The 64,698-nt window shown below is 46.3% G+C and overlaps 2 protein-coding genes across 5 annotated transcripts in view; one reads left to right on the top strand and one right to left on the bottom strand.

The window, feature by feature from the left end:
• Window positions 1-6,901: 6,901 nt before the first annotated feature.
• On the top strand, window positions 6,902-37,508 carry MEIOC (meiosis specific with coiled-coil domain). Of its 4 annotated transcripts, none has more exons than XM_038385287.2 (8): window positions 6,902-7,302; window positions 8,378-8,506; window positions 13,877-14,037; window positions 23,292-23,396; window positions 25,095-26,952; window positions 31,121-31,255; window positions 34,050-34,230; window positions 34,835-37,500. In XM_038385287.2, exons 1-8 carry the CDS (start codon window positions 7,297-7,299, stop codon window positions 35,065-35,067), a joined length of 2,808 nt encoding a protein of 935 aa, XP_038241215.1. In that variant the 5' UTR covers window positions 6,902-7,296; the 3' UTR covers window positions 35,068-37,500. The 4 variants fall into 4 exon arrangements, with proteins under 4 accessions (XP_038241215.1, XP_038241218.1, XP_038241219.1 ...); XM_038385291.2 differs by having other exon boundaries at window positions 7,072-7,302; window positions 26,856-26,952; window positions 34,835-37,508; XM_038385290.2 differs by lacking the exon at window positions 34,050-34,230 and having other exon boundaries at window positions 7,067-7,302; window positions 34,835-34,963.
• An 18,229-nt stretch (window positions 37,509-55,737) lies between these two features.
• Window positions 55,738-64,698, bottom strand: part of CCDC43 (coiled-coil domain containing 43) — a 22,338-nt gene continuing 13,377 nt past the window's right edge. The window contains exons 3-5 of the mRNA XM_038385292.2: window positions 60,660-60,795; window positions 59,623-59,681; window positions 55,738-57,267 (exon numbers count right to left, since the gene is read on the bottom strand). Of these exons, the coding sequence (XP_038241220.1) occupies window positions 57,080-57,267; window positions 59,623-59,681; window positions 60,660-60,795 (383 nt within the window). The 3' untranslated portion in view covers window positions 55,738-57,079. The remainder of the gene's footprint in view (window positions 57,268-59,622; window positions 59,682-60,659; window positions 60,796-64,698) is intronic.

The following is a 64,698-nucleotide window of genomic DNA, read 5'->3' as shown; positions in this document are numbered from 1 at the left end:
TCCACTCCCTGTATGCTTTCTGCTTCTTCTTAATCACCTCTCTAAGATGCTTGCTCATCCAGCTTGGTCTACAACTCCTTCCCATGAATTTTTTCCCCTTTCTTGGATTACAGGCTTCTGATAGCTTCTGCAGTTTTGATTTAAAGTAATCCCAGGCCTCCTCTACCTTTAGATCCATAAGTTCTTCAGTCCAATCCACTTCCCTAACTAATTTCCTTAATTTTTGAAAGTCAGCCCTTTTGAAATCAAAAACCCTAGTTGCAGATTTATTTTTGTTAATCCTTCCATTTAGTTTGAACTGAATTAGCTCATGATCACTTGAGCCAAGATTGTCCCCTACAACCATTTCTTCTATGAGGACCTCGCTACTCACAAAAATTAAATCTAAAATGGCATCCCCTCTAGTCGGTTCAGCAACTACTTGATGAAGGAATCCATCAGCTATCGCATCTAGGAAAATCTGAGCCCTATTATTATTACTAGCACTGGTCCTCCAGTCTATATCTGGGATGTTAAAGTCTCCCATGATCATGCAGTTTCCATTAGTATTTAGTTTATTAAAGACATTAAAAAGGGCTCTATCCATATCCAAATTAGATCCCGGAGGTCTATAGCAGACCCCAAGCACTATCATAGGAGAGGCTTTACTAGTTTTCTTCCCCAATGTAATTTTTGCCCAGACGGACTCTGTCTTATCCATTGCATCGCTTCTTATTTCTTTACATTCTTAAACTAAAATAACTCCTCTACCTTCCTGGTATTTATTCCTCTGATATGTTTATAAGAGAGCAATCATATCTCCCGTCAGCCTCCTTTTGTTTAGGCTAAACAAGCCAAGCTCTTTGAGTCTCCTCTCATAAGGTAGATTTCCCATTCCTCAGATCATTCTAGTAGACCTTCTCGGCACCTGTTCCAGTCTGAATTCATCTTTTTTAAACATGGGAGACCAGAACTGCACACACTGTTCCAAATGAGGTCTCACCAGTGTGTGCCTTTCTCTCTGGGATGTGGCCACTGTTCAGATATAGCTGACATGTTTCACTCTCCATCCCTATGGCAGGAAGTGTGTTACTGACTTGCTACATCTCCAAGACCCTGCTCAGCTGCAGGGAGGTCTCTAATGGCAATGAGTTCTTGTAATCCACAGTAGCATTAGGTTTCAGAGTAGCAGCTATGTTAGTCTGTATCTGCAAAAAGAAAAGGAGGACTTGTGGCACCATAGAGACTAACAAATTTATATGAGCATAAGCTTTCATGAGCTACAGCTCACTTCATCGGATGCATGTGTCATGCTCCCCTCTAGTACCTGGACTACTAGAGGATAACAATTTACTGCTGCTGGTGGTTAATGGAGTTGCTCCTTTAGCTCAAGTGGCAGTAGTTGCTAGTAAAGGTCTAGCAGCATCACTAGAGCTGCACATTTGCAGAGTCCCCAACTTGTCCTTTGTTCAACTTTCAAACAAAAGCAGCCTTCTTCAGTCATTTCAAACTGTGGTGGAACAGTAGATGCCTTCAAAGTCGCAGACGACAGCAGTATGAACCTTTCCCCCATGACCAACAAATACTTCCTAGGTTTATTCAAAAGATCAAGACCAGAAGAGGCAACCTCGTACTAATAACATCTGCTCCTGAGCAGTAGTGTCATCGGAGCAATCACAGTTATCGTTATACTGCAGTGGCACATAGAATCCCCGTTAAGAAATCTGGGCCTCATGCAGCTAGGCACTTTATAAATATATAATATTCCCTGCTCAGTCATCTTTATCAACCAAATTTGTAATCCCATCAATGAATGAAATCAGACCTTTTTTTCATAAAACCGTATTGACTGGCATTAATTATATTTCTAGGAACAAAGAATATATGTCACACATAAAATGGGGAGCTGTGTTTTGGAATGCAGTGACATTGAAATGTACTTAAGGGGCATTGAGAAGCTCCCAGTGTGATGCTGCAGCCTCTCTTGGATGTATAAGCAGAGGACTTTCAGGAAGGAGTGAGGAGAAAGATGATACTGCCTCTCTATATGGCATTAATAAGACCATTTCTGGATATTGTGTCCAGTTCTGACATCCAAACTTCAAAAAGGATGTTGAAAAACTGAAAAGGCATTCAGAGTTACAAGAATGATCTGAGGTCTGGAAAACCTGTCTTGTAGAGTGGATATCTCTCTCTAACAGATATGCTTTTGCTTAATCAAAAGTTATTGACTCGATGCAAGAATCACTTGGTGCAATTCTCTGACCTATGTTATGCAGGTGGTCAGATTAGATTAACATAGTGGTCCTTTCTGGCCTTAAAAACTATGAATCTATTAATTCACCCTACAGTGTTGTCAAATACTATCTTAAATGCAATCAGAAAACTAGTGGCCCAGTGGAACATATGATGGAAAATGTCAGGGAGTACAAGAAAATTGATTGCTATGCTAGGAACTCAAAGTAAAATTGACATGAAAAATCCCACACAAGCACAATACATCAAAAATGTTTCTAAATCTTCCATTTCGTTTCAAGGAGTCTCCTTTCAAACATGGACATCTTGGCATACCACCCAAGTCTAATATTTGCATGCTCAAATGGGAAGATAGGCCATAAGAATCTGGATGTTCTTTTGAAGCCAGCCTACTTCCAAACACCTCAGAAAAAATGGCAACTGAATACATGGGAGATGGGGCAGCCATAGGCTTAGCCTCAGTAGGTGGCCACCACAACGAGCCACAACTAAGGAAGGCATCGATGGAACAACACCAGGACCACTGGGGCCACTCTCTGGTCAGTGGAAAGAGAATGGGTACCCTTCTGCTTTCCTTTGGAATGGTGCAGTCGGCAACTCGGGGGTGAGGTGGAGGGAGTGCAGTCCTTTCTCTCAACCCTTTGCAGAAGATGCTATCCCCTTTACAAGTGCAGTCCAGTGCCCTGGTGTGTGTGGGTCACTTTGGTACAGGGGTAGGGCACTGCCCTCATGTAGGGCTGGTGAGTAGAGCAGTGCCCTGGTGTGTGGGGTTACTGACGGGGTGGTGAGCAGAGAACTCCCTTGGCATGTGGGATCACTGATGGAGCAGCAGGCAGGGCAATGCCTGGTGTGCGGGGTCACCGATGGGGTAGGGGGCAGGGCAGCGCCTGGTGTGTGGGGTCACTGATGGAGTGGGGGATAGGGCAGTACCCCAATGTGTGGGGTCACTGTAGGGTTGCCAGTTTCAGTTGTACTATTCCTGGAGGTTTTATCATATGACATAATCTTTAATTAAAGATTGAGCTTTAATTCCTGGAGACTCCATTAGCAACCCTAGGTAACTGACAGGGGCAGGGCAGAGCCTGTTGTGTGGGGTCAGTGATGTGCGTAGGGGCAGGGCAGTGCCTGGTGTGCGGGGTCAGTGGCGGGGGTGGGGGCGGGGCAGGGCAGTGGCTGGTGTGCGGGGTCAGTGGTGGGAGCAGGGCAGGGCAGTGGCTGGTGTGAGGGGTCAGTGGTGTGCGGGGTCAGTGGTGGGAGCAGGGCAGGGCAGTGGCTGGTGTGAGGGGTCAGTGGTGTGCGGGGTCAGTGGCGGGGCGGGGCAGTGGCTGGTGGGCGGGGTCAGGGGCGGGGGCGGGGCAGGGCAGTGGCTGGTTTGAGGGGTTAGTGGTGTGCGGGGTCAGTGGCGGGGGCGGGGCAGTGGCTGCTGTGAGGGGTCAGTGGTGGGAGCAGGGCAGGGCAGTGGCTGGTGTGCGGGGTCAGTGGTGTGCGGGGTCAGTGGCGGGGCAGGGCAGTGGCTGGTGGGCGGGGTCAGTGGCAGGGGCGGGGGCGGGGCAGTGGCTGGTGTGCGGGGTCAGTGGCGGGGCGGGGCAGTGGCTGGTGGGCGGGGTCAGGTGTGGGGGCGAGACAGGGCAGTGGCTGGTGTGAGGGGTCAGTGGTGTGCGGGGTCAGTGGCGGGGCAGGGCAGTGGCTGGTGGGCGGGGTCAGTGGCAGGGGCGGGGGCGGGGCAGTGGCTGGTGTGCGGGGTCAGTGGTGGGAGCAGGGCAGGGCAGTGGCTGGTGTGAGGGGTCAGTGGTGTGTGGGGTCAGTGGCAGGGGCGGGGCAGGGCAGTGGCTGGTGGGCGGGGTCAGTGGTGTCCAGGGTCAGTGGCGGGGCAGTGGCTGGTGGGCGGGGTCAGGGTCGGGGCAGTGGCTGGTGGGCGGGGTCAGTGGCAGGGGCAGGGGCGGGGCAGTGGCTGGTGTGCGGGGTCAGTGGTGGGAGCAGGGCAGGGCAGTGGCTGGTGTGAGGGGTCAGTGGTGTGCGGGGTCAGTGGCAGGGGCGGGGGCGGGGCAGTGGCTGGTGTGCGGGGTCAGTGGTGGGAGCAGGGCAGGGCAGTGGCTGGTGTGAGGGGTCAGTGGTGTGCGGGGTCAGTGGCAGGGGCGGGGGAGGGGCAGTGGCTGGTGTGCGGGGTCAGTGGTGGGAGCAGGGCAGGGCAGTGGCTGGTGTGCGGGGTCAGTGGTGGGGCAGGGCAGTGGCTGGTGTGAGGGGTCAGTGGTGTGCGGGGTCAGTGGCGGGGCAGGGCAGTGGCTGGTGTGCGGGGTCAGTGGCAGGGGCGGGGGCAGGGCAGTGGCTGGTGTGAGGGGTCAGTGGTGTGCGGGGTCAGTGGCAGGGGCGGGGGCGGGGCAGTGGCTGGTGTGCGGGGTCAGTGGCAGGGGCGGGGGCGGGGCAGTGGCTGGTGTGCGGGGTCAGTGGTGGGAGCAGGGCAGGGCAGTGGCTGGTGTGAGGGGTCAGTGGTGTGCGGGGTCAGTGGCAGGGGCGGGGGCGGGGCAGTGGCTGGTGTGCGGGGTCAGTGGTGGGAGCAGGGCAGGGCAGTGGCTGGTGTGAGGGGTCAGTGGTGTGTGGGGTCAGTGGCAGGGGCGGGGCAGGGCAGTGGCTGGTGGGCGGGGTCAGTGGTGTCCAGGGTCAGTGGCGGGGGCGGGGCAGTGGCTGGTGGGCGGGGTCAGGGTCGGGGTCGGGGCAGTGGCTGGTGGGCGGGGTCAGTGGTGTCCAGGGTCAGTGGCGGGGGCGGGGCAGTGGCTGGTGGGCGGGGTCAGGGTCGGGGTCGGGGCAGTGGCTGGTGGGCGGGGTCAGTGGTGTCCAGGGTCAGTGGCGGGGGCGGGGCAGTGGCTGGTGGGCGGGGTCGGGGCGGGGGCGGGGCAGTGGCTGGTGTGAGGGGTCAGTGGTGTGCGGGGTCAGTGGTGGGAGCAGGGCAGGGCAGTGGCTGGTGTGAGGGGTCAGTGGTGTGTGGGGTCAGTGGCAGGGGCGGGGCAGGGCAGTGGCTGGTGGGCGGGGTCAGTGGTGTCCAGGGTCAGTGGCGGGGGCGGGCAGTGGCTGGTGGGCGGGGTCAGTGGCGGGGCAGTGGCTGGTGGGCGGGGTCAGGGTCGGGGTCGGGGCAGTGGCTGGTGGGCGGGGTCAGTGGCGGGGCGGGGCCGTGGCTGGTGGGCGGGGTCAGGGGCGGGGGCGCGGCAGGGCCGTGGCTGGTGGGCGGGGTCAGTGGTGGGAGCAGGGCAGGGCAGTGGCTGGTGTGAGGGGTCAGTGGTGTGCGGGGTCAGTGGCAGGGGCGGGGCAGGGCAGTGGCTGGTGTGCGGGGTCAGTGGCGGGGGTGGGGGCGGGGCAGGGCAGTGGCTGGTGGGCGGGGTCAGTGGCAGGGGCGGGGGCGGGGCAGTGGCTGGTGTGCGGGGTCAGTGGTGGGAGCAGGGCAGGGCAGTGGCTGGTGTGCGGGGTCAGTGGCAGGGGCGGGGGCAGGGCAGTGGCTGGTGTGAGGGGTCAATGGTGTGCGGGGTCAGTGGTGGGAGCAGGGCAGGGCAGTGGCTGGTGTGCGGGGTCAGTGGCAGGGGCGGGGGCAGGGCAGTGGCTGGTGTGAGGGGTCAGTGGTGTGTGGGGTCAGTGGCAGGGGCGGGGCAGGGCAGTGGCTGGTGGGCGGGGTCAGTGGTGTCCAGGGTCAGTGGCGGGGGCGGGGCAGTGGCTGGTGTGAGGGGTCAGTGGTGTGTGGGGTCAGTGGCAGGGGCGGGGCAGGGCAGTGGCTGGTGGGCGGGGTCAGTGGTGTCCAGGGTCAGTGGCGGGGGCGGGGCAGTGGCTGGTGGGCGGGGTCAGGGGCGGGGGCGGGGCAGTGGCTGGTGGGCGGGGTCAGTGGCGGGGCGGGGCCGTGGCTGGTGGGCGGGGTCAGGGGCGGGGGCGCGGCAGGGCCGTGGCTGGTGGGTGGGGTCAGTGGCGCGGCAGGGCTGTGGCTGGTGGGCGGGGTCAGTGGCGGGGCGGGGCCGTGGCTGGTGGGCGGGGTCAGTGGTGTCCAGGGTCAGTGGCGGGGGCGGGGCAGTGGCTGGTGGGCGGGGTCAGGGGCGGGGCCGTGGCTGGTGGGCGGGGTCAGTGGCGGGGCGGGGCCGTGGCTGGTGGGCGGGGTCAGTGGCGGGGCGGGGCCGTGGCTGGTGGGCGGGGTCAGTGGTGGCCGGGGGCAGGGCAGCGCCTGTTGTGCCGGCTCAGTGGTTTGAGCACAGGCCTGCTAAACCCAGGGTTGTGAGCTCAATCCTCGAAGGGGCCGTTTAGGGATCTGGGCAGAAGAGGGGGATTGGTCCTGCTTTGACCTCCCGGGGGCCCGTCCAAGGCTGAGAGTCTGTGCTGCGGGGGCAGGGCAGTGTCTTAGTGCGGACCGTGCACAAACTGCAGGGTCGAAAAGCCCTAGCCAGGTGACCTCTGCTCCCCCCCCGACCCTTTAGCCAATCACGTTGTTGGGTTTCTAAACCCTTCTGTTCCCGGGACCAATGAGCAGCTACCCTGTTTTTGAGCGGGAAGGGGCTGCAGCGGCTGTAACCGTCCCTACCTAATCTCTTGGTAAACAAATCATTTGACGATTTCCCATTGGGTGGAAGGTAGCCAATCAGAGAGTGGAGATCACGAGATCAACTGGGCTAGGGTAGGGGGAATGAGTCGGCTCGTGATGCGCGTGTTGGTGGGAGCGGCGTGCGAGGCGATTCCTCATTGGTTAAGTGAGGGCCGTCGCGAGGCTCCAAGGGACTGTCCTATTGGCTTTCCGGAGGTCAATGCCCTCGTGGGATAGGGCATCACGAGGCGTTCGCGCCTCGAGGGAGTCAGGCGGTTTGTCATTGGCTAGATGGGGATGGCCAATCCTGTGGTGTCGTTTGCGCTCGAGACTGGCCCCTCCCGCGCTGCGGTGTGAGGGGTAACGGCCGCTTAGCGCCATCCTCAGTCCGGCAGAGGAGAGCGTCGGTGGCGGCGGCTACGGGCATGGGGGGGATCCCGCCGCTCAGCCGCCCCTGCTTGCCCTGAGTGCTGTCATCGTCGGGGCTCCGGCCCTTCGCCGGCCGGCCGCCCATGGAGGTGAGGGGGAGGGGAAAAGGGGGCCGGGGGCGAGCGGGGGGCTGGAGGAAGGAGTCAGGGGAGGGATGAGGTAGGGCGGGGCATGGGGGGAGCTGAGCCGCCGGGAGCGGCTGCTAGGTGTAGGCATATGGGGCTGGAGGGACAGAGCCCCAAGTGGGTGCGTGGCCCGTGGCGGGGCGGAGGGATGCCCCTCATAGCGACCCTCCCACAGACCGGTTGGCCGCTGGTGCCCAGGTGCCTTTGGTGGGCCCCTCGCCTGCCCCAACCGTTCTCCCGCCCTCGGGGCCCAAGCTGACTGTCGGGAAATGCCATGGTCCCAGCCTGCGAGCCTCTCCCCTGTTCCCGGCCCTGGCAATGAGCTGTGGGAGAGCTGCTGCCCCACATGCAGCCCCTGCTGCTGACACAAAGTGACTTATGGCTGGTCTGGGCCTGGTTTTCCAAAGAGGTCCCCACGTACCGCTCTTACTATGATTTATGGTCAGACTGGGGGTGCTCAGGTCTTAAAAATCTAGCCTGATGTATAACTGGCAGTGGGAGGATCACCCAGACTAAGGGATCTTCTGGCAGCCTAGAGATGGTGTAGGGGTGCCTATGCCAGCTCCTTGTTGCTCTTGAAAGGGTAGAGTCTGGCTTCCTTACACCTGGCAATCTCCAGGTCCCGCTTCAGCCAAGTCAACCCCAAAAGGCTCCTGGGGGCTTTTGGCAGGTGGCATAATTTAGAGCTTTCAAGGTGTTCAAAAGTATGGTGGGTGAACAGCCTGGCATGTAGGTGGCCCATGAGTCGGGGAGTGCAGAAGCCAGTTTTGTAATGGCCCCCTCCCTCAATCCCTCTATGCAGTCTTCATGCTTAGTCAAGGGTCTAGCCCGTTAAATTAAGGGAAGGATTAATTTGGACCATTAGTATATAAAAAGGTTTTATTCTTTTTCTCAGGTGAACAATTTCCTGAAAACCACCTGGACAGAATCTGCAGGCAAATTTAGAAGAGTTAAACAGTTTGACATCAGAGTAAAATTAAAATCTTTACTTAGGTTAATGTGTAATTGTGTCTTTCTACTCCATTCTTTTTATACATAGCCTAAAGTTGCATTCAGAGGCACCAATCGCTGTTGGAGCAGCGCAGAAACCAGTGGAAAGCTAACTGATGTATTCAATAGTGTTGTTATGACAGGCTCCAGCTCATTCTATGATTGCTACAAGTTACAGGTTCAGCTACTTATTTCTAAATAAATTTACATTTTACAGGCATTTGTTTTCACTAACAAACACCCCCAACTATGGTTAAATACAGCTGCATGGACAGCAGAGTATAAACAGTTTAGTTTTCTTTGAGTGTCTGCTTCATACTAACTCTTTATTTGAAAGGATGGTACGCAAGTGAAGGAGTTTTCTTCTTTATGGTGACAACAGTGGAAGATGCTATTTTCAGTTTATATTAATTCTTCTATTCCCTTTCTTTCCCTGCCAAAAAGAAAAGGATGTAATCCACTACCTTTCCCTTAATTGTAAAAAATATATAAAACAGAGAGAATTCCCTCCAGAAAGATACTTCAGTTTGAGAACTGTGCTTTAGAATAACACACATGAGCTCCCTATTAACTCTTTTTCTGTTGTCTGATATATTAGGCCTATAATTTGTGATGATTAAAAGAAGCTTGATTTATTATTACTCATTTATATAGCAGTAGTACCTAATAACCCCCGTCAAGAGCAGTTCCCCATTGCATTATGAAAATATGGGGCTAGATCCACAGAGGTACTTAGGTACCCTACTTCCTCTTTAAGCACTTCTTTAAGTCCAACATTCTCCACTGAGCTGCTGCCTAACCCCATATTTACCTAAAGTCCCATGGCACCTGCTGGTATGTCTGAACTGCCCAAGCTCTAGCCTACCCTCCTGTTTCTACTCTGCAGTTACACTAGCCCAGAGCTGGAGGGCCCAAGCTCAAGTTAAGCTGCGACCCAGGGTCTGATCCCTATTGCTTTGCAGGGTAGATGCAGTCCTGCTTGACTCGGGACCTGGGAGTCAGTTAGAAGTATCCCATATTTACATGGGACATCTTCCTTAGTTCTCTCTATCCCAACAATCTACCTTCCACACCGTTGCAAATGGAAACCACCCTCTGACCCCCAGCTTTGCAAATGGCAGCAGCTCAGGTCAGTGCAACCCGTTCTTTTCTGATCACTGATCTGCAAGCACACAGTCAGCCGCCTGAGCTTGCAATGAAGACTGAACTGATTAAGCCTTTTGCAAAGCAAGCTGCTTCCTGATAACATGGTGGGGAGAGAAGAGGGATAGTAAAGTTTTCCCACAGTGCACCAGGGTCCTAGGGATAGAGTTGTCACGTTTCAGGGGAGTGGGCAATAGGGACTCTGGGATATGGTTACTCTGGCCTGTGTGCTGCAATGTGGTCGCCAGACACCTAGGTTTGAACATGGATTACAAAAGTCTTAACGTTGGATTAAAATACAATTTAGACACTCAAGATCAGGATTCCCTAACATGGGTCAGATGGCTTGAGTCCCACTAGCCCTGGGCTTACCTTGCAGTGTAAGTTACCACCTATAGGCAAGCTCACAACCACTTAAATTCTGATGCAGCTCTTTAGCTAACAAACTGCACGGAGCCCTTGCTGAATCCCCAGCAGCCTTAAAAGTGGGATTCTCAAACTAGGTATTTCCCCACCTATCCTGTTAATGGGGCCTGATCCCATAGGTGTTCTCAGGGCATGCACAAGACTAGTTACTAAAGGCTGTCAGCTTAGGAATTTTTGGTATATCCCCATGCCTTGTGTTTAGAGCACTTACTGAGGCTGTGGGAGACGTTGTAAGACCCTGCTCTGCCAGATTTGGAGGAAGGAGTTGAACCCAGGTCTCCCACACTATAAGTGAGTGCCCTAGTCATCAACCTCATGGGTTTTTTTCTGTCTCCTTTGAGGTGCTCCCCTTTGTATAAATAATTCATTGATTGCACCTGTGTGAGACTGATTTGTATACTGATTAGGTTTCAGAGTAGCAGCCGTGTTAGTCTGTATTCGCAAAAAGAAAAGGAGTACTTGTGGCACCTTAGAGACTAACAAATTTATTAGAGCATAAGCTTTCGTGAGCTACGTGAGCTGTAGCTCACGAAAGCTTATGCTCTAATAAATTTGATAGTCTCTAAGGTGCCACAAGTACTCCTTTTCTTTATACTGATTAGGGCACTCATCTGAGATGTGGATGACTTGGGTACAAGTTCCTGCTCCAAATCAGGCAGAGTAGGGACTTGAACCCAGGTCTCCCACATAACTGCCCTAATTTCCATGCTATCTGCTATGAGAGAGTGGTTCTCTTGTTTTTCATGATAAATGTCTGGGTTTTTTCTACTAGGATGTGGGCTAAGCTGGCTTGGGTATCGTAACTCTAGAAGAGGGTTCATAGTTGAGAATCCTGAGTGGAAATAGGTGTCTCACTCTAGCCTGTCAGTCAAATGCCTAGAGGTCCCAATCAATGGCAATTAAATCCCTGATATCTGTGGGGGGGGCCTGAGCCCCAGCCTTTCTTTTGCATTTCACTCCTGGCTAGTTTAGGTGGCTTTCTGCTAAGCTTACTGTCTTCTAGGATTTCTTCCTTAGGCTCCTAACTCTCCCTATGTGTTGTATGGAGAGCCAAGGTGCCTAGGGGATAGGGATTGCAATGCCTAAGTACATTTGTGGATTTAGCCTATAGTCTCTATTTCTAAGAAAACAAGCGATATACAAGGTGGAGGAAGAAATATAGCCATATATACAATTGATATATATTTATATTTTTTAAAAATATGATGAATAGAGAATGATAAATTATCCCTATCCTGCCTCTTTATCTGTCATTTGTTGGCTGCTTACTCATATACATCATAGCCAAAGTGGGTCTTGAGAAAAAATCAAGAGGAGGAGGGTGCAATGGACATACAAGTAGCTCAGATTGAGCATTCCATATGTACTGGGCAGTGTGGAAGAAGGCAGAGATATATTTGTGTGGAAAGCTGACAGATGGGTAAGGTGGGTGGTGTTAATAGTGACAGAGAATGTTATGAGTGAAAAAGATGTTGGAGGAAGAATCAGGATTTCAACTTAGCCATATTAAGTTTAAGATAACAGCAAGACATGCAGAAGGAGATGCAAGATTGGTTGAAGGGAAACCAGCTAGGAGTGTGAAGGTAGATCTTGAGTCATCATCTTAAAGATAGTTGAAACTTCGAGTACTGATTTCAGAGTGGTAGCCGTGTTAATCTGTATCAGCAAAAATAACGAGGAGTCCTTATGGCACCTTAGAGACTAACAGATTTATTTGGGCATAAGCTTTTGTGGGTTAGAACCCGCTTCATCAGATGCATGGAATGAAAATACAGGAGCAGGTATAAATACATGAAAGGATGGGGGTTGCTTTACCAAGTGTGAGGTCAGTCTAACAAGATAAATCAATTAAGAATAAATGGACACATCTGACATCAGGAATCATAACATTCAAAAACCAGTAGGATAATAATTCAGTCTCTCTGGTCGCTCAATAACAGACCTAAAAGTGGCCATACTTTAACAAAAAAAACAGGCTCCAGCATGAAGCTGGCGAGCTGAAATTAATTTGCAAACTGGATGCCATCAGATTAGGTCTGAATAGAGACTGGGAGTGGTTGGGTCATTACAAAACCTAAACTTAATTTCCCCAGTACTAATTTCTCCCTACTGTTACTCACACCTTCTTGTCAACTGTCTGTAACGGGCCACTCTCTTACCACTTCAAAAGTTATTTTTCCTCCCGTGGTATCCTGCTGTTAATTAATTTATCTTCTTAGACTGACCTCACACTTGGTTAAGCAACCCCCATCCTTTCATGTATTTATATCTGCTCCTGTATTTTCACTCCATGCATCTGATGAAGTGGGTTCTAACCCACGACTTATGCCCAAATAAATTTGTTCGTCTCTAAGGTGCCACAAGGATGGCTTGTTGTTTTTGAGTACCGATTTCACCTAGATAGTAAGTGTAAAGGGAAAAGAGAGTGGGGTGCCAAAGACTGAGCATCACAAAGAGTGATTTAGGTGTTGGAGGACCTACCAAATGAGATACCAAAGAAACAATTTGAGAAGTAGGAGAACAAGAGAGGACAGTCAAAAAAGGAAACAAAGAGCTCAAGGAGGAAGGTGTAATCAAAAGCAGTAAACAAGTCAAGAAGGGTGAAGTTAGAGTATAGCCCTTGATATTTGACCAGAAAAAGATAGAAACATTGATGAAGGCAGTTTTGGTGAAGGAGAGAGGATAAAATCCAGACCTAGGGGAACCAGAATGTGGTTCCAACAGTGGTGGAAGAGAGGAACTTGAGGCAGGCATTATAAGTTATTGCTTTTAGCTCCTGCAGTAGAGGCTCATGCACTAAGCTCCAAAGGCCACAGGTTTGACCCTGCCAGCAGACGACTGGGGTTTGTCAGTCTTTATTTAGCTGTGAAGCAAGATAATGTGGTTGGAAAAACAGGTGATTTCAAAGTTGGGGGATTTAATGTAGCTTAATCTTTTCAAATAGAAGTTCTATTTTTCAGATAGTTCTCTGCATTCTTTGGAAATATTTACACCAGCTGTCTTTTGTCTTTCAGTTAGTTCCATGCCCCCCCCCTTAAGAATTTTGTCTAAAAGAGTCTTAGGTTCAAGATTTAAGTCAGAGATTCCAAGGCCAGAATGGACCATTGTAATCATTGTAGTCTGATTTCCTGCATAACATAGGCCATAGAACTTTTCCAAAATAATTCCTTGAGTGTATCTTTTAGAAAAACATCTAATTTTGATTTTAAAATTCAGTGATGAAGAACCTATCACGCCCCTTGGTAAACTGATACAGAATTTCAATACTCACTGTTAAAAATGTATGCCTTTTTCCAGTCTGAATTTGTCTAGCTTCAACTTCCAGCCATTGGATAAGGTGTGAGATCAGCTAGTGTAGTGCCTATAAACATATGTAGTATAAAGGAATGTGCAGGTATTTTGGGCCCCAAATGTACTGTGTTTATCAAAATAAATTTGACAAAATGTTTTTGTTTTCATTTTCACAGAATTTTCTTAATATATGTGGTGTTTTTTTTAAAATGTAAACACTTGTCTGCAGTGTTTGCAACTAGAACATTGAAGCATCCTGCTGTTGTAGGGGAATCATAAACTGAAACTGACTAGGAACAAGAATGTAACACAGTCTGTTTCCATTGTCCAGCACAATGTGGAATTAGTTATACCTGTAAAATTCTCGGGTTTAATAATTTATTAGCAAAACAGGTAAAGAACTTATCTATTGAATCCCAATAAAATTAAGATAGAAGGTAGTACATAGTCTTTGGGCTGGCAAAGAGTGAATTTCACTCTTCTGTGTGAAAATGTGCTGAGCTACGGTCAATGTCATTTAATTGTTCTAGAATAATTTTCTGTTAGTGTCAGTTTTCAAACTAATTGAACTGTTCACAACCTCACCCTTGCACCCCCCCAGCATGAACCCAGTTACAGCATTGTACAGTGAAATAAATTACAAGTTTATATTGTATTAATCTGTTATTTTATTGCATTTAAAATATAGAATGAAGACAATGTAGACCTACATCAAACATACAGTTCTTCACTTTCTACATCATCAGAATATTCAACTTCTGTTGACTCTTCTCTCTTATATGCACCATGGTCTACATATGGAGATGATATTAAACAATCTGCTGTTTCTCAGATTAGTGTAAAGAACAGGTATGTTATTTTAATAAGTCATCCTGGCAGAATGAGCATCTACTTCTTAAAGGGAATTTTTTTTTTGTTTGATTTAGGGTAAAACTTTCAAAGGGACCTTGTCATGCTGCCTTGAGTGGCTCACCACTGTGAGTGTCTATCTCAGGGCAGACTTTCAGAATACAAGAGCAGACACCCCAAACTGGTGGTATATTCTATTAGATTTCACCAAGATAGTAACAAATGTGAACTGGATTACTATACTAGTCTTACCATGGAGTCACCAACAGTCCCCTTAGATTCTCCAGCCTTCCTTGTCATCCAGACAAACTGAATTTAGTGATAATGGTCACATACATAGGTGCTGACTCCGCGGAGCACCCATAGGGAAAAATCGGTGGGTGCTCTGCACTTACCAGCAGCCAGGCTCCCTGCCCCAGCTCACCTCCGCCTCCTCCCCTGAGCGTGCCATCACATAATTTCGCAGCGTAACAAGCTGTGGGAGGGAGGGGGGAATAGGCGGGGCTGGGGAAGGAGTCCAACAGGGGCAGGGAGGGGGCAGAATTGGGGCAGGGACTTTGGGGAAGGGATTGGAATGTGGGCAGGGCTGGCATGGAGTCGGGGTGGTGTGGGCATGAGCACCCACCAATGCCAGGAGAATTTGGCGCCTATGGTCACATAAACCAAAAATCACACCACATCAGGTTTCTCCTAGTCCCAAAGGACCAGTCGCTTACGCCCAGATCAATTGATACTCTAGATCTTACGCTGGCAGCCAGTTCTATAGTAAACTAACTATAGGTTTATTAGCTAAGAAAAAAGAATGAGTTATTGAGAAGTTAAAGCAGATAAAATTTAGTAACAGGTGAGTCAAAGTTTGTAAATCCAAAATGATAGCATAGATGTAGTAATCTGCCAGTTTCCCCAAAATCTTTTCTTGGCTGCCCAAAATAACTCTGAGGATCTCCATCTTCATGTTAAGTTATTCTGCCCTCTTAGAATCCAAACAGTCCAGAAATGGAGGATCTTCTTTTGAATCGGTACTTATAGCTTCTTCTCCAGACAACAATCTGATAAGTGTTTTTACTCACAAAAGGGCCACTTGCTTTATAATTAGCATTTCCAGTTACAGTGCTTCATTAAAAGAAAATGAGTACTTGTGGCACCTTAGAGACTAACAAATTTATTTGAGCATAAAATTTCGTGAGCTACAGCTCACTTCATCGGATGCATTTGGTGGAAAAACAGAGGGGAGATTGATATACACACACAGAGAACATGAAACAATGGGTTTTATCATACACACTGTAAGGAGAGTGATCACTTAAAATAAGCCATCACCAGCAGCGGGGCGGGGGGGGGAGGAGGAAAACCTTTCATGGTGACAAGCAAGGTAGGCTATTTCCAGCAGTTAACAAGAACATCTGAGGAACAGTGGGGGGTGGGGTGGGGGGGGAGAAATAACATGGGGAAATAGTTTTACTTTGTGTAATGACTCATCCATTCCCAGTCTCTATTCAAGCCTAAGTTAATTGTATCCAGTTTGCAAATTAATTCCAATTCCGCAGTCTCTTGTTGGAGTCTGGTTTTTGAAATTTTTTTTGTTGAAGAATAGCCACCCTCAGGTCTGTAATCGAGTGACCGGAGAGATTGAAGTGTTCTCCAATTGGTTTTTGAATGTTATAATTCTTGATGTCTGATTTGTGTCCATTCATTCTTTTACATAGAGACCGTCCAGTTTGACCAATGTACATGGCAGAGGGGCATTGCTGGCGCATGATGGCATATATCACATTGGTAGATGCGCAGGTGAATGAGCCTCGGATAGTGTGGCTGATGTGATTAGGCCCTATGATGGTGTCCCCTGAATAGATATGTGGGCAGAGTTGGCAACGGGCTTTGTTGCAAGGATTGGTTCCTGGGTTAGTGGTTCTGTTGTGTGGTGTGTGGTTGCTGGTGAGTATTTGCTTCAGATTGGGGGGCTGTCTGTAAGCAAGGACTGGCCTGTCTCCCAAGATCTGTGAGAGTGATGGGTCGTCCTTCAGGATGGGTTGTAGATCCTCGATGATGTGTTGGAGAGGTTTTAGTTGGGGGCTGAAGGTGAATCTGTCCTATCTCGGGGCCTCTCATTTTGCCCCTCCACCCCCACGAACACGATACAGTTCTGTGGTGACCTAGAATCCTATTTTCGACATCTCAGACTCAAGGAATATTTCCAACACACCTCTGACCAACATATTAACCCACAGAGACCGTCCTACCAACACTACAAAAAGAAGGATTCTGGGTGGACTCCTCTTGAAGGTCGAAACAACAGACTGGACTTCTACATAGAGTGCTTCCGCCGACGTGCACGAGCTGAAATTGTGGAAAAGCAGCATCACTTGCCCCATAACCTCAGCCGTGCAGAATACAATGCCATCCACAGCCTCAGAAATAACTCTGACATCATAATCAAAAAGGCTGACAAAGGAGGTGCTTTCGTCGTCATGAATAGGTCGGAGTGTGAACAAGAGACTACTAGTCAGCTCTCCAACACCACTTTCTACAAGCCATTACCCTCTGATCCCACTGAGAGTTACCAAAAGAAACTACTAGCATTTGCTCAAGAAACTCCCTGAAAAAGCACAAGAACAAATCTGCACAGACACGCCCCTAGAACCCCGACCTGGGGTATTCTATCTGCTACCCAAGATCCATAAACCTGGAAATCCTGGACGCCATCTCCATCTCCTGAAATCATTTCAGGCATTGGCATCCTGACAGCAGGATTGTCTGGCTATGTAGACTCCCTCCTCAGGCCCTACGTTACCAGCACTCCCAGCTATCTTCGAGACACCACTGACTTCCTGAGGAAACTACAATCCATTGGTGATCTTCCTAAAAACACCATCCTAGCCACTATGGATGTAGAAGCCTCTACACCAACATTCCACACAAAGATGGACTACAAGCCGTCAGGAACAGTATCCCTGATAATGTCACGGCTAACCTGGTGGCTGAACTTTGTGACTTTGTCCTCACCCATAACTATTTCACATTTGGGGACAATGGAGACCTTCAAATCAGCGACACTGCGATGGGTACCTGCATGGCCCCACAGTATGCCAACATTTTTATGGCTGACTTAGAATAACACTTCCTCAGCTCTCGTCTCCTAATGCCCCTACTCTACTTGCACTACATTGATGACATCTTCATCATCTAGACCCATGGAAAAGAAGGCCTTGAGGAATTCCACCATGATTTAAACAATTTCCATCCCACCATCAATCTCAGCCTGGACCAGTCCACACAGGAGATCCACTTCCTGGACACTACGGTGCTAATAAGCGATGGTCACATAAACACCACCCTATATCGGAAACCTACTGACCGCTATTCCTACCTACATGCCTCTAGCTTTCATCCAGATCATACCACACGATCCATTGTCTACAGCCAAGCTCTATGATATAACCGCATTTGCTCCAACCCCTCAGACAAACACCTATAAGATCTCATGCATTCCTACAACTACAATACCCACCTGCTGAAGTGAAGAAACAGATTGACAGAGCCAGAAGAGTACCCAGAAGTCACCTACTACAGGACAGGCCCAACAAAGAAAACAACAGAACGCCACTAGCCATCACCTTCAGCCCCCAACTAAAACCTCTCCAACGCATCATCGAGGATCTACAACCCATCCTGAAGGACGACCCATCACTCTCACAGATCTTGGGAGACAGGCCAGTCCTTGCTTACAAACAGCTCCCCAATCTGAAGCAAATACTCACCAGCAACCACACAACAGAACCACTACCCCAGGAACCTATCCTTGCAACAAAGCCCGTTGCCAACTCTGCCCACATATCTATTCAGAGGACACCACCATAGAGCCTAATCACATCAGCCACACTATCGTTCACCTGCGCATCTACCAATGTGATATAGGCCATCATGCGCCAGCAATGCCCCTCTGCCATGTACATTGGTCAAACTGGACAGTCTCTATGTAAAAGAATAAATGGACACAAATCAGACGTCAAGAATTACAACATCCAAAAACCAATTGGAGAATACTTCAATCTCTCCGGTCACTCGATCACAGACCTAAGAGTGGCTATCCAACAAAAAAGCTTCAAAAACAGACTCCATTGAGAGACTGCGGAATTGGAATTAATTTGCAAACTGGATACAATTAATTTAGGCTTGAATAGAGACTAGGAATGGATGAGTCATTACACAAAGTAAAACTATTTCCCCATGAAGAAAAGGAGTACTTGTGGCACCTTAGAGACTAACAAATTTATTGGAGCATAAGCTTTCGTGAGCTACAGCTCACTTCATCGGATGCATTTGGTGGAAAAAACAGAGGAGAGATTTATATACACACACACACACACACACACACACACACACACACACACACACACACACACACACACACACACACACACAAAAACCCATTGTTTCATGTTCTTTCTCTCTCTCTGTGTGTGTATCATACACACTGTAAGGAGAGTGATCACTTAAGATAAGCCATCACCAGCAGCAGGGGGGGGGAAAGAGGAAAACCTTTCATGGTGACAAGCAAGGTAGGCTAATTCCAGCAGTTAACAAGAATATCAGAGGAACAGTGGGGGGTGGGGTGGGAGGGAGAAATACCATGGGGAAATAGTTTTACTTTGTGTAATTACTCATCCCAGTCTCTATTCAAGCCTAAGTTAATTGTATCCAGTTTGCAAATTAATTCCAATTCAGCAGTCTCTCGTTGGAGTCTGTTTTTGAAGCTTTTTTGTTGGATAGCCACTCTTAGGTCTGTGATCGAGTGACCAGAGAGATTGAAGTGTTCTCCGACTGGTTTTTGAACGTTATAATTCTTGACGTCTGATTTGTGTCCTGGAGCCCCGACCTGGGGTATTCTATCTGCTACTCAAGATCCATAAACCTGGAAATCCTGGACGCCCCATCATCTCAGGCATTGGCACCCTGACAGCAGGATTGTCTGGCTATGTAGACTCCCTCCTCAGGCCCTTCGTTACCAGCACTCCCAGCTATCTTCGAGACACCACTGACTTCCTGAGGAAACTACAGTCCATTGGTGATCTTCCTAAAAACACCATCCTAGCCACTATGGATGTAGAAGCCCTCTACACCAACATTCCACACAAAGATGGGCTACAAGCCGTCACGAACAGTATCCCCGATGCTGTCACAGCTAACCTGGTGGCTGAACTTTGTGACTTTGTCCTGACCCATAACTATTTCACATCTGGTGACAAAGTATACCTTCAAATCAGCGGCACTGCGATGGGTACCCGCATGGCCCCACAGTATGCCAACATTTTTATGGCTGACTTAGAACAACGCTTCCTCAGCTCTCGTCCCCTAATGCCCCTACTCTACTTGCACTACATTGATGACATCTTCATCATCTGGACCCATGGAAAAGAAGCTCTTGAGGAATTCCACCATGATTTCAACAATTTCCATCCCACCATCAACCTCAGCCTGGACCAGTCCACACAAGAGATCCACTTCCTGGACACTACGGTGCTAATAAGCGATGGTCACATAAACACCACCCTATATCGGAAACCTACTGACCGCTATTCCTACCTACATGCCTCTAGCTTTCATCCAGATCATACCACTCGATCCATTGTCTACAGCCAAGCGCTCCGATATAACCGCATTTGCTCCAACCCCTCAGACAGAGACAAACACCTACAAGATCTCTATCATGCATTCCTACAACTACAATACCCACCTGCTGAAGTGAAGAAACAGATTGACAGAGCCAGAAGAGTACCCAGAAGTCACCTACTGCAGGACAGGCCCAACAAAGAAAACAACAGAACGCCACTAGCCATCACCTTCAGCCCCCAACTAAAACCTCTCCAACGCATCATCGAGGATCTACAACCTATCCTGAAGGACGACCCATCACTCTCACAGATCTTGGGAGACAGGCCAGTCCTTGCTTACAGACAGCCCCCCAATCTGAAGCAAATACTCACCAGCAACCATACGCCACACAACAGAACCACTACCCCAGGAACCTATCCTTGCAACAAAGCCCGTTGCCAACTCTGTCCACATATCTATTCAGGGGATACCATCATAGGGCCTAATCACATCAGCCACACAATCAGAGGCTCGTTCACCTGCGCATCTACCAATGTGATATATGCCATCATGTGCCAGCAATGCCCCTCTGCCATGTACATTGGCCAAACTGGACAGTCTCTACGTAAAAGAATGAATGGACACAAATCAGACGTCAAGAATTATAACATTCAAAAACCAGTTGGAGAACACTTCAATCTCTCTGGTCACTCGATCACAGACCTAAGAGTGGCTATCCTTCAACAAAAAAGCTTCAAAAACAGACTCCAACGAGAGACTGCTGAATTGGAATTAATTTGCAAACTGGATACAATTAACTTAGGCTTGAATAGAGACTGGGAATGGATGAGTCATTACACAAAGTAAAACTATTTCCCATGGTATTTCTCCCTCCCACCCCACCCCCCACTGTTCCTCTGATATTCTTAAAAAGAAAAGGAGTACTTGTGGCACCTTAGAGACTAACAAATTTATTAGAGCATAAGCTTTCGTGAGCTACAGCTCATCGGAATGCATCCGATGAAGTGAGCTGTAGCTCACGAAAGCTTATGCTCTAATAAATTTGTTAGTCTCTAAGGTGCCACAAGTACTCCTTTTCTTTTTGCGAATACAGACTAACACGGCTGCTACTTTGAAACCTCTGATATTCTTGTTAACTGCTGGAATTAGCCTACCTTGCTTGTCACCATGAAAGGTTTTCCTCCTTTCCCCCCCCTGCTGCTGGTGATGGCTTATCTTAAGTGATCACTCTCCTTACAGTGTGTATGATAAACCCATTGTTTCATGTTCTCTGTGTGTGTGTATATAAATCTCTCCTCTGTTTTTTCCACCAAATGCATCCGATGAAGTGAGCTGTAGCTCACGAAAGCTTATGCTCTAATAAATTCGTTAGTCTCTAAGGTGTCACAAGTACTCTTCTTTTTTTTTTTAAATACATACTAATACACGTAATGCTTTGATATTCTCCCACAAGTGAATTGGCCTGTATTGCTTTTCAAAGGTCTTAGGTGCCTGAAGATGCTGATAGGCACTAGTGGGTCATTCAAAAGCAACTAAGCATGTTAGGTGTCTGACTCCCTTGATTTTAAAGGGAATTAGCACCTGACCTGCTTAGATGCTTTTGAAAATCCCACCAGGTGCCTATCTGCATCTTTGGGCACCAAAATATCTGTGAAAATGTGGCCCTTAGGAGCTTAGGCCCAGAACAAGGTGCATATTGGCCTCTTTAGGCACTAAGTCCACCATTCAGGTGCCACCTAATCCTGTTGGCATCTAAGTTTTTGCAAGGTGGCATTATCAAAGCTGTCTAAGCCCTGACACCACCCCTCAGTTAATAAGAAATTCGGAGCCCTAGCTCAAGTCGAAGCCCGAAGCAGGGTTATCAAACTAGGCAGGGGATTACCTGTCCACCAGTGGAGCCAGATTCTGTAGGCTTGCTGTGAACTTGAGGTCTGTTCAGGCCTAATTTGAAAACCCAGTCCAAGAGTGTCGAGTAATTTTTGGACCTGACCCAGACCCTAGTCAGTTCTGCTGTGTCCTGACCATGGGGTCAGCATTGGCTGTGTGCCCCACTGCCTTCTTGCTGCTGAGTGAGAGCTGGCTGTGTGCCCTGCCAGCCAGTTCCACCTTGCCATGCCTGCGTGTAGCGGAGTGAAAGGCACTGGGACTCCTCAGCTCAGCACACTTCAAAGCAGACATACCCACCTTAGTGAGATGGTGGCAACCAGCAGGACTGGTATACACAGCTGCCTCCACGACAACGCCACGGGCTTAAGGAAGAGAGCTGACCCAAGTCTGAGAAGGTCCAGTTGTTTTCCTACCCAACTTGACACTCGTTGTCAGGTCCCATCAGGTTGCAGGGCTCTACTTTGAAAAGTTCTAAGATCTGATACCTGTCAGATACAGCAAGAGGGCCAGATGCAGGCCACCATTAGGTGGGTGAGCAGCACGGTACCTGCACAGAAGACAACTGGAGGACGCATAGGGCAAGTGTAAGTGGTATCAGGTGTGAGCAGGAGGTGGAGGCAGAGATGCAGTTCAACTGCTAGCATAGGCGGCGGGTATAATAGGCCAGGGCAGGATGCCTGTTGCAGATCGGGTGGGGGAAGTTTTTGCTTTTTATTATGCTCCATGCAGGTTCCGGGGCAGTTGAGGCAGTATCTGCTGTTCAGTGTCCTGGGTTCATAAGTAATCTCCTTGGACTCTAGGGAGATTATTGATGAACCCTGGAAGCTGAGTAACACTGAGTAACGCCTCAGCTGCCCTGGAACCTGCATAGTGCATATCAAACACTCAGGTTCTTCTTCCGGAAGAGAGACGAAAGAAGAGCTTTTTCCATAAGGTTGGGGTCTGGGGAGGCAGGGTGTGGCTGGGAGGCAGGGGGCTCCTCTGGCCAAAGGGAGGTGTCTTGGGGCTCCGGCTGCAGCAGGGATGGGGGGAGGGAGCAGAGTCATGGATGGAGCCCCCCTCTGGGGAGGCTAGCTCACAACTGTTAGGGCATGGGCTACTTAAGCAGCTGAACTTGCTTAGCTGCCTAAATCCAGAAGATTGTTCATAGCTGAGGATCTCAAGTGGATTGAGGCATCAACCTTTGGCTTATCAGTCATGCGCACTAGATCAGTGCCTAAGCCCCTCTTCACTCCCTGTCCCTCTCCTTAGCATTTCACTCCTGGCTATCTTAGGTGTCTCCCTGCTTAGTTTGCTGGCTTCTGAGGAGCCTTTCCTTTACATACCTAAATTAATACAATACAATGCATGGGGTGCCTGAACACCTAGATCCGGGCTGAGAGACACTGTATTGGCAATTACACATGCAACAAAGACGGACATTGATAGACCTGTTAGTTTGGGGTTTTTTTTAATGTAAAGACTGTTTTTGCATGCTGAGCCCAATATTGAGTGTTGAGTAACCTCAGTTCCATTGAAGTCTTTATGAGTTGAAGGTGTTCACAAGTTTCAGGAGCAGACCCTGTGTCGGTACACCCTATTTTTGCTCTACACAACATAGATTCATTTTGTTTACACACCAATTTTAGAATAAAGAAACATAAAGACTGTAAAATGAGTAGTGTGTAGTGGCCATATTTGAGATTTTCACTGAGCCTTTTAAAGGGAGAATTCAAAGGAGGTAATTATCCTAATGTATATAATTTTTTTTTCAGGATTCAAACGGAAAGAAATGATTATGGCAGTGAAACAGACTTGTATGGACTTGTATCTAACATCTTGGAAGAACAAGAGAAATCACAGCCATATTTTGCTGAGGGGTTAGTATATTGCTGTACATGGACTACTAATCTTTTTCCCTCTCCCTCCCCCCCTTTGCAGAAGCATTTCCCTTCCTTTTTCCCTTGTTTGTTTCAATAGCCATTTCTGCATCTACTGGTCCCGGGGGGAAGCTTGCAACTTCTACAACCTATGTCAAACCCTACTAAAAGATACGCATTTTTGACCAGCTATTCAAATACTCCTTTTAGATTTTTTTCACTTGCTTTGTAGCAAGCAATTCCTTTTCATGGCATTTTGGAAATGGCTTATGCAAATATTTTAAACGTATCCCATTAAATCCTGCAGCCTTGTGCTAATTTTCTGCACCAGAATTTATTTAAATTCCAGATTAGAATTTTACCATTTTTTTCAGTTACGTGAAATGCTCAAAACAAGCAGGTATAATTTTTTATTTTGTTTTTTTCAATAAATTATTTTTCATTAATATTTGAGAAGATGGAGAAAAAGCCTACCTGCAAACTGTAGAGCATAAAATATTCCTTTTAGTACTACCTATGCAGAATTTGGTTATTACCTAGCTTTCCAATTAATGCTTCATAGATAGAATAAGGTGAGAAGAAGAGACCATTATGATCATCTAGTCTGTCTAAGCCCCCATCTGAGTGCCTCACAATCTTTAAAGTATTTATCCTTGCAACACTGCTGTGAAGGAGATATTATTCCCATGTTACAGATGGGGGAACTGAGGCTCAGTGAGACTAAATGACTTGCCAAAGGGCACACAGGACATCTTTGTTCAATTTCCTGCTCCACCATAGATCTCCAGAGTCCTAGACTAGCATCTGAACCACTGCACCATTCTTCCTCTCTGATATGCATAACACAGGACAAAGAATTTAACCCAGTGATTCCTGCATCTAGCCCAATGATGTTTGGTTAAACCTAAGCATATCTTAGAATGAGATTCACCCTTGATTGAAGGACCTCCAAGTAAAGAAGAATTTACATAAAGTACAATTGGAAATGGAGCTCTTTTTTTTTTTTTTCAGTGTCAATTTTGTGGTCTTCCTACATGGTTTAATGAGGTTTTAGGTGCAATTCTAGTCTTTTTGTCAGTAAAGTAATAAGCAGACTTTAAAGTTTTCTTTTTTTTTCTATATGTGATACTCCACATAAGCAGCCAAAGTTAGTGTGCTGGCACATTCAGATTCCTTCATTCATGCTCAGTGATTTGATTTGCCTATAGGAGATAGTGAGGTAATGTAAAGTACAAGCAGTCCTGAAGATATAATCAAGATGGTACAGAGAAGCCTTATGTTCTGAGTACTGAGAGATGGATTTGGGGGTATTGTGGTGGTTTGGGTGTTGTTTTGCAAGTTAAAATAAATACAATGGTCATGGAGTATCAGGATTTGTTAGTACTGTATTTCCATTTGAACAGTGTCAGATGGTAAATCTTTCTCCAGTGTGATATATGTATATATTGCTGCATCGACACAACCTAGAACTGTGAGGGAATTGTGCACCAGTTGGAAGCAGCCCTTCAGTTTAAAGGGAATGTTGAGTAGATGATAAAAGAAAGATAGTGGTTATGATAGTATATTGGGATATGGCATGTATAAAATATGGGGGAAATGGTGGGATCTAATGGAAGAAGAGAGATCTTCTATCTTTCCCCTGCTCCCTGGGAGGAATAGAGGACAGAATTGTAAATACATGATGTTTACTTCTTCTAGGACCTGCTCCTCAAATTTAAAGTCAGTATGGCCTATGAACACAACCAGATTTGCGGACCACCATGACCTGTTAGAATCAAAAAGGCCTGTAGTTGCAGCCATCTCTCAACAGGTTTTTTATAGTGGTGAATCCATATCTGCTGCTGAAAAACCATGCTTGCACAGTGGCAATCTTGCATCACAACAGAAAATAGATGAACTTTATCATGGGTTTACTAGCATGGACCTTGAAGAGCAATGGTTGTACCCTTCTAGGAATGATCATGGCAGCTGTTACAATATGCAGACCAATGAGAATGCTAAAACACCTCCATTACAAAGCTATTCATATATCAAAAACTCATTTATACCACAAACTGGTTTTTCAGAAGTAATAAAAGAATCAGGAGCAGATACTTATTCGTATGGAAGAGAGAAAGTGTGTTCCAAAGGACCTGAAGTACAATTGCATCAAAAGCGGGCAGAAATGTTTCTTCCACAAATTAACAGATACAGTGAAAATGCAGATTATTGTAGATACCCAGAATATTCTCATCCCAGTAAAGCAAAGCATAATAAGAGCACAAACTTCAGTGTCCAAGATAGTAAATTAACAAATGGAATACCTGAAGCACCAGCTGTGGATACAGATACCTACACTAAACTATTTCAAGTTAAGCCAGCAATTCAGAAAAAAATTGAAGATACAATTCCAGATCAGCAGAACTTTACATTTTCTAAAACTTCAGGACTCTTGTCAGAAAAGCAATTTGCAAATGAATCTTCATTTACCACTGACTTTGGGTTAAAATCTGAGTATGGACTAAAATCTCATGCAGCTTGTCCAGGGACTAGTGATTTTGCAAATACCACGGAAAAACAGCTCTTTCCCAAATCTGATCCCCACAATTCTGAATATTTTAAATCACTGACTTTATTATCAAACTCAGCAGGCACTAGTGTAAGGCCAACTTGGATGAATATTCAAACTAAAAACAATACTTCTGTCCTATACCAGAATCCAAGCACCTTGATGAAGTTGAGTAACCATCTGTCTGCTACTCCAAAAAGTTCCAGTAATTCTAATGATTTTTCTCAATTGTCATCTTCAAATTTAACTTTAAATAGTAACTTGTTTCAGAAATTCTGCCAAGAAAATCCTTCAGCATTTTCTAATTTTGATTTTGGTTATAACACTGCAGAACGAATTCAGCCTGCTAATCGTATGGAAGGACTAACTAAGGTTGGAGAAGAGAGTCTCTTTGAATCAGTTACTGATAAAAATATTAAGCAGTCAAATGGTTTTTGTGAGAACTATTCAGCTCAACAATATGGGATCACTGAAAATTTGAACAAACACAACTTCCAAGCTAAGCCACAAAGTGGACATTATGATCCTGAGGAAGGACAAAAACATTTAGATGGATTGCCACAGAACACATACCAGGATCTATTGGAGTCTCATGGTCACTTTAATAGTCACAGACAGGGAAGTGGAGATAGTAATATTGTCAATAGCCGTGTAAATCGCACACAGGCTTCCTGCTTTTCAAACAACTATATGATGGGCGATTTAAGACACAATCATAACTTTCAACAACTTGGTTCAAATGGCTTTCCCTTGCGATCCACACATCCATTTGGCCATTCGGTTGTTCCCCTGATGGATTCCTATGATTTGTTTTCTTATGATGATTTAAGTCATTTATATCCTTATTTTAATGATATGATGTATGGTGATGGTTCTTTCTCTGGTTTTGTACCAACAATTGGCTTTCAAAGACCAATTAAAACTCGTAGTGGGCCTGCCAGTGAACTTCATATTAGACTGGAAGAATGTTATGAACAATGGAGAGCATTGGAAAAGGAAAGAAAAAAGGTAATGATAACTATGACATGACTATCTCTGTCTTCTTTAGATAGCAAGTTTAAATCTAGACAGTTAATGTGTTAAGGTTTGAAAGTGATGAAGTCCTAAAATGAGGATTTAGGGAGGAAATTAGCTTTTTCTGTAAATTTTTAGCTTTTTCCTGAAAACAGGAAATAAGAAGTGAAATCTTGATATCTGTGATTTATATACGTTGGCTGCAGCTCCACAGTTAAGCTTGAATTGAGTTTTGCACTTAAACCAGGGTTCAACTTCTCTTATATTATATTTTTCATATATATCTTCACCAAAACTGCAGCACTTACTGTTTTGAGTGTACAGTGAATTTCCAGAGAATTGACAAGTATTTCCATTAATTGGGTTAGGAGTTAATTTTAAAATTGAATGCAACAACTGGTGTCAGACTTTTTTTTTTTTTAAATTCCCTAACAATCTTTATAATGGAATAGCAGACTTTTCCATTAACTTACAGTTAAACTCATTGGAATCTTGGGCATAGGCTGTATTTGAGGACTTATTTAGGATTAGAAGTAACTTTTTGTCATTTTTCATAAATAAAATTTTGCCCTTTAACAAGGCTGAAGAATAACGTTCTTCTACAGAGAATTCCAGAAAGATCTGCCTTCTTTTTAAGGTATCTACACAGTATTTAGCTGTGCAGACAGCACTTTTAAGTTAGGCGGGGAGCTGGGCTTCAGAGCCAGAGCTCGAGCCATAACTTAAAAGTGCTGTCTGCACAGCTGTTTTTAGAGCGGTAATGCAAGCCCCTGTAGCCTGAACCTGTCAACATGGGCTAGGAGGCTCACTCTTGCGTGCTCCAAAACGCTGTGTACACATACCCAAAATGGCTGCCATTTCTGGTTCTTCTCAGTGGGATTAAAGCCACAGGCTGGCCCTAGAAAATATGAAACTTTCTCAGTTAAACTTGTGGCATAAGCTTTCATGGGCTAAAATCCACTTAATCAGAGGCATGGAGTGAAAAATACAGTGTGTGTGTGTGTGTGTGTGTGTGTGTGTGTGTGTGTGTGAGAGTGAGAGTGAGGATTGATTGAAGCACATGAAAAGATGGGAGTTGTCTTACCAAGTCGGGGGGTAAGTGCTAACTGGGCCAGTTCAGTCAAGGTGGAAGTGGCCCATTCCCAACAGTTGACAAGAAGGGGTGAGTATCAACAGAGGGGAAATAACTTTTTGTAGTGACCCAGCCACTCCAAGTCTTTATTCAGACATAATTTGATGGTATCAAGTTTGCAAATTAATTCTAGTTGTACAGTTTCTCGCTGAAGTCTCAGAGTAGCAGCCGTGTTAGTCTGTATTCGCAAAAAGAAAAGGAGTGCTTGTGGTTAGTCTCTAAAGTGCCACAAGTACTCATTTTCTTTTCGCTGAAGTCTGGTTTTGAAGGTTTTTTTATTGAAGAATGGTCACTTTTAAGTCTGTTGTTGAGTGTCCAGGGAGATTGAAGTGCTCTCCTACTAGTTTTTGAATGTTACTATTCAGACAGGGTTTTAGCCCACAAAAGTTTATGCCCAAATAAATTGGTTAGTCTCTAAGGTGCCACAAGGACTCCTCATTGTTTTTGCTGATACAGACTAACATGGCTACCCCTCTGAAACCTCTCAGTTAAACTTGTTCCTCTTCACCATCTGACACCAAAGGGAGCTGCTATCTTCCATTAGGGAAGTTTAGGTAATGGGAAACGATGGGCCTCTGGCCATGTTGAAAGAGCAGTTCTTCCTGAGTTTTTTGTGAGGAAACTAGAGTCTCTGTTGAAAGAAAAGAACTTATGAAAAATATTGATAAAAATTACCATTAATCCCAAACACTTATTTTCAAAATCTCATTGTTGCACCAGATTTGCTAAAGAGCAGGAGGGATGAGGAACTAGTGGTTTTGTGTATGTGCGTCAGACAGACAAAGGGAGCATTGTGTCTGTGCATATGTGGCGAGGGAATGCTGAAAGTGCAGGAGGAAGAGGGAAACCAAGTTTGTGTGTCTGCAGAGTAGTGTAGAGAGGCTCGGGGAGGGGCAGGGAATTTGGAGAACAGGCAGAAGTGGTAAACTGGGATGTATACGCTCAGGCTGTGTTGGTGAAACAAAGCAATTGTAAACCTAGCTTATTTGGCCAATATGCTGTGGCTGCTTTGTGCTGCTCCAGAGTGGCATTAAATGGCCACAGTATATTGGTGAATCTGGTCATAAAAGTTAAAAAAATAATAATAATAATTATAACTTTGGTTTGAAAAATTTCATATTTTCAAATCATTAAAATCACATGGTAATGTTCTCCCTGAGTGTTTTGTTTAATATTCATATGAAATTTTGAAATTCCAGACAAAAACTGTTAAAATGGAGTTAAGGTTGAGAATACATGCAATTAATTCAACATAAAGTACATTGCAGTGATGGTGTTACCCAAAAACCAACTATTGTTAACCCAGGAAATTCGAGGTAAGGTTTAAACTTGAAAAAATCCAAACAGGAAATGCAGTTAGGGCACCCAATAATCTTTACTCTGTCCTATTGTGACACCATTAATTTAATCTGGGACCACAAACATTAAAATGCCTTAATTCTACAGTTATTGCATGGTGCCTCTACAAGGAAGAGTTAAGAAAGTGCTCTAATTCTGCACTTTTGATTACCTTAAGTTTAGGTTTTTTACTAGTTTAACCTTACTTCTTGAATTTCTTTAACAACACTTGATTTGGGGATAATCCCTGTAATGTATTTTATCTGAAATTACTGATATGTACTCTAACCGTTCTATCTTGAAGTAGTTATTTTGTCTTGAAATTAATTTAATCAATATTAAAATATGCATGAAACAGCCTTATCCAGTTTATCAAAAGAAAGTGCAGTTATGAAAATGGGTTCTTGATACTGCAATGCATACTGTTGGCGAAACTAGTGTCCAGTGCTCATAGTTTGAGGATACAAATTTTACAGTGAGGGCTAGATCCACAAAGGGATTTTGACATTTAAGTCCAAAATTTAAATCCTCAAAACCCAGCTCAGCTGCTGCCTAACTCTGTAGGTGCCTACATTTCTGGAAGTAAAGTCCCCCTGGCACTTAAATATTGGGATAAAGAATGACTACAGCCCAGTGTTCAGGGCGGTCACCTAGGAGACCCAGATTCCAGTCCCTGCTCCTATGAATATTTAAAGCTGTTCCACATTGTATAAAATACTTAAAAGGAGAGATTGAGAGGGCTCAGAATATCCTATAGTCTGGTGATCAGAGCACTCTCACTTAGGCAGTGGAAGATCTGGGTTCAAGTTCAAATTTTGGAATTAAACAGAGTGGGGACTTGAACCTGGGTTTCCAACATTCTGGAGGAGTGCCCTAACTACTAGATTATAAGAGGGGGCATGACAACAATCCCCTTCTCTTCCTCACTCTTTCTGGGAGAAAGCAAACTTGGGAGATAATCAAGTAATTACTCTAGAGTTAGGTACCTAACTCCCTTGAGGGGGAGGGCTTAGACCCCAGCCCTCTCCTTGGCATTTCCTGCTGGCTAATTTAGGCAGCTCTCCGATCAGCTTGCTGGCTTCTGTGAATCCCATTCTTAGGGATTTAACTACCCATGCATTGTTCAGGGAGTCCAGGTGTCTAACTCAGAGCTGTGGATTCCTCAAGGCAACAGGGCACCTAAATGTTAGAGATTGCAATCCTGAGTCCTCTTTGTGGAGCTAGCCCTAAATACTTACTTTAAATACAGTCATTCTAGAAGCTCCTTTGAAGTGAATTGGTAGCTTATTCCCTTTAAATGACAGAGGATTGCCAAATTCACTTTGGGAGCTAGTGATCTAGAGAACCAGCCATGTTAGTCTGTATTTGCAAAAAGAAAAGGAGTACTTGTGGCACCTTAAAGACTCAAATAATGCTCAAATAGATTTGTTAGTCTCTAAGGTGCCACAAGTACTTCTTTTCTTCTTGATCTGGTGTTAAGTGTCTGCTTATTGAGCAGACTGAATCATAGCCCAAACTAGCAGTTTTCAAGCCACATGATTTCTACAACTATATCCATTTCAGCACCTACTTCTTAAAGAATTTTTAAGGAAAAAAGCTTCCTGGGGGAAAGTTTTATTGATCCCTACAAGAATAATTAGACAACACACTTCATTAACATCACAAGACAACTAAGTCATATTTTTTTCTCAGACTGAATCTGCTCTTGCCAAGAACTACCCAGGGAAAAAGGTTTCCAGTACTAACAACACTCCAATTCCAAGGTTGACATCAAATCCATCAAGAGTTGATCGCTTAATTGTGGATCAGCTACGTGAACAAGCCAGAGTGAGTTGACTAGTAGTAATGGCATAAAATTATGTTAGATTATTTATATACTTGTCATAAGTGGAAGTCCTCATGAAACATGTATTCTTTACAATTAAGTAAAGTTAGAAAGGATATCTTGAAATAAACTACAAAACTCGTAAAAGTATAAACTTAAGAAGCGGCAACACTTCTGTTCTCCTATCCCTTTGAATTTTTACTGTGGAATGGTTCCCACTGTCCCTAGCAACTGATTTTATTTTACCCTTTGTGTGAGGGTATTCTGCTCCAGTTCCTTACATTACATCTACCTTCCTCACATTTTTGTTATGTCCTAGTTTTTGACACTCCCACCACCCGCTTACCACTGTAAGTTCTGTCACCTGTATGAATCTCTTTTGTAATGTTAGGTCACTTTAGATGCATCATTACAAAAAAGTCCAAATCCTTTAATATATCTAGCATAATTTAGATTATCCAGGCTGGGATGATTTATTTGGGGATTGGCCCTGCTTTGAGCAGGGGGTTGGACTAGATGACCTCCTGAGGTCCCTCCCAACCCTGATATTCTATGATTCTTCAGGGTTGGTATCATTGTCCTGTACTATACCCTTTCCAAAAGACCGCCAGTGTAGCATACAGCATTCCAATTTAAATCTGAATCCTACTGGAATGGTATCACCTTTTTTTCATACTTTATTCTGCTAATGAAACTTAGTACTGTGTTTACTATTTTTACTGCTGTTATGTAATGGGATTATTAAAAAATGTTAATGGAATAGATAATTGTCATAGTCAAATGATCTCCTTTTCTTCATTTCAAGAAGTAAAACTGATTTTAAAATGTACTATCACCATTTTACAGTTTCATACCCCAGAATGTTTTAGAGTAGTACAACTCAATTCACCTGACATAACACTGTAGTTTCCAGTGGGGTGGAACATGATGCATCCGTTTATAAACTGATTTACAGCCCAACTGCCCAACAATTTGGGATATGAAGGGAATTAAATAGAGGAGAAGCATAGGTGGAGGACCGCATGTAAATGCCCAATTTAGGATTTTCCTAGAACACCAGGATCAATAAGTAGAAGTCAGCCATCCTACAGTCTGGTTGGGTTGCTCATGTTTCGTTTAGTAGGATCGCTTCTTGTTTTGAACTGCAAAAAGTCATTAGAAAATAAGATCAAATACTTAAAATAACACACTGCTTGATGCTTACAGGTTTTATATATGTGTACACAACGATTAAAAATATAGTGGTTGTGATGGAATAAGGGATAAGAACATTTTTTAGAAGATTGGGGGGCTGAAAAATCATTGAATAAGAATAATAGATGCTGAATGGATAGGCAGGTGTTCTGTGGCTGGTGAATGGACAGGGATTGAAGCAGGGGCATCGAAAGCTTCCTAACAATGGGGGACCACCAGTGCCTGACTGTGGCCCCCACCCCCTAGCACCGAGGCCTTGCCCTTGTGCTACCTCGATGCCCTGCACCTTCTCCCTGAGCCCTCACACTGCCCCTTCCCCCAAGATCCCGCCTTCCCCCCCCCCATGGCTCATCCTTATGGCTGGTAAAAGTGGGGGGACCATGGCTCCCAGGCCCTCGCTGTTCTGGTGCCTCTGGATTGAACATAGCTGAGAATTGAGGGCAAGCCGTTTATAATTTTAAAAATAAAATGTGGAGAATTGATAGTGACTGGCTGGAAGGGACTGCTGAAGATGTATGCTTCCCCCACTCCCTTACCATTATGTGTTCTTGCTTTTTAGATTGAGCTTTCTTGGGGTAGGGACCATAACTCCGGTATTTGGAAAACACTTAACATATAATAGGTGCTACCAAAATTGAAATAATAAAGGAAGGGTACTGGCTTTTTTTAATTTTCATTTTATTTTATTTATATTTTTTTAAAAGGAGAATGCTATTTACACTCAGTCTTGCTCATTGGTGATAGGAAAACACAAAGCATAATTGATAGTTTTGTAAAACTCTATAAACCAAAGTGTGGTAAGGAGCTTCTTCCACAGCGGAGAGATTTTTTCCAGCTTTGTTCCACATTTCGAAGGTGGACCTAGGAGAGAAAATGTTTAAGATTTTCAAAAACTGTACAGGGGTTTTAGAACGCTCACCTCTTCAATTACTAATGGAAGAAGAATTTCTAAATAGTCCACGCTGACCTGAAAATCTCAACCATTGCATTTAGCAAAGCATTTCAGTTATTTTTAAACAAATTTCAGCCTTGACGCTTTGCTAACATGGTTCTTAGTCTTAAAGTATGTCTTCTCAGCTAGAGCAGTAAGTTCTCAGGGAAGCTGTAGGGCCACAAGTGTGCGTAACAGGAGGAGCTGGCATTCAGCTTGAGGGGTGGGGGGGAAATCCAAGCTTGTGTCCACTCTAAAGTGTGGAATGAAAGCAAAGGCTAAGATTTTTCAAAAGTGACTGGTAATTTTGGGTGCCTGATTGAGACACTTTCTGAAAATCAGTCCCTTTTTAAAGGTATTCCAAGTTGTGTATACAAACATTGAGGCACCCAAAATCACTAGTTAATTTTGAAAATCTTAGCAGAAAAGCCCATGAGTATTGTGGTGTGTTCTTGTTTTGTTTTGGTTTTTTTTTTGACTATCCCCAAATCAAGTACTGTTTTTGGCTTCTTGTTTGGAGAAGATAAAATTACAGGTAAGGATTTTACCTATTTCCAAAGTATACCATTTTGTAGCAGGATGATATTCATCTCTATTCTACTTCAGTTTAATTTTCACTTAAGTCTAGATGAAGACAACATGATCTATAACAGATATAAAATGTTCATTAGGTCGTGACTTTACTTGGAAAAATGGAACGTCTTCGCAGTTCTCCCCTTCATGCTAATATCTCCACTGCTCTTGATAAACATCTGGAGGTAATTCATATAGTGCAGTCACGTAGAAAGGATGAAATTGTAAATGCTTCAAATCGGCAAAGGCAAGGAGCTCCGAGATGCCAAGATGACAGAGGTATAAATGTCCTTCTACGGTCTCCTGTTGTAGCAGAATAAGCCTAAATCTATCATAATTCCGTAATAGGAAATAGTGCTTTATTTTATTTTTTAATTTTTATTGAGAGACTTTGATTTGAGTTTTTGACTCAGGAAAAATTGAAGAATTTTTCAATGGTTTAAACTGATTCCTTTTAGCTAGGAATGTAGAGTAAAATTTTTTGAACAGTAGGTAAATGTAATCAATTTCTAAGAAGTCAGCAGGAGGTAGATATAAGTAGCAAGTTCATGCAGCTAAGCAAGAGGTTTCTATATTGAACTCATCACTCTAATACCAGAGGCCCAGTTTCAAAGGTATTTAGGCATCAGGAGTTAGGTGCCAAAGTACCTTTGAGGATCTGGGTCTAAGTGCCTAAAATCATTTATGCCACTCCCACTTGCTGATTTAAGGCGCTATATTGATAGACTCAAAAGGGAGTTTCATCCCATCCTTATAGGGCAGCAATACAGGTTTCTGAGTGTTCTTCAGGAATTCATCTAATCTCAGTGAAAAAAATTTCTCAAATGGTGTCTTAATATTAGCAGTATTTAGTGGACGTGTAATACCTTTTTCTTCCCCACAGATGTTTTTGCTCTCGCTTTGGCAATTAAAGAGATGAGCGTAGCAACACGCAAAGCACGTACTACCCTTTGGTGTGCACTTCAGATGACCTTGCCAAAAACTACCACTATAGCTGGACAAGTAGATGTGGAGAAAGCTTTTCAGGAGATGGTACAGTCTGAAGATAAAGCACGTGAAAATATGAATAGCAGCAACCTCTTGAACCAGAGAGGTGAACAAACAAACACTAATTAAATGTTAATCCATGCAAGAGTAAAATTTGCAGTATGGGTTTGGCAAGACACAGTATACTGTGACTATTTTAAATGAACTCTTAAAGATTGAGAAATTAATTGATTTTCTTCCAAATTTAAAGTTAATACCTGAATGAAGCAAGTTCAGCTTCTCCAAAAAAAAAAAAAAAAAGTCCAATTTCTAACTAATTGGAGACAAACCCACTGAACTAACAGATTATACTAGCAGCTTCAGCAATACATTATCTAGTCAGATTTGTTACTTTAAGTAATATGATTATTTTTAACTGCCACTCTGCAGTGCAGGTAAGTACCAGTGTGAAATTCTTTTAAGTGATAAGTTTAATTTAGGTTTGCATTAGTAAACATGTTTTCAAATAATGAATCTCAGTGACTGTAACCCACCATAGGCTGCAGTCTAGTAACAGACAAGTTTTGATTGTGATGTAAAAATGTTTTCCTTATCAAACTAATACCTGGAAACAGGAGGAAAGCAATGCTAAACATACCCAGTATTAATGTAAAAATTAAATATTTAAAATATTGACATATTTATGAATTTGAAATTTTAGAATCTAAATTTATGAAAGGAAATGCACCAGATTCTCCTAAATTAGTGATGATATAAAACTGCCATTGAGAAACCATGCAATGTAGTGAAGGTAAAACTTGTTCAAATCATTCGTGCATATTCTTTAAAAAATTATCTCTGTTTTAAAATATTTAAGTGTAATCAAAACATTACATTTACACAATCTGAATCTTAAAAAGCTGCAAAGTAGCTGAAATAATGAGTATTGTTCTTATACCCTTGGCTTAATACTTTTAAAGAGGGTATCACGAGGTTCTGAAATGTGTTTTTTTTTTTTGTTTTTTTTTTTTTTTTTAAAGTTACGCTTTAGCTAGTTTGGTTTGAGATTGGTTAGCATATATTTTGTTAAATTTATTAGTTTGCTTCTGTATTTTTGAAAGCTATTGAATGCTTGGCTTTTTCTGTGTTTCTTATCTCTTAATATCTTTGTATTGAATGTGAATAATCTATTCATTAATATGAAATGTTGATATTATGTGGCTCAGGAGATCTTGGGTTTTAACAATTCTAGCATGGAGTTAACTATAATGTGTGGATTAAATTTATTGAGCTATCCTTGGCTAGATGCACCGATATTTTAAATATCAGTGTTCTTAGTTTTAGAAATCCTCGTATGCAAAAAGTGTAATCACACCACATAAATTGTCTTTGGATGACGTGAGAGAGAAACTGATTGAGAACGCAGGATAAACTGTAGTAGAACTATTCTGATCATTGATATGACTTACAGTACTGCCAAAATTAATTGCATAGAGGCAGCAAAATAAAATACATCATACCACAGTAGTCACTGCACAAAGACTGGTTAAGTTTGACATAAGACATGTTGGATGTTATGAAAACAAATATTGTACTGAATTTAGTCTGGTAAGAAATAAAGTAGCTTTAGTTGAAAAGTGTTTTACTCGGCATGTGCGTATTTGAATATATTTTAGCGAATTAGACTCTTTATGTGCATGTTGATATAATGAAGGATAATTTTGTATTCTCATCAGGAAATGAGATTACTGAATTGCATTGAAAGGGATGTTGACAGTAAAAGAATGCCAGCATTGTAATCAGATTAAATATACCATAGAGAACTAAAAATTTTTGCAATGGATCATAACGGTTTTTTAATTGGTTTGCATATTAACTATGGTTAATAAAAGCCAGAAGCTGGCAGAGCCTGCCTACTTGAGGAATCCAACAGCTCTATCTGAAATGCTGGTAGTACTACTGGTGGAAGGTGGGTGTGGTTTTTTTTTTTTTTTTTTGTTTTTGGGGGTTTTTTTTAGGGGTTGGGGGGAGAATTCATTAGCATAGACACAGTCAGACTCTTTGGGGCAAGGTAAAATTAAGCAAGAAGTAAGATTCCTTTTCTCCTGCTTACCTTTAACTCAGTTTAGATGCTGGGAATTCCACAAGTAGTGTACAAAAGAGGGAGCTATAGGGTGGATGCTGAACAAACCCTGAATGTTGCTGCTGCATAAGATCTGCCATACAAAGGCAATGTCTTTCTGGCAATTGAGTGTGTAACAAGAAAAAGCATTGAGGTTGAAGCACACTCTTGTAGCTGCCCTGCAGTTTGATGGAAGGCATATTTTCATTCCAGGATGTGATGAGTCCTGGTGGAGTGGGCTCAGACAGCTGAGGGGGAGACTAAGGCCTAAGTCCTCAAAGATACTTAGTCATTGCTCCGCTCAGTGTTGCAATACCTAATCCTATGTGGCCTGTCACTGAGGAATCCTCTGCCTGGAGCTAGGTGCCCAGGCTCTCCATGCACTGTATGAGGAGAGTTAGGTGCCTAAGGAAGGGATCCTTAGAAACCAGCAAGCAGAGCAGGGAGATAGCTTAAGGTAGCCAGGAGTGAAATGGCAAGGAGGGGGGCTTAGATGCCTAATGACAGGTTTCAGAGTAGCAGCCGTGTTAGTCTGTATTCACAAAAAGAAAAGGAGGACTTGTGGCACCTTAGAGACTAACAAATTTATTTGAGCATAAGCTTTCGTGAAAGCTTATGCTCAAATAAATTTGTTAGTCTCTAAGGTGCCACAAGTCCTCCTTTTCTTTTTAGATGCCTAAGTGGCTGATCTTTTGCACCTGGCTGACAGGACAGACAGGTTCCTCCCTACACTTATGATCCTCAGGTGGGGTTTGGAGCTGTTGATAAAGTCCAGTCTCATTTCTTTGAAGACAAGATAAAAGCAGAAAGGAAAAGAACAGCAAAGAAAGAAAACACAGCTTCTGCCTGTAGAGCTGACAGTTACTTGCAACCTCACTGTTAAAGAAACTTAGGCACAGCATATGGTCTCTGAAACCTGGGAAACTTGGAACAGCATCGGGCTGTTTAGATGAGCCTTTCTGGTCACTGACTCACAGATCTATTCTGAAAGAGACAGTCTTGCAGAGCCAGACTCTTAAATAGAAGGTAAACAGAGTTGAGAAAAGAGGAGAAGTAAGGTGGGGAGGAAAATGACGTCTGAGGGAGGGGATAGGAGCAGGAACTAAAATCTCACATTCAAGGTGTTGGGGAGTTAGCTAACACTAGTAGAGGTGTCATCAGTCCCCACTTCCTGCTGTGGTCTAGTCAGGAGATCTCTCTGGATCAGGACGGTGAAGGTCCAATGGTGTAATGGATCCTAGGGTCCTAGGAGATGGTGGGGGTGTCAGCCATGATGGTAAAGCTCGCTTCTTTCAGTCCAGCCTAGTGTTTTGATCCTCCCCATGTTCTAAGTCTCTCTTAAGGAATAGCTCATCCCCTCATTATTTTGTCTACCAATCAGGCCTAATTTCTGCATTTCTGATGTTGGTCTTTTAATTTCTGATTCTATTCTTGCCTTGATCTCAACACAATCCGTTGGTGGTATAAGTAGACTTTTTTTTGTTAGACTAATTGTTTTTCTATCTCCTTTTTCTGTCTTTTCATGTAACATTTTGAGCTGGACTTTGATTATCTTAGACAACTTAGAGTTCAGGCCTCTGCACAACACCATCCACATACGAGTAGTCTACATCCAGCCTTCCTGCTGCAGGGTCTGACACATCAGGTATGAGGGGTGCACACCTACAGGATCGGGGACCACTGGTGAGATAGGCATTCTTCAACTTAGATTGAAAATCCCACTTCAGGACCTCTGGGGCTTCGAGCTGCTTGTTAGCTGTGAGGGGAGGAGGGTGTCAGGGCTTAGGTGGCTTTGTGACTGCCATCTGGTGAAAACCTAGGAATATATGTACACTGAAGCTGAGAGCATGGTACCCAGCCTGGATGGACAGACGTGAGGTAGCTCAGCTGGTGCTAGCACACTAAAAATAGCAAGGTGGACATTGTTGCACTGATGGAGGCTCAGGCTAGCCACCAGAGCTCGGACCCACGGCTTTAGGTAGATCTGAGCTCCCAATCCCTTGGGACTGAGATCAGGTGGCTAGCCTGAGCCTGTGTCCACACTGATATTTCTAGCACACTTAGCTTGAGTTGAGCTAGAGTGAGTCTGTCTACCCAGGCTGGGAGACACTTGCCCAGCTGTAGTGTAAACATCCTAGAGTCTGTGTGGTTAAGGGTAGCAGGTGAGTGTCAGTTTTGAAAATGTCAGTGGTGCCTAGCTGGTGAATTTAGGCGTGTAAAGGAGGCCGGTAAGCCCCTTAATACCTTTTGAGGACCTGGGCTTTAGGTGTCATTGATTCACCCTTACTCCCAGAGCTCTGTAGTCCCTTTTTATCTGCTGAGGGTCATGCCTTGTAGTATAATTTAGTGCCCGCATGGATGAGTAGCATAGGGTAATAAAGGGCAGATGATCCTCGACAGTCCCTCCATAACATCTCGCATTTGGGCCCATGGCATGTCCGGGCAACAGATGCGTGCCTCTGTCCCCTTCAGAAGAGAGTCACCAAATACCACTACCCTATGTTTCCTCCTGGGAGCGGTGGTCGTGATTCTCCCAGTTTTGGGGGTACATGGCTTTTCCTCTTCCACCTTTGGAGGTGAATCCTCATAGCTCGTTGCGAGGGCAACATAATGGTTTTCCATCACCATGGTGGGAGGGTTGAGAGTAGGGATGAAGCACTGCTCCCTGCCAGAAGTAACTAGCAGCCAGTGTCCTCCCTGTGACAGAGCCATATCCTCCTTCCCTGGTAGTGTGACAGAGTGGCTTTGTGACTGCCTCTGTAGCTGGATAGCTACCTCAGCCTTGGACGTCTTCACATGAATACTCTCAAGGAATTCCTCATGGGCACAGATGCTCCTCAGCCCAGCCACTTCCTCCTGTAGCTCTCTCACCTGCTACCTGAGAGATTCTACTAGCAGGCACCTTTCACACTGGATGGTCCCCGCAGCCTGGCTTTCTGTGAGTGGGAAATGCAGGCCACAGTCTCCGCAAATCCACACCAGGATCTGGGTAGAGGCATCCATGGTAAGGTTGTCTGTCTAGATACAGGCGTAGGTGGAGGAGACGAGCAGCGCTGGCACTGGCAATGTGGCCCTTCCTAACCATGATAAATATAACATCTCCCTCCTACAAACTCCCTTTCAAACTCCCCTGTTCGCTAGCTCCCCTTGGTGGCTTAGTCTCTGGCTTTTAAGGCCTTCTCTCCTAGGTCAGCCTATCCCCTCGTTAATCACACGGGGAGGGTGATCACAAGGCTGATCAAAGATGATGAAAGATGATCCAGGGAACAAAGGCTCAAACAGTTCCCAGAAACACTGCCAGCTGACCCAGTAACTGAAATAACCTGAAAGAGAGGAAAAACTACAAACATCCAAACAAACTCACTCATCCCAAGCTTCGTACTCGCACCTTGTTCGTTCAGCAGGGGGATCTCCTTCAACCCCTTTCAAATTCCCCTGTTGGCAGTCCCCTGTTCATGATCACTTGTACCTATGTTACGGTTGATTTTTCTTTCTATGATCAGTTCCTCTTTATCGGTGAGGACAAGGTATAACATAGCATTCCTCCATGTCAGCTGCAGCACTTTTAGGTGAGGAAATTGTCATCTATTATATTTAGAAATTCCAAGGATGTTTTAGTCCTGGCAGCATGAGACTTCCAGCATGTGTAACTCAAATTAAAATCTCCCATGTTCATTTTTTCCTACACGTTTTAGATAGGCATGTCAGGAGGTGGTCATCCTCTTCCCTAGTGAGATTTTGTGGGTTGTAGAGATACCAACTAATGCTCTATTTTGTGATTTATGTTTGCTAGGACTTTGATCCATAAGCATTGAAGGTAATTTTCCTTCAAGTTATCAGTGACTCAGAAGAAGGTAATGCCATTTTTGACATGCTACTCCCCCTTCCCTTTTGCCCATTTAATCCTTCCTAAATAGGTTACAACCATTGATTTTAACATTCCAATCATTTAAATCATCCCAGCAAGTTTCAGTAATATCAACTTGAGCAAATTTATGCTCACCAATTAATAATTCCAATTTCTCTTGTTTGTTACCCATGCTTAGGGTTACCTTATTTCAAGTTCCCAAAATGAGGACACTGGAGAGAGAAGCTTATGTGGGGGTGGGGGTGGCAGGGGAGACTTGTGTGTGTGTGTACTAGAAAGGGTATCTGCAGTGGGGTACTCACTGAAAGTAGTAAGGGGGCAGTGTCGCTCCCTGTCATGGTGACTGGGCAACTGGTGCAAACCCAGGACCCAGCGCCAGCCATCAGTCAGTGCCTTCCTATGAGACCCCCTCCCAGGGCTGGGAACCAGAGCTGTGAGGGAATGGATAAATCCGCTGTGGATGCAGGGGCAGGACCAATTGGAAAGTAGACCAGTCGGGTCCTTTCTGAGCTGCACTGTCAGCTCTGCAAAATCCCCAGACTTTAACTCCTATTTTAAAAATCCACCCAGACGGAGAGCAGACTACCAAAAAAGAGATCGTGTCTGGGAAAACCCAGATGTATGGTAATCCTAACCATGCTCCTAGCACTGGTGTATAGACAATTCAATAATTTCTTCTCTTTATGTCCTTTGGTTCATTGGTTTTGTTCTCAACATTTCAATTTTTTTGCTGCATACTCGTATCTTCCCTCTTTTTATCCTTCCCTTTTGCTATTAGTTTACTCCCCTCCTGACTACTCTACTCTAGCCAGCCTGTCCAGGAGGAGATTGGTCCCCCTTCGACTGAGGTGGAGATCATCCAAACTATTCAGCCCCCTCTCGCCATATAAGGTGGGCTAATGTTCCATGAAACCCAAACCCTCCCCTCTACACTACTTACCTAGCCAGCATTTCACTTCCAGAATCTTCTGTCATCCTTTGGACAAGAAGAAACTCGGAGAAGTTTGCTTGGATATTCTTCTTCAGCAAGCTTCTCCGGTCCCTGAAATTATCTACTACCTGTGCAAGATTCTGTGCTGCAGTGTCATATGAACCATCACCAGTGGATCTTTGCCTGTCAACTTCAGCAGACTACCTAATCTTAGAGTGATGTCTTGGGTCTTTTTCTCCAGGAAAGCAGCACGCTGTCCTGCTGTCTGCCTGTCCCTTGCAGAATGTTCTTTCAATTCTTCTGAGTATTGAATCTCAGGGTATGTCTACACTATGAAATTAGGTTGATATTATAGAAGTCAATTTTTAGAAATGGATTTTACACAGTCGATTGCATATGTTCACACCAAGCTCATTAAGTTGGCGGAGTGTGCCTAAACTACTGTGGCTAGCTTTGACTTATGGAGCGGTGCACTGTGGGCAGCTATCCTACAGTTCCCGCAGTCTCCACCGCCCATTGGAATTCTGGGTTAAGCTCCCAATGCCTGATGGGGCAAAAACATTGTCGCAGGTGGTTTTGAGTACATGTTGTCAGTTGCCCCTCCCTTCATGAAAGCAATGGCAGATAATCATTTTGCGCCTTTTTTCCATGCGGACATCATACTGCTTTCAGCAGCCGGTGCAGTAGGACTGCTAATTGTTGTCATCCAGCGCTTCTGCTGCAACTCTGCTCTGCTGCTATTGTCTCAATAGTGAATTTCTCCATGTTGTCTGTTATGGGCTCCTGGGGTACATGTGTTCTTCCTCGGGAAATATGCGCAGTGCTAACCGCTGTCAGCCATCGCTTCCACTGCAACCCTGCTCTCCTGCAGACGCCATACCACAGCAAGCATGAAGCCCACTCAGATCACTGCAGCAGTTATGAGTATTGTAAACACCTCACGCGTTATCCTGCAGTAGGTGCAGAACCAGAACCTGAAAAGCAGCCGAGGAGGCGACAGCAACACAATGACGAGAGTGATGAGGGACATGGGCACAGACTTCTCTCAAAGTACGGGCCCCAGCAATTTGGACATCCTGATGGCAATGGGGCAGGCTTATGCTGTGGAACGCCGATTCTGCGCCCGGGAAACAAGCATAGACTGGTGGGACCGCATAGTGTTGCAGGTCTGGGATGATTCCCAGTGGCTGCAAAACTTTCGCATGCGTAAGGGCACTTTCTTGGAACTTTGACTTGCTTTCCCCTACCCTGAAGCGCAAGAACATCAAGATGAGAGCAGCCCTCACAGTTCACAAGCGAGTGGTGATAGCCCTGTGGAAGCTTGCAATGCCAGACAGCTACCGGTCAGGAATCAATTTGGAGTGGGCAAACCTACTGTGGGGGTTGCTGTGATCCAAGTAGCCAACGCAATCACTGAGCTGCTGCTATCAAGGATAGTGACTCAGGGAATCCCATTGCAGCAAAGCCATCCACTATGACCTGCACAGTCCCCAAACTGTGGTGGGGCAATAGACAGAACACATATCCCTATCTTAGGACCGGACCACCAGGGCAGCCAGTATATAAACCGCAAGGGGTACTTTTCAATGGTGCTGCAAGCACTGGTAGATCATAAGGGACATTTCACCAACCTCAGCGTGGGAGGGCCAGGAACGGTACATGACGCTCACATCTTCAGGAACAGCTGCAGGAAGGGACTTACTTCCGAGACCAGAAAATAACTGTTGGGGATGTTGAAATGCCTATAGTTATCCTTTGGGAACCCAGCCTATCCCTTAATGCCCTCGCTTATGAAGCCATACACAGGCACCCTGGACAATAGTAAGGAGCTGTTCAACTATAGGCCAAGCAAGCGCAGAATGGTGGTAGAGCGTGCATTTGGACGTTTAAAGGATCACTGGTGCAGTTTACTGACTCACTCAGACTTCAGCAAAACCAGTATTCCCATTGTTATTGCTGCATGCTCCACAATATCCGAGAGAGTAAGGGGGAGATGTTTATGGCGGGGTGAGAGGTTGAGGCAAATTGCCTGGCCGCTGATTATGCGCAGCCAGACACCAGGGCAATTGGAAGAGCCTAGCAAGGCACGCTGCGCATCAGAGAAACTTTGAAAACCAGTTTCATGACTGGCTAGGCGACAGTGTGACAGTTCTGTTTGTTTGTCCTTGATGAAAACCCGCCCCCTTGGTTCACTCTACTTCCCTGTAAGCCAACTGCCCTCCCCCCTTCGATCACCACTTGCAGAGGCAATAAAGTCATTATTGTTTCAAAATCATGCATTCTTTATTAATTCATCACACAAATAGGGGGATAACTGTCAAGGTAGCCCGGGAGGGGTGGGGGAGGAGGGAAGCACCAGGTGGGGTAGTGGATGAGGGAGGAGGGAAGGACAAGGCCACACTACACTTCAAAACTTACTGAATGCCAGCCTTCTGTTGCTTGGGCATCTGGATGAGGAGGCTATGGAACTTGGGGAGGAGGGCGGGTGGTTACACAGGGGCTGCAGTGGTGGTTTGTGCTCCTGCTACCTTTCCTGCAGCTCCACCAGATGCCAGAGCATATCAGTTTGATCCCCCAGTAGCCTCAGCATCATCTTGCTCATCCATCCTTTCCTTGCATTCATTTTCTGCTATCCTGGACTCTGCCATTGTTTGCCTCCATGCATTCTGCTGAGCTCTTTCAGTGCAGGAGGACTGCATGAGCTCAGAGAACATTTCATCTCAAGTGTGATTTTTTTTTTTTTTTTCGCCTTCTTACCTGCGCTAGCCTCTGGGATGGAGTTGTTAGGGGGAGCATTGAAACATTTGCAGCTGCAGGAGGAAAAAAGGGAGAGTAGTATTTAAAAAGACACATTTTAGAGGACAATACGTAGACTCTTTCACAGTGTGAACCAAGCTGTTAACATTCCATAGCACATGTGCTTTCGGTACAAGGTTGCATTTTGCCTCTTATATTGAGGCCCTGCCCGATTGGTGAGAGAGATCACACACGCAGGGCCAGGCAGCAGAATTCAGTTTGCAGGCAGCCAGAGTAAGCCACAGTCTTTCGGCTTCTTCAACTTTCATTACGTGTGGGAATGGTTTCAAACAGCAGCGTCCTCCTTTCCCACACCAAGCACCTGATGGGTTGGCCATTTAAAAAGAGGGGCTGTTGTTTTCAGGTTAACGTGCAGCACAAACCCAACTAACCCCCCCACCCACTTCTCTGGGATGATCGCTTCATCCCTCCTCCCATCGCGTGACTAGTAGTGGGGAAGATCCCTGCCAGTCAAACGTGAACAGCTCAGTGTGAATGCCCCCCCCCTCCCACCACGTGGCTAAAAGCGGGGATGATTTCTTTTCAGCCACAGGCAAACAGCTCAGCAGGAACAGCCACCTCTGAATGTCCCTTAATAATGTCCCTGGAGGATTTCCACTCCATCCCCAGACACGTTAACAAACTTTTCCAGTAGCTGTACTGGCTGTGAATGCATCCCAAGTCTTCAGGGCAAATTTAATCATTAAACACGCTTGCTTTTAAACCATGCATTATATTTACAAAGGTACACACTCACCAGAGGTGCCTTCTCCGGCTTCATGGTCCGGGAGCCCGGGTTGGGAGGGTTTTGGCTCCAGGGTGATAAACAGTTCCTGGCTGTCGGGGAGAACAGTCTCTCCGCTTGCCTGTTGTGTGCTATCCTCCTCATCCCTGTTGTATGAGACTCCCCCCTTGCAGGTATCCACGAACAGGGGTGGGGTAGTGGTAGGGGCACCCCCTAGAATTGCATGCAGCTCATCATAGAAGTGGCATGTCTCGGGCTCTGACCCGGAGCAGCCGTTTGCCTCTTTGATAGGCTTGCCTGAGCTCCTTAATTTTCATGCGGCACTGCTGCGGGTCCTTGTTATAGCCTCTGTCCTTCATGCCCTTGGAGATTTTTTTCAAATATATTGGCATTTCGTCTTTTGGAACGGAGTTTTGATAGCACGGATTCCTCTCCCCATAAAGCGATCAGATCCCATACCTCCCATTCGGTCCATGCTGGAGCTCTTTTTCAATTCTGAGACTGCATAGTCTTCTGTGCTGATGAGCTCGCCTCGCTGGCCAAACAGGAAATGAGATTCAAAAGTTCCTGGTGCTTTTCCAGTGTACCTGGCTAGTGCATCTGAGTTGAAAGTGCTGTCCAGAGCGGTCACAATGGAGCACTCTGGGATAGCTCCCAGAGGCCAATACCGTTGAATTGCGTCCACATTACCCCAAATTTGACCCAGTGATGTAGATTTCAGCGCTAATCCCCTCGTCAGGGAGGAGTGCAGAAATAGATTTTAAGAGCCCTTTAAGTCGACAAAAATGGCTTTGTTGTGTGGACAGGTGCAGGGTTAAATCGATTTAATGCTGCTAAATTCAACCTAAACTCATAGTGTAGACCAGGGCTCAGTGTTAGCATTCAGTGTAGACAGGTACAGCCCTGTTTAACATCTACAGTTGTGCTCACTCCAACCTCAGCCAGCTGCCTTGACAGTAAACATATCAGTGCCTGATGTCTCCGCTGTTTAACGATCAGTTACGGACATGTTCTAATATTGTGCTGTGGTAACATAAACCTTTAGTGTGGATTAATTTTATGAATGCTGTATGTGACTAGTTATTGAGAAACTATATAGGGTTAGTGGAATGTTTATTATAACCCTAAATTGCTTTAATTCAACAAGGGCTCTTGCCAGGAGAAAGACAATACCCCCAGATAAGAACATCCCCAGCAAACACTTGAAAATCAATGGGAAAGCTATTAGTGTCAAGGATCCTACATCTTGTCTCCAATGAAGTAGTGTTACCGGTGTTGGGAGCTAACAGATCAAAGGGGCATAAACAGTTGACAAGTGACTTGGTCTTATGGGGTGGGGGAAAGTTTGGGGGCAGGGGTTTAAGTTAAAGATTGAGCAGAATTTAAAGACACACACTCAAACAGAGGGAGTGAACTGGTTTTTGAGTTAAGGGAACAGACTGCATACCTAGCTCTAGATGCCTTGGGGTGTCTGTAGGAAGCTTAGCCCTATCTGGATGTCCTTGTGCAAGACAGACCGACACCTGGTAAGCTAAACATGCATATTGTCTGTTTATTGATTTGAGATCTTTTTCTCTGAAATGCTGTGATTCTAAAACAATAATTTGCATTAGAAAGGCTGTCCGGTCACTGGATGCCACTGGTTTTAACTCCAGAGGAGTGGAATGGCAGCTACTGAACCTAAGTTGGGCCTGAGGCAATTGGGACTGCATCCCAAGAGAGGTGATGGCTGACGGCTTGGGGTAAGTGCACTCACATGAGGTGGGGCAGAGGTGCTGTTAGCCTGGGAACGGAGACAGGTGCCTGTCACAGTTAAGAGCAACTGCACCTGTATTCCCCCCCTCCATAGTCAGTCAAGGATACGCACGCTAGGTCTTTGGCTCCTTGGCAATCGCCTCTCTTGGGCAGAGACATACCATCTCTCTCCCTCCTGAGCAGGGTTTTTCTAGGCAGCACAGTTCCCTGCCTACCCTATATTATCCCCAGCAAGCCAGACTGCCTACACAGGGCAGGATATGTGCTGGGCTTGCTCTCCAAAGGTTAAGAACAATGTAATTGTCAGCAGTTGTGAGTTACCACATAACACTTTATAAGCAAGCACATTTATTCTTAAGGTGAAAGCATTACAGAGAAAACATTAAAAACAATACAAGAACCTACATATATGCTAACAGGCTTACCAGAGAACATCCCCCAACTCTAAGAAGGGCTTGGTCAGAGGCAATGCTTCAAACCCCACAAAGGGGGTTTTCTGTGGTTACAATAGCCATCTTAGCTCAGAACTAGCCCACCCATGAATAAGTCAGTCTTTCTTTATACAGTTTGGGCCTTTGATCTTGGGACCTTCGGAACAGGTAATCAGACAATGGCCCCCTCCTCCGATCATAGCTTCAAAAGGCAAGGTGGTTTGTGTATCACTGGAGGGGGAGAATTTGCACTCACTTCCCTCGAGAGAAGCTGCATACAATCCTGGCCCACAATAATACGTACACTTTACACTTAATACAATAGACACCAGTGATACTTAATTCAATGGAGTTTTTTCTGAAGATGTTGCAGGAAATTGCCATATCTTTTACATCTCCCACTAAAGAAGTGGGTGTGAGTAGGGTAATTGACTGGAACCCTAGGGGCACCCATTGACTTGTTTCTTGGACAGAGCATCAACAACCACATTTGCATTCCCTTTAACATGAATCACACCCACATCAGAGTTGTGGAGCACCAAACTCCATTTTAGCAGCTTGGTGTTTGTCCCGTTCATTTGATAGAGCCAGTTGAATGGTCAGTGTATAGTGAAATATCACCCAGCAAAGTCAGGCTGTAGCTGCCTTGAAGGCCGCCATCATAGCCAAACATTCATTTTCCATGGTCACATAATTTTTCTCTCAGAAAAGCAATTTCTTGCCCAGATATGCTATGGGGCATACCTCCCCCTTTTCAGCAGTTTATATCTGCCCAAGCCCTGTGTCAGAGGCGGCTTCTTCGAGTGCTAGCATGTCAATTCCAATGCAGGTATTTGTGCGCCCTGAGCACAGTTGCTGGAAATTTTTTCCTTAGTGGTATCCATCTGCTTAGCTCTAGTGCCTTCTGGCATCGCACACTCATAGCGTCAGTAAAAGGGCCGGCTGACCCTGCCCTCCTTCAGTTCCTTCTTACCGCTCACGATGGTTGCTGGAACTCCTGGTTGCTTAGGCAATCTCTTTTCTTAGTTTCAGAGTGGTCCTCATTCTTCTTCCCTTAGTGGTTCTGTCTCTAGAATGTGCTGTAAATAGTTTGTTGGTTAGATACCAGTTTTTAATCGTTTTAGGTAGTTTAGATATCTTGGACAACCTCGCTTTATACAGTGGAGCTGTCCATAGTCCTGGTGCCGAGGCATGCCCCAGTCACCGGTACTTAAGACTTGCTCTGTATGCAACAGGGCCATTCCCTTGAACTACGTGCACTCAAGCTGCCTCAGGTGCCTAGGGGAAGCTCACAGGAAGGACCATTGCCAAATTTGTAAGGACTTTAAACCTCATACCCCGAAGGACCGTGCTGCTCGCTTGAAGGTCTTGCTCAGGGAGGAGGCCCTAAGACCAGCCTCTGAGCCGCATTCAGACTCTGCATCAAGCGCCTCAGTGCAGAGCATGCCTCCATCCTCGAGAGCTTCCTAGCACCTATCGTCTTCTCTGGTGCCAAAAAAAGCTGGTCCCCAGAGCCAACGGACAGAGGGGAGCAGGACAGAGCAAGACCTGCAGCAGGCTGCACTGCACTTTCACCCCTTTCACTTTCTCCCCTGCATTGCACTGTCAGGTGCCCACAGTGATGGGGCAACAGTGTCCTTTGAGGCCTCCCCCCACCACCAGACCAGCACACAGTACCACTGATCCCTGAAGCGTTTGCAACTGCTAGAGATCTGATGACCTTGCCAGTACCAAGCTCTCTGGAGGGTCGACTCTGTACCACTGGTGCCCCCAGGTGGTAGAGAGTTGGTACCAACAACTAGACTAGGACCAGCACCACACCACCTGTCCAAAGGCAAGCCGGTGTTTACAGCATCGAGGTCCCCTAGGCAACCTTCCCTGGCTCCCAGAGGCACGGCCCCACCCCGCTACCATGCTATATCTCCTCCCTCTCAACATCTGACTTGGGGGAGGAAACGTACTTTCGGCATCAAAGCAGCCCCACCATACTCCCCTGGCTGCTCCCACTCCTTCGCAGTGATAAGTTCATCAGAACCTCCTGGTTCTTGGTCACAGTACCCTTGCGGCCCAACCACAATGCAGTGGCCCTTTTGGAACCTGTGGGGATTCCCACCACTGCAAGGGGCCTCTTCCACAAGGTCCTATTCAGTTGTCTCATAGGTCAGGGCACCACAGGCACCATGCAGGGACATCCCAGAACCAGACTCCAGTGTCCTGCTGGCACCGAGGCACTAATGGAGGTATCCCAACCAATTTTGACATCTTCATTGTCCTCTCTAGATGAGGCCACAGTAGCGCCTGGAGCCTCTCCACTGACAGATGACCATAAGACTTAACAAGACCTCATGAACCAGGTAGCCTCAAACCTAGGGGTCCAGGCTGAGGTGGTTAAGGAGGTGACATGGCCTCTTGGATATCCCTTCCAGAGTGGCCCTACCAGTACATGAGACTATCATGAAACCCATTAAAGCCCTTTGACAAACCCCTATCTCCTTCCCACCAACAGCAAAATGCTGTGAGCGGAAGTACTTTGTTCCAGGGAAGGGGTACCAATTCCTCTTTACACCTCCCCCTCCTCCCAGTTCATTGGTTGTTGCAGTGGCTAATAAGTGAGACTATCAGGGACAATTGGGCTGTATGCCCAAAGCAAAGGACCCTAAAAAGATGGACCTCTTTGGGCACAAGGCTTACTCCTCAGGGGCCTGCAACTGCATATGGCGAATCAGCAGGCCTTACTGGGGTGCTATGACTTCAACATGTGGGAGTCGTTAAGTTTAAGTACTTCCTTCCTTAGGACTCCAGTCTGGAGTTTTCCTCCCTAGTAGAGGAAGGAAAAATGAGCCTCCCTACAAACTGCCTTGCATGCTGAGGCCAAATCAATGGCGTTCATGGTAATGATGCACAGGATTTCCTGGTTACAATCATCAGGGCTTCCCCAGGAGGTGCAACATACTCTTCAGGACCTCCCTTTTGATGGCTCATCGCTTTTCTCAGAGCAGATGGATGCTAGGCTATATGGCCTTAAGGACTCCAAGGTGACGTTGCAGTCCTTGGGCTCTCTGTACTGGCAAGCGTGAGGAAATAGTTTAGAGCTCAACAACCCAAGTAACCAGGCAGGATCAGCAGAGGAGAAGGAATAGAGGCTACAGATGTAGGCGTCCTCCTCCTATGTCATCTTCGGTGGGCCCTACACAATGAGCCTCTAGACATCCCGGGTTGTCAAAGACACTTTTTTTTTAATCAGACACTCAAGGTAACCCTGTCACATTGGATCCAGCTACACACCACTGTTTTCCAACCACGTTTCCCAATTTCTGGATGCATGGACTCTGATTACTTCAGACAGATGGATACTCAATACTATAGAACTGGGTTACACCATCCAGTTCCTATCCTTCCCAACCACCCTGTCCCCATCCCTCTTCAGGGACCCTTCATGAGCTTCTGTTGTAACAAGAAGTCCAATCCTTCCTTTGGGTGGGAGCCAGAGAGCAGATACCTTCCCACTTGAGGGGCAAGAGGGTCTACTGTCGCTATTTCCTAATCCCGAAAACCAAGGTGGTGGTGGGGGGGGGGGTGTATCTCAGACCCATCTTAGACCTGCGGAGTCTGTGATAGATTATGAAGAACTTTAGATTCTTGAGATGTCTCCTTGACCTCCATCATTCCTCCATCATTCTCTTGCTGGATCCTGGGGGTTGGTATACTGCCCTCAATCTAAAAGACGCTTACTTTCATATTGTGATCTTCCCTGGTCATAGGTATTTCCTAAGGTTCATAGCGAACCAAGATCACTACCACTTCACAGGTTTCAGAGTAGCAGCCGTGTTAGTCTGTATTGGCAAAAAAGAAAAGGAGTATTTGCGGCACCTTAGAGACTAACAAATTTATTAGAGCATAAGCTTTCGTGAGCTACAGCTTGCATGCATCCGATGAAGTGAGCGGTAGCTCACAAAAGTTTATGCTCAAATAAATTTGTTAGTCTCCAAGGTGCCGCAAGTACTCCTTTTCTTTTTTACCAATTCACAGTGTTCCTGTTTTCGTGGGTTTTCACAAAATATATGGTGGTAGCAGCCGCATTTCGAAGGAAAAAGGGAATACATGTTTCCATACCTTGATGACTGGCTGATCAAAGACTGGTCCAGAGCTCAAGTGAAGGCCAACATACGACTCATCCAATTGACCTTCAATGCATTGGGCCTCCTGTTGAACCCCCAGAAGTCCACCCTGACTCTGGTTCAAAGGACAGAGTTTATAGGGGCAGTGCTCGACTCCATGCAAGCGAGGGCTATACTTCTGTGTGACCGCTTCCACGTGATCTCGTCCCTGGTAAATTCCCTCCCAAGCCACCCGATCGTGACAGTGCCTGCACCTTCTGGACCACATGGCACAGGGCACGTACGTACTATGACACACAAGGCTCCGACTCAGACCTCTGCAAGCCTGGCTGGCCACAGTTTACTCCCCTGCCCGACACCCATGGACCTCAGTTCTTACGATCCTGGCTCAAGTCCTAACCTCACTTCAATGGTGGCTGGACGAGAGTGTGGTATGCGATGGGGTACCCTTCTCTGTCACTCGTATGCAACGCATCAGCCCTTGTCTGGGAGGCACACTTAGGCCTTGTGTTCTGATAGGCCCTATGGACCCAGGAAGAACTCTTTCCTGACATTGATATCAGGGACTCAGGGCAGTGGGCCTAGCATGCCAGGCATTTCTGCCGCACCTGACAGACAAATCCATTTCAGTACTCACAGACATGATGGCCATGTTTTACATAAACAAGCAAAAAGCTGTGCACTCTTCCTCACTAAGCCGGGAAGCAGTCTCCCTGGGGCTGTTCTGCATCAAACATGACCTCTCACTAGAAGCTTCCTACCTTCCTGGAGCTCAGAACCAGCTAGCAGATTGCCTCAGCAGGTCTCTCTCTTCTCACCACAAGTGGTCTGTCCATCCAGAGATGGAGAGGGATGTCTTCTGACGGTGAGGGCCCTCCCTGTTTGCCACTCAATCCAACCGGAAACGCCATCAGTTCTGCTCCCTCAGGGGCCATGGCTAGGGTCTCTTGGAGATGTTTGTTACCATGGACACAGCACTTGTACTATGCGTTTCTGCCAATCCCACTCATTCACAAGGTTCTGATGAAGATCAAACAGGATCGAGCTCAAGTCATCCTCACAGCTCCGGCATGGCCCATTAAGCACCGATTCTCCTCTCTCTTGGCCATGTTGGTGAAGGCGCCTCTATGTCTCCTGTTGCACGCGGACTTAATATCAGGGATCATGGCTGAATGCTTCATCCAAACCTCACATCATTACATCTCATGGTCTGGAAGTTCCATGGCTAAATCCAGAGGAGCAGACCTGTTCGGAGCAAGTCCAAGAAGTCCCGATGTGCAGTAGAAAGCCATTGACCAGAGCTACTTACCCAGAAAAATGGAAGAGGTTTTCCATCTGGTGCTCACGAGTCCCACCCCTGCAGTTCTTCCTGCAACTCATCCTAGACTTTCTGCTTCCATTGAGGTAGGACGGACTGGCCCTCTCCTGAGTTAGGGTGCATCTGGCTGACATTTTGGCCTTTTATCCCAAGGTTGACATCTGTTTGATCTTTTCTCATGATATGGTGGTCAGGTTCCTCAATGGAGAGGATGTACCCTCCGATCAGAGACCCCACCCCTTTATGGAATCCTGGTCCTTTCAAAGCTTATGGATCCCCCCTTTGAACCATTAGCAACATGCTTGCTACTACATTTCTCAAGGAAAGTTGCCTTCTTCGGGGCCATCCCCCCAGCCAGATGGGTTTCAGAGATTAAGTTCTCACCTCAAAGCCCCCGTATATGCTCTTCTTCAAAGACAAGATCTATCTGCTCCTGCACCTGTCATTCTTCCCAAAAGTGGTGTCTCAGTTCCATTGCAATCAAGCAATTTTTCTGCTGGTATTCTACCTTAAACCCCATACCAGAGCGAAACAACTACTCCACTCACTGGACATCTGGTGCACCTTGGCGTTCTGCGTACAAAGGAACAATCCATTCTGCAGATCCACCCAGCTATTTCTAGCAATAGCGGAGAGAATGAGAAACCTCCCTATTTCAGCACAAAGACTCTCATTGCGGATCACATCATGTATCAAGATATGCTACATCTTCATGAACATTCCGCTCCCGGCTAATCTGAGCTCATCCTACAAGGTCCCAAGCCTCCTCTGCTGTCTTTCTGGTGCAGGTACCAATTCAGGACATATGCAGGGCAGCAACCCGGTGATGGGTCCATACATTCATCATGCACTGTGCCATTACACAGAAGGCCAGAAAGTCACCTGCATTGGAATGGAGATGTGCAAGCACTCAAGAAAAAAGTTACTAACCTTTCTGTAACTTTGAGATGTGTTGCACACATCTATTCCAAAACCCACCCTCTTTGGAGGTGGTCAGTAAGAAGAAACCGAAAGAGAACAGCGTCGGCAGGCCCTTATACCAGCATCATGAGCGCGTGATGCCAGAGAGTGCTAGAACCAACCCGATGGACACCACTAAGGGAAAAAATTGTCAACTTTGCTCAGGGTGCACAAATACCTGCATTGGAATGGACATGTGCAACACATCTCAAACAACAACTGTTACATAAAGGTTAGTAACCATTTTGTCTGTGAATACCATAAAAGACTCGTCAGTGCCTGCGCATGCTAGAACTGAGTCTGTGCTTAGGGCTTCTTTCAGTTCACAAAAGCCCTGTTGATGCTGTTTGGACCAGACAACCTTGTTTGGCTTCCCCTGCTTACACAGATCAGTGACAGGAAGTCAGAATACTAAAATGCAGGACAAACCATCACTGATATCGTGACATCCAATAAAGGATTGTGCCTGTTTTCTTGTCTGGGGCAGGGGCCAATTCTTAGCCTCTGCTTTGGCAGGGTCTGGTTTTATGCAGCCCCTCCCCAATCTATGGCTGAGAGCCTACTTCTGCCATCCCCACCTTGCATTTCCCTACTTTTACAATCAGGCCTGCTGTTGGAGTGTTGTGAAGCACCTGCCTTATGTGGGTCATGGGCTTGTCACAGATCTGATTGAAAGTACAAATATGCATATATGACAGGGCAAATCCCCCCAGTCCATCAACTAATCGATCTACCAGCCTCTGGCAGGAAACTTGGGCCCCCTTGAAGCCAAAAAGACCAGGAACAGGTACATGCCAGTGGTACAAATGGGTGGCATATGCCAATTTGAGCCTGGCATCTAAGTCCAAAGGCATCTGCCACTAACCTTTAATGAGGTCAACTGTGGTCAGGAATTGGGGCCCCTCCCAGCTTGTCCATTCTAGGCATAGGGTACACATCAGACACTGTGTAACATTTAGCTTTCTGTAATCCACATACAATCCAATGTACCCTTCTTTCTTAGGCCTTAGAACAACACGGGAGGCCTCTGCACTATTTGATCATTAGACTCACCCCCAACTCCTGCATGTCAGTGACTCCTTTCTCCAGGCTCTGGGCTGCTCTCCCAGTAACCCTGAAGGGTGAACTTTTTATTGGGCCTGGGTTCCACCTTGTAGACAGCAAGTGCGGTCTGGCCACACTTACTCAAAAATGCCTGTAGCCCCCCTCTGATTCCTTCTTGCTGTGTGGGGGTTCAGTGAGCAGAGAGGCCTGTGGAGGCCAGGCTCCTGTTTCTGCTCACAGATCTATTAGGGGATTCTCTCCCTCCACCACACCTGCCCCCAGCCAGAGTCTCTCAATCATAATAGGGTTTCATCATGTTCACAATACACTTGGTGTTAGGGGGAGCAATTAGCTCCACCAACACCAGTGTGAGGCCACTGACTGTAGTGAACTTACTCCAGTTTACACTGAGATGAGATTTATAAAACGTGCCAAACTCCCCTATGATGTAAATTCATTGAGTTCATCTATGATACCGTGGGGGTGAAGCTAGACCACATGCAGTACAGTAACTAAAATATGCAAATTATTTTTCATTGTACCTACCTACACTCTGTAGCATATATGTTTTAAAATACTTTGGATATTTTAGAAGAAATCAGAAGCAGCAGCAAACATATCAACGTTTTATTTGAGGGAGAGTGGGTGTAATGTGGAATATGTTAATGCTTAGTTGCTGTAGTGCTCTGGTTCTAGGGGAATGGAGCCAGGAAAAAGTAAAACATGCCTTAATCTCAGCCAAGCACCATTTTATTGTCTGAGTGAAAAGGTAACGCAGGTGGATAGTCACACTCCAGCAGTTAGGTGAACAGAACACATGACCCTTTAATCAGATTTGTGCGGAAAGCATTCAGTGAGGAACAGTAGCTACCTAGTGTCACAAAGGAAAGAGGTTCACAAGGGTAGCACATGCTGACCCGACAAGGAGTATAGACTGCAGGTGCCAGGACAGATGCACATGGTTAGGTCTTCCCATGCCCCTTGAAAAATAATGCAAGTCTCTGACCACAAACACAGTTTAGGACACCTAAGTTATGCATCTCTGCAGGAGCCCAATAAGCTTTTCAGGGGAAAGACTGAAAGCCACTGATCACCAGCCATTAACTTGTTAGCAGAAACAGCCCCACAGCTGGTCTATTGGCACAGCTCCACCCGTGGGAGTGCTAGAAGAGACAATGTGCTGACAGGCCAGCAGCATTGTAACCACCATTCTTTCTAGAGCTGCTCCAAGCAGAGTTAGGCAACACTGGGGTAGAAGATCAGCACCCAGTGTATTCTGGAACACCCACTGATGCTAGCACCTGGAGCAACTGTAGGAAGTTTTAAGAAAAAAAGTCCTAGGACAGACAAACCCCATGAGACTTTTTTCAAACTGCACAACAGCCTCCCACACAGTCCAGAGACAACAACTGATCTTCAGCTCACCAGCATCAAGGCTTATGGTGATGTTAAAATGCAGAATGTTTATAGTGCTGCTTAATATAACCTAGACGGTACAAGGGCACTTCCCCCGTACGGGGGCCCTCTTGTGTGAAACAGGATCAGTACAAGCCCATAGGCAATTGCTCCAGTTATCACCTTTTCCAGCCTGTTTCTTAGCCCTACATTCCCTGGGGCTTTATTTCTCAGTCTTGCGGCAATAATGTGACATGCTCCCACCTCAGGCACAAACCCTTGCCTTCACCCTCAGCCACGGAGGAAATCACAGATTGTATTCACGGTCCTGGGGCAGTAAGAGGAGGCAGAAGTTTAAGCTCCTCCAACAGCTCTCCTCTGTGTTTTTTTAAGTGGTCAAAAGTACAATGACATTTTAAAAACTAATGCAGCCACTTCACAGCTCTTTGGTACAGACATTGGCCACAACAACTGACCAGCACACGTGACACCACAAGCACATTGTACATTTTGCATTTAAGTGTTTGCAGTTTTTGTTTTTTTGCTATGTAAACAAAAGGGGAAATGCTTCCAAGACCCATCTGCCAGCCACCTGCCCAGAGTTTGTTGTTTTGTTTAAAACACCCCCTACGCATAATTTATTCTATCCTTTGAAAGAGTCCAACAGGAAAAATCCCAGCTATCGCTTCCGCTCGCCCTTCTGTGTCCTCTTCTTCTCCTTCTCCTTCCGTTCCTGCTTGGCTAGCTTGTCCTTCTCTCGCTGGTGTTTGTCTTGCTCTTTTTTCTTCTGGGACTCGTCCCGCAGTGAATCTCTCTCCAGCTTCCTCGCGTTTATGACACCCTCCACATTTGTGTTACGGAACAGCGCTGGTTTCGAGGTAAGGAGTATGAAGGACACACTTTGGCTGAACTCATGTAGGTCCCTGGGCTCTCTCCCCATGGGTATATATAAACTGGTGTGTAGGAGTCAGTGCATGCAGGCTGTAGTGGGGGCTGCCTTATTCCAGACCCTCTCCTCACACTTTCCAGTAGCATCTAATATTGCAGCTTTCCTTTACCATGGTCAGCAATCCACACTGCGCTCTCTCCATGTCTGCTTTGCAGTGGACCCCCATAGAAAGCAGAAACTTAAAGGTTGATTCTCTGTCCAGGTGCTACATGCAGCCAAGCTGTGCTCCACTGCTGTGGGCCTAGGAAAGCAGCATGTATGGAAGCCACTCTTCAGAGAAGATTCTCTAACTTCACAGTCTGCCAAATGCTAGCCCAGTGCACTGCCAGAGCCCCTCGGCCACATGCAGAGGGCTGCCATAAGGGCCAGGGAAGAGATTCTCCCTCAGATTGCTGAACAGTGGTTTTTCACAGCGGTGACCATGAACAGCCTTCCTGGCTCCTGCACTACAGTTTCATAGGGTGAGGGGACTAGCCAGCAGTTCCACCAGTCCTACTCCTGGGCCCTCCCAAACCCATGTGTTAGGGTGTGGTGATGCTATGGACAGTAACTATGCCCCCTGCTCAGGGCCTCAGAATCTCTCCTGCCTTGTTGAACAACATCCATGGCACTGCCATCAGGCACTACTGCTTTGCTGTGGCTGGGGTGAAGCGGATTTGCCTCCCTAAACCCTGGTGGCACCCATCTAGCTGCACATGGAACCTGGCTGCCCATACTGCTCAGACTTGTCATGCCCCATTCACCTGGTCAGAACCCCGCTCCGCTGAGTAACAGTGCTCACATACTAGTAGCCATGGCTTCTGCTACAAGTGATGTGCAAAGGGAGGGAATGGATTTGTGCCCTTGGCTTTTGCTTCATGACGTAAGCCAGAAAGTTTGGGGCAGAAGGCAGAGCAAGGGAGGTGCTGCTTGGTTTTTACATTAGAACTATCTGGTTACACCCCTCTTTTACTGGAAGAGTGTGTGTTGCTCTGAGATACTAAGGACTGGACTGCCCAGGGTTTGTACCCTTAACAGTACATCTTAAAAACTGAGACGGTGACAGGTGGCCAGTACCTGTGGCAGCTGATGGGATTTTTATGCATTGTCTGTTAACGTTAGGGCAAAGCCTTGGAAAAGCAGCATTTTAATTATTTTAAAATCTAAATAAATAGGTAAAGTGGTACAACCCCCTTCCGTGAGCACAGTGATAGCCATATAGAGGTCTCATCCTGGCCTAGCATACAACTTGACTAACCATATCATTTTACCCACACCAGCGTGTTTGTACCACTAACCAGGTTGTTTCTAAACAAATTGAAAGATAGCAGTACAAAGCACTGTGCAGAGTTGTACAAGAACCTCCCAACAGGGGCGGATCCTCAGCTGAGGTAAATCAGCTTCACTGACTTCAAAGGAGCTCAGATGATTTGCATCAGTTGTGAGCCTGCCCCAGACGTGGCTTGGGCTCTCTCCTTGTGTAACTGAAGTGGGGAGCTGAATCTTTCAAGGGTGCCCCCCCACCCTTGTGAGTATCAGATGCTTAAGTGAAATGTGGTTACTAAGAGGGTAATGATCTGAAGAAGTCACTCCTCTTGGGTATGCAGGGAAGAACTGCATTTCCAAGGTAACAAAACCCAACAGTGGGGAATGGTAACTTTCAGATTTTTATACATCAGGAAGCAGGTGAGGGCACCGCTGCCATGTTGTTCCATGGCAAGTCACCTTTAAACTCACTTCCCTTTGTATCTTAAACAGTGCAATGGCCTACGTTATTTCACCTCGCCAGCTGGAACATGAGCCCCAGCGCACGGTGTGATTTAAAGCCATGGCTATGCAGAGCCAAGAGCAGGATATTTTTAACTTCTTGACACGTGAGTTATGAGCAGCAGTTGCCCCTTGATAACTTGATTAATTGGCTCTCTAACTGTACACACAGCTAGGTGGAGTCTGAAATTGTGAATGTCGAGGGTAGAACTGGAATTCCAGCTGTCCGTTATGGAGTCACACCAATTGCTTCTGTCCTCTCTGACAACCCCGCCCTAAGTTTTTCAAGAGTGTTTAGTATTGGCCCAACTCTGCCCCCACTGAAATCAGCAGATTTACCTTGGACTTCATTGGAGCAAAGTCAGGCTGACTCAGGGCACTTCTGGAAACACCACACTTCGAGTTTAACAAGCCAAACCCAGCAGCTAGTGCCAGCTCAGAGACAGGACAAAGGGAAATTCAATGCAGAACTTACAGTCCTTCCAGAAAAGCCCTGTGGATAGCAAGCTGGGATTTTAAAAGGATACATTTTTCTGATCCAATCGTTAATGCTGCTGCAGTGAATCCATCCTGTTCATCTGCTCCAGTGAGAGAACTAAGGAAACTTGGAGACTATCAATGAAACTTTGCACCTCGAGTCTCTCCTTTGTCCTAGGATCTCAAAACACGTGAGACATTTATTCTTTCAACAAAACTGGTGAGGTGCCAGAGGCTGGGGCATAGACTGATCAAGGGACTTGCTCAGCGTCCCCCAGAGTGAGGAATGGAACCCAGAAGTCCGAACTCCTTTTCCTCAGCTCTAACACCAGGTAAGAGTCCCTTTATTTTAATACTCCCAGCTCTCCACAGAAAAGCCTGCCCTCCACCCACAGGAAGAGCCCCACCTATTCACTTCTGGCAGAGGAGCAGCTTGACAGTGTTCTGCAGAAAGCGAAGGCTGCATACAATACATTAGCTGAGCAGACTGCTGTGACCAGCCCATTCTATTCCTGGAAACTGCTTCCATGAACAGATCTCACACGCTATTGCAGGCTGTGACCCAGCCCATATTGTTGCTGGGGTCTGGGATGGAGGTGGCGGATGCCAATATCAGTGCACAGCAGGGGGCAGGAAGTCTCTCCCCACTGCTACCCAAACCTGCACTGCACAATTGGCTAGGCACATTAGAGCCCTTTTTATACCCTCCTCCAAAACATCAGGTAGTAGCTGCTGCCAGAGGCAAGGAATCAAGTTCAATGGACCAATGATCTGCTCTGCTCTAGCAGGACAGGACACAGGATGTTACCATTAGGAAAACTAGTGATAGAAAATGAAAGTTTCCCATAGCAACAGTTCCCTGCCTTTGGTTTGCTTCCATGGCTCATTCAGACTGTGCTGCACAGAACACTGTGAGATACAACTCCTGCCAAACTAGCTACATCAGAATAGAAGGGGGCTTGAGTGGTTCTAGGTCACTAACTAAAATCCAAAGGGCCAAGAAAGCCACGGGAGGCAGATTTAAACTTTCACCCTCAAAAGCAGCCAGCACATTCGCAACATGGGGCTTGTGGTAGGGAAAGGATATTCCTCCTCGTCTGTTACATTGGCATACTGGGCCAGAAGGGCAGCTTTCCTCAGCTTCTCGTCCTGGGAAACCTTCTTTGGCTTCACAACGATCTGGGCCTGTTTTTCGATCATGCTGGCAATTGCCTGGATCTCATCTGGGAAGGAGAGAAATCAGGGCATTAATGAGTTCCTCCACTACCGCCAGCAGCTGGTGTCCGACATGGCCAGATAGAGGCTGGCGTGTCTGTCTGCAAAGCCTTTCTGTCAAAATGCTTCACACACTTTACATGTATAGCACAACTGAAATGCAGCCACCTCTGGGGAGGAGCACGATAGTCAACCAGCACACTACGGGGGGGGGGGGAGAGAAAGTTTTGGCCAATGAAATCCCTTCTCTTACAGAAATTGCCATGGGATCTTCAGTGTTCACACAGAGCAGACAGGTTGGACATTAAACCTGTAACCCAGCAAGAAAGATGTGGAACTCTACCTGTGTGCTTCAGAAAATGAAGGGCAGAGCTGGACCCTGCTGAGATTTGAACTTGTGGCTCAAGGGAGTTGGGTTATTTCAGAGCTGAGGCATCCAAGCCACTGGCTGCTCGAGGAAATGGCTCAGACTCTCGCAATCTGGTTAGACCGACCACCTTTGCTCAAAAGAAAGCGTTCCCCCTTCTGCATGTATACATGGGCAGACAATACTCCTGGGGGAGGAGGGAAAGTTCGCTGCTTGTTAATTTCCTTATTTCACAAGATCTTGATTTCAGCCTCAGTGTAAGGAACTTAAAGGCAACTGAAACACGGAGCTTCGTGTACTAGTAATACCAGTTGTGGCCCGATCACACAAATGGCTTCATTCAGCATAAATCAACCCCACTTCAAAAGAACTATTTCTAGTGGAATTTATCCTTGTAAATTAATAAGATTTAGTTAAGAAAATCCATTCTGCTCTTGGTCTCTCCCTTGCAGTTTAAAGGCATACTTAAGCTAACAATCATGCTTGTAAACAAATTTCTTTACCTGCATTGCTATCATGGTAGGTTATTAACTGAAAGACTTCTAAAAATCCATATCACCAAATGCAATTTATGCTCCCCCCCTCAAGTTAGACAGTAAAAGTCAAGTCAGTCCTTTGTTTATAGTCAATTTTACTGTCAGTTTCTTAATACCAGGCAGACGCCAGCAGAAGAGGTGCATTTACCCAAAGATATCGATCTCAGAGTTAAGAAATTTCGAAAGCCAAGAAAAAAAAAAGGATCCAAGTGCAATAAATCCTGATGGTTCTTCAAAGTACAAATATATATTGCTACCTACATTCTGAACGTCCACATCAGAGACATGATCTGGAAAATAAAGCTCGTTGATCCAGTCAGAAGACAGACTATTGCATGGGAGATTTAACCAGTTCATGATGTTTCAGACCTCTGTATCATTCACAGCAGAGATGGTAAAGAGAAGGAAGTTTCTGATTTACTCGTAAGCCAGGTTGTATCTTGTAACAATCCCTTGTCCCCAGAGTGTCATTTACTTTATCTGATGAACAAGATAGCACTACGTTTTCCCATCCACATCCGATGCCTGGGTTGGCATGATTTCATGACAACCATGCAAGGCTGTGTGATGCTGGGGAAGCCACTTTTCTGTACCTCAGTTGTACTAGTTGTAAAATGGGGTTAATGACTGTGATGGTGTACTCCCCACACTGGCCCCGAGATAGCTGAATTAGGCTGAGTGGGCCCAATCAGCCAAACAAGCAGCAGAGGAGAGGCCGCCGCTAACTGGAAGCAAGCTCATCTTTGAGGGAGCAGGCAGGGTTTACATAAAGCCAAGGGATGGGCAACAGAGAGAAGGCTGCAGGGTGAAGAGTAAGTCACTCTCCCTGAGGGAACAGGGGAGAGGAATCTGAGACCTAGCAGACCCTAGGAGAGAGAGGTCTGACTAGAATGAGTGGAAGCAGGGTAGGAAGTAGCCCAGGAGTGAGAGCAGAAAGGTTAGGGAAGCTGCAGACCTGGACTGCTTGCTACAGGGCCCTGGCCTGGAACCCAGAGCACAGGGTGGGTGTAGGTTCCCTTGCCACCCACTGCCAAGTGGTACTGCTTGGAACAGCAAACTAGCAGACTGTCTGGGTCACTGCAGGAGTGACAGAGTCAGTTGTGGCAGGCATGGGATTGCCCAATGCCGCTTGGGCAGAAAGGCTTTGAAGGACTCTACCCCAGAAGGCTAAGCCACTTAGTGACCTGGCTGGAGGGCCGTGTCATGAAGAGGAGAACTAGAAAAGGGCTGCAGACAGAGAGACAGGGTGCAACCACAGCACAGGGCGTGGGCCTGGTGCAGCTAATCCTCAGAACAGTCAGGAGGTGGTGTCGTCGAGTGGTGAATAGAGCACCCTATCAAAGTGACACTCGCCTTTGAGAGGTGCTTTGAGATCTACAGCTGAAAAGCCCTGTTAATAAATACTCTGATTTACATAATGGGCTCTTAGGGGAGCACTGTTACCCGTATCATGTTGACCAAAGTTGACTGCAGCCTGTTAAAATGTGAACTAAGAAAAAATGCAAAACAAAGACAGACTGTGCTGGAAGGGATGTACAATATTAGACCCAGCCAGAGACAGACAGCAAAGTTAGCCGCAGACCTAAAAATTAGCAGTTGCCTCAGTACCAGTGATTGAGATCTGGTTCCATTTGCTTTGTGCAAAGAGAAGATGGCACCAACCAGCAATACGTGTACCTGGAATTTCCAACAGGCCAAATTTCCGAAGCTTTAAAGCAGCTGTCGACATTCCCTGGGAACATCGAAGTGGGGAACCTAGGAACTGTTCGAGGATATCCTACTAGATGCCAAGAAGCCACGTGAGGAAGTCTCCTGACTGTAGGTATGCCCTCTCACAGCTGGGGGTACTGTAGCAGCTCTCCTCCTCCGGCGCCCCGGCTGACAGCTGTTGTGGCCCTGCCTCACTCTATGACTTGGGCCTCTGGCCAGGTGACCTTTAGTCCCAGCCCTTCTGAGAAAACCGAGTCCATCACTCCAGAAGTTTGGCTCAATTTCAGGCTTTTGGGCCTGACAACCCTTGGCTCCAAGGTCATCACGCCCACCCCACCCTACGTGGGCCAGCAGGGGAACCCAGGCCTGCCCTATCCTCTGGGTCCCAGCCCAAGGACCCTGTATGAAGCAGATAAGGTGCGTTTGTCTAGACCTTCTGTGGTATCCCATGGTTGCTTCCTACCATGGCCTGCAACCAGGCCTCTCTTGCAGACTCTTTCCTGGCTAACTCTTTTGCAGTCCCCAAGACAAAGGGGGCCAAAGTAGTTGAGCAACAAAAGAAACAAAGGTCCTGCCCCAGGCGTACCTGCCCCAGGCTGGGCATTCTTTCCAAGGGCTAAATGGAGAGGTCTCCTCCCTGGGACGGAATGCAGCCCTGCATTCACACCTTACTCACTGTGGTCATCATCTCTGTGCAAAATATGCCTTGAAAAGTAGTAACTCATGGGTCAATAATACCACGGGGAAACGTTTGCAGTAACATTACATGTAAAGTTAGGAACGTAAGCTGAAATCATGCCTGAAGAGTGGTTGCCAGACAAGTCCGGGGAGGGGGTAAACTGGTTTCTCACAGACAGAGGACAAGCTGACACTTCTAGCCAAGTGTCAAAGCTGATGGAAATGACCACTTGACAGGTGCATGATCTGGCAAGGAAGAGGGTGCTGGGAACAGACCGATCTGCATCTTAGCAACCAACAGCATGGAACTCTTCACCACCAGACTGTTTCCGTCCTCACAGCGGAGGTGAACTTTATCTAGGGCAGGTGTAGGCAACGTATGGCATGCGTGCCAAAGGCGGCACACGAGCCGATTTCCAGTGGCACTCACACTGCCCAGGTCCTGGCCACTGGTCCCGGGGGCTCCGCTGCTGGCCTGGGGTACCGACTGCTGTCCCCCGCCAGCTGGGGTTCCCTCCACCAGCCTTGCTCAGCTTGCTGCCAGCCCTGGGTTCCGGCCACTAGTCCAGCGGGCTCTGCTGCCGGCCTGGGATCCCGGCTCCCAGCCCGGGGCTCTGCAG

This window comes from Dermochelys coriacea, chromosome 27 (genome assembly GCF_009764565.3).
Source record: "Dermochelys coriacea isolate rDerCor1 chromosome 27, rDerCor1.pri.v4, whole genome shotgun sequence".
Classification (NCBI taxonomy): Eukaryota; Metazoa; Chordata; order Testudines; family Dermochelyidae; genus Dermochelys; species Dermochelys coriacea.
Note: the sequence above shows the minus strand (reverse complement) of the source record. Positions and strands in the feature narration are given on the sequence as shown.

Coding starts and splice junctions, on each gene's coding strand:
- MEIOC (XM_038385287.2), top strand. Junction 14,038..23,291: donor CAGATTAGTGTAAAGAACAG/GTATGTTATTTT, acceptor TTTTTTTTTCAG/GATTCAAACGGAAAGAAATG. Junction 31,256..34,049: donor AGCTACGTGAACAAGCCAGA/GTGAGTTGACTA, acceptor AATGTTCATTAG/GTCGTGACTTTACTTGGAAA.